Genomic DNA, 66,556 nt, shown 5'->3' with positions numbered 1-66,556 from the left:
TCTGCCTTTTTTAAGGTGAAAATCTAGAAGATGTGAGCTGAAAGTCGAGGTTTAGGGAAAAGTTCCTGTGTACCACAGGGTTGACTGTTCCAGCCTTTGCAGTGCTATTTGATGCTGTATTAACAAAAATATCTGCCGCCTCAAGGAAACTGGTAGCTCTATGATAGACGCTTGGAAGAATATTTTCTATTCCACTGTTTTTGCCTTGTGTCCAAGGTTGCAGAAAGTGCAGTACAGAAAACACGTTTTATTTCTCTGTGTGACCCGGCCTTCCTTTGTGGTTGCCCGTCTAAAGAGCGACGCAGCGCAGACTGAGAATCCTTTTTTTCATGTCGTCTGCTGGTTTTTAATTTTAATTTTGCTGCACATGCTGTCCACGCTCCAAAAGTACTGTTTAGCACTTAACAGTTGTCGCCTGAGACAAAAAAAAAATGATACTGCAATAAATCCTAATTCAGACCATCATCAAGACTGCCACCAATATTATCCATAAAAGAAAACAGAATGCAGCAAATAATGCAGTGAACATATGGATCCTTGCTTTTTTAAAAATTTGATGGTATATTTTCCTCTTAAAGGTGCCCTGTGGAGTTTAATTGTAAACAAAAGTTATATTTACATTCAGCAGCAAAACACACACTAAGGTCTAAGGTCTAACAACCTCATAAAACATATGCAAAGCCAAGTATTTCAAATCCAGCATTGTTTAGATCCGTGTTTACATGCTAGCAGCGTTCTTCTTCGCTGCCTTTTCTGGCGCGTTGCTTCGACCGTTGGCGTATTACTGCCACCTGCAGATCAAAGTGCGAAAGTGTGAAAGCTTTCGCAAGATTATGTGTCGTGTCGCCTGTGCGCAAAAGCTCCACAGGTTGCCTTTAACTGCAGCATATGAGGTGCATTAAAACACCCACACCCGTTGTTTTCCCCAGCAGCATACTGACACACATCCTTGCGAGTTGATGCATTTCAAGGCACCACTGTTCGATCTAGATTTGGCACTTCATGGCCCCCATAGAGTGACTTCTCCTTCTGTCTGTATGTGTGGTACAGGAGCCAACCTACGCGCCACGTAACATTGTGTCACGCCATGTTACAATGCTACGTGAAGCGTCCTCAGTGTGTGTAGCATTTCAATTGACATGTTCAAAGTGCTTATTTTGTCCAATGAAAGATGTAAAGATGTTTAAAATTACTTATAGAACAGAAGAAAGAGCTATTTCTCACATTTTAGATGCAGGGATAAATGATTAGCAAAATTGTTCTTAACAGTAATAATGATAATGTATCGTATGTTGCAGAATCACCCATACTGTGATACCATCGTTATCGTGGGCAGTGAATGTATCGTGATAGTTTTGTAGTATGATTTCTTGACTCTTGCCCCGACACTGTAGTGCAGTATAATGTCAGCGTTAGGTGTGGTCAGACATCTAGCAGACCACATGCAGCAGTGATGGTGGTCGTAGTCATAAGTGCAAAAGAGATGACATCTTAGACCCACAGAGATCAGTGCGAGCGATCCTCTGCCATAACACATTAAGTGTGATATTACCATTAAAATAAACATAAGGTCAGAGGTAAACAATTGTTAGCAGGAGAAAGATGCATAATCTGTAATCTGACTTCAAATTTTCATTCCCCAAAACAGTCATATTAAAATAATAAAAACAAATTCATGTCACTGTTTGTGTTCAGATTTTAAAGAAAAATCCACCTCTAACACACAGTTTGAGGATTTTACTGGACTCAGATTGTAGATGTGCTTGAAAGCAGCCGCACTTTTCCGATCCTTTTTTTCCCATGACGTCTCTGAGATGTTTTCACATGAAGCGGCTGCGGTGTTGCCTGTGATGAAGGCCTCCTGTTGTTCATTCTGCGCAGCCATTTTCCCCGCGAGATGTCTTCAGACGCCAAAGACATGTTCTGTCATTCATTTTCATTTGCTGTGGCTACAGAGCAGCAGACAGATATTGATGAGCGCTATTTGTCTTATGCCCACACTTCTGAGGGACCTCCGGAGTGGTCTCCACGATGAGTTCCATTACCCAGAGAGACGAGGCCTGTCTGATGACAGGCCAACCACCGTGGAGATGCACAAGTGATGGGCCCAAATTATACACCGCACACATGATTTTCTCATAGCAAAAAATAAAAAAATCATCTTTTTCTCCTCCAGCGTCTTCCTCAGCCTTTGCTGTGTTAATGTGAGTACATGCACGAGGTTTCCAGGGCATAGTCAAGCACTAAAAGTAAACACATCCCTCACCGGCGGCAGGATATTATCATCTATCATTAAAGCCGTAAGCAGAGCCATTTGCATCATCCTGGGCGTCAGCGGCAGGCCAGGCTCCAGGAGTGCAGACCATGCAGAACGAACAACGCCGATCACGTTTGAGGAGATGACATTCAGACTGCAGCGACTCAAAAGGATGCATCAGACACTGGTGAGCTGCAGCAAACTGCTGTGTGTTATATGCTTTTTTTCACTATATGTTAAGTTTTTTGTTTGATTAGTCAATTAATGATGATAAAATGTGAGCACTTGGTGAAATAAGTATAATAGTGAAATCGCAGCTTCCTCGAGCCCAAGGTGATGTGTTCAAATACCTTGTTTTATCTTAACCAACAGTTCAAAACGCAAATGTTTGGATGTGTTGCTTTGAAATTTTGTTAAACATAGTCCAGACCATAGACCATAGCACCATCGTCAGGTCAAACTTTTAATTTGTCTAATATTTTAGTTTATGACCAAATACCTGCAGAACTAATGACATTCTCATCAGCCTTAACTGTACTTTGAAATGTTAGCATGCTAGCAGGCTAAGCTAAGGTGGTGATTCTGGTAAATGTTACCTGCTGACATTAGCTGCGTTTCCGTTGCCCCTAGAAATGCGCAAATCCTAAATATCGCAATACGAAACTGGTAATGGAAACACCTATATTTTGAAAATCCTCTCAAATATCGCTAAAACATTTTTAAGCTCTCATGAGGTGGTTTTTCAGACGTGTCGACATAAAAGTGTATCGCAAAAGTGTAATGGAAACACTTTTTTCGCATTTACACGGCCATCTTCCTCAAAATGAAATCTAGCAGGATGGAGAATCTTGGCTGGTACGCAAAACACTGTTCAATGGAAACATCTGCAAGTAGCATTTGAACTTTGCCGAAATTTCAGAAATATCGCTTTTATTTTGCGAACAACTGTAATGGAAATGCAGCTTTTGTCATTGTGAGCCTGTTAGCATGCTAGCATTAAGACGTTAAACTACAACGGCGGACTTGGCAAACCATGTACCTCCTTTACAATGTCATGTTTGCATTTTCATCGCGTGTTAGCGTGCTAACTTAGCGTTTAGCTCAAAGCACCACTGTGCTTATGTACAGCCTCACAGCGCTGCTAGCATGTTTGAGTCTCGCAGACTTGTTGCTTTATGAACAATGTTATTGTTATAGTTAAAATTAAATTAGGAGCCTGTTTTGTTTTGGTGGCTGGTCAAATATCTTTGCGATGGTGGAGTATTTATCAAGTCCTGCTTGTGGACCTGGAATTTTTTCATCACTACTACAGTGTTTCATATCTGTCTGTGCAGGTTTTATTTCAGCCACAAAAAGCAAATATGGAACATCTGCTGTAGCTGCATTGAATAATTGAATCACGCCTTCTCTGGGCTTCAGATTATACGGCTTTTAATAATTCACCATAATCGGCATGAGCTGCAGCTCTACTCACATATCAATAGGTATAAACCTTGCATTTACATTTTAACAAGGCCGCACACACAAGGCCAGTTATTAATATAAACATGCTGCTCCTGCTGCATTTCAGGCTCACCACCCTCATTACAGTTGTAATTTGACAACCTGATATAGCCACACAGCAACATATGCTTTAACTGTTGGATGTGACTCAAATTGTGCATCAAAGAACAGTTGCAACATTAACAGCCACATGGAGAAAGCAGGTTATATGGCTGCCAACAGCACACACAATCCTTTATAAAAGTCCCAGAGGACAGTTTTTGAAGGCTGATAGCCTTTTCTGTAAAAATAATAGAAATGAAGCAGTAACATGAAGAATCCATAACTTGGCTTCTACAGTTTGGTCTATAGTGAAACACGCAAGTCTTCCTCATTGAGCAGCTGAATGAGCGTGCTGTGTCTGTGGTGTAACAGTGACTCATCCAGCCGTCGTCTGTAAAGCTTCAGCCGTCTGAACTGATTGATGACGCTGAGGCGAAGGACTGTGAGCCACGGAGCTGTAGTCATTTGTGTGTCCAGGTCACTAATGGTGAAACTGAGACATCATAGATCCACTAAATTGTCACCTGTTGGTGTTTTCTTTTAACTAATGGACAGAGGACAGAACTAGTAACTCTATTGATATTATCCAATTTTCTTAGTGTCAACAAATCCCATGAAAAGCCCAAAACCAACAGTGAGTTCATGCAACACGTCGTGCTGCTAAAACATATCTCATTCCTCTGTGTCATCAACCTCCAAAAACTGTTAAATGAGCCACACTGTTGCACAGGATGATGTCTCCCTTTATTACGATGAACATGAACACTGTGTGTGTGACTACTCAAGGATCACACATTGTTGGTTTTGGTCTTTTTGCAGGATTTATTTTAAGGAAGTATTTTAAGTCTTATCCTTGAAGTGGAACCAAATGAACTGCCCAAATGTACGTCATTGCAGATACACTCTGTTGGCAGTGTATTAAGATAAACTTAATAGCTAACACTTAAAAGTTGTCATGTTTCTCGTTATATTAATCCAATATTGTTACCCTCACTGATATGCATAGCGTAGGCAGAATATTAGAGACACCTCTCAGTAAAAGGTACTGTAAACAGTCCCAAAATTACCATAAAGTTGAATCAATGCTCTGAAACAGTTTCAATGAAAGCTGAATATTAAACCCTTATTTAAGATTGGATCTATTGTACAGCTGTTTAATTAGTCTACATTGTTTTAGCTCAGTGGGCCTATTAAATTGCATGTCTGGTATTAGCATATGTGTTGGTTGACAAATAACAAGAAAATTGCAGGAAAGAAAGGCTATAGTTTATCCCCTAGACAGCACTGACTAATGTATGTTTCAAATAATCAATGAATCATTTAGCCTGAAAAATAATGAAAATCCCCTTTACTATTTAAGGTGACGTCTTCTTTGGGTTTTGTCCAAGAGTCCAAAACCCAAATACATCTGATTTAAATTATATCGAACAGAGAAAGTACTCATATTTGAGAAGCTGGAACTTGTGAATGTTTAACATTTTTGCTTTATAAATGACTTAAACGTGTATATCTATTATCCAAGTTGTTGCTGATTAATTTAGAATCTTGACTAATTCACTGACAAGTCATTTTAGCTTAAATTGTCAATGTGTTTATTGAAAAATAATTTCTGGATTTATTAGATTTTTAAATATCACTATCAAGCTCAACAATCCTGAATGAAGTTACATCACTATTCATATTTCTCCCCCTACTGTTACCACAGTTTAATCCAGTAAAGTCTTAAAACATTTGTCATTGCTCTGTAAACTACCTTTCTTGAGCCTCTGTGGATAAATGGAAATGTTATCGAGAGAAAGTAAAGCAGGAAGCAACTCTATTCACATGGGTGAAGGCAATCGGATGAACTTAACGTGCAGAAGGAGGTGTTTTTTGATCAATAACGTGATTGACTATGGCCACGAAATGCCGAAGAGCAGCAGTCAATACAGCACAGCATCGCTTCAATCTCTCCTCTCTCCCAGAGTGATCGCTTCAGCGTGGCATCGCAGACAATAGGCGTGAAGATGACAGGCGCAGGAATGAGAGAGCTGCTGTGCATTTTGAATTACACAGTCTTATTCAGTAATTGATTTCAGCGCTTGTAATTTTCTGTAATCCCAGTGTTCACCGTGAGAGGAGAGGAATTCATTTTCTGCAGGAAATGAATTAGGGAACAGTGAGAGATAAAATGGATGTTGGAGAACACACCTGAACACAAGTGTTAGAACGATAATGAGACTGGTTTCACAGAGCCCCCAGACATCTCATTTGATTGGCTGAAGCTCAACCGCCAGCGATGGCCCGGCAGGCTTGTCGAAGGAAAATTTATTCCATTTTGTCACAAAGTGATGGAGATGAGGCCTCTCTGGCCGGAGAGAAAAGTACATTATTGAGTGAAATGACAGGGGGAAAATGTGCAGCAGCGTTCATGCATTTGGAAGAGGAAGCTTCATGGGAAAGCAGGCAGAATACGATCAAAGGCCACGTGAATTAAACCATCATCTCATTTCCAAGCTGTGATATGCTCATGCTTAAACAGAAATTCAGGATGAATTAATCCAAAAAACCAACATTTATAGTTATTAAAACACAAACATGAAGCTACCACCTGGGACACATAGCCTGGCTCTGGTTCGAAGTTAACAAAATCCCACAACCAGCAAACTCTAAAGCTCAATTATTAACACATTTTATCTTGCTTGTTTAATCTATATAAAAAACAAAAAAGTACATTGCAGTAAGTTACATATAACATATAAGTTTAATCTTTAAATATTGTTAAATATGTGATTTAAATATAACTTAACCAAGTCTGAGGCTACTCTGCTAATTAGGCTAGTAAGCTTTTAGCTTTACTTTATGTATTTAATTACATTTTTTATCCAAAACAACTTACGAATACACCAGCAAGCTGCAATAATTGGGGTCCAAGCAGATTGTTCACAATCGCAAAATTTGACAGTTTCAGAGCAGAAGACCAGAAGCAGCTGAGATAAAAAAAAAAAAAAAGAATTTCAACCGGTTTTCAAGATAACAGCGAAAACATAAACTTTAGGCCACTTTGAGGTCAAGTAGGTCATTTTATGTGCCATTGACCCTTTTAGCAGAGAACGAAAGAAAGAAGAACAAATAATGTACAAATTGTTTAATAACAGTGTGCTCCATTTTTGGGAAAGAAAAGGATGTGAGGATGCGTAGTAACTAGGGATGCACGATAATTATCGGGCCGATAGTTATCGGGCCGATAGTTATCGGGCCGATAACAGGAAATTATGATGTCATTCCGATAAGTCCGATATCATGACGAACCGCCCCGATAACATATGTGTTTTTGTCAGCACGGCAGTGCCTCGCTCCCACTATGAGACCCGAATGGCCTGCAGTGAATGCTGCGTTCAAGTGACGTTAGCATAATCATAAAAACTCCTTCTCACTGGGAAAAATCAAGAATACCCCCTCATGCCAGAAAACAACTCGTTAACTTGTTCATAATTTTGCTAGTTGCTGACTTGAATTAACATTCGCAGTATTTTTTCACATGTTACACACAAAAAATAGAAACATGAACTTAAATAGGCCGAAAGAACGACTGGCAAACGAGGAATGGGGGAATTTACGTTACACCTTGAATGCAGCATGCGGCACAGCGTGCTTATGAAAACAGAGTTCAGACTTCTTCAAAGTTTCCGAAGAAGATTCCAAGCGAGTTCCACTAGGAGCGAGAAATGGCACAAGCTTTAATACCTGATCAGTCACCTGAAACATAACCACTGCTTTGACGGAGTTTGGAAAGCGTATGAAGACGGCCGGCCTGCTAAAGACGCTAACGTTAGCAAGCCAGCCGCAAAGAAGCCACCGGGACTTCCGCGTCGGCGAGGCTTTCGAAAAGTCCAAAAAATTTGCCAAAGATGACCCACGGGCTAAGGTTATTGAAGATTTAATCATGGACGTGATGGTCCTTGATTTACTATGGACTGCCCTTCTTCAGTTTGTTTACTTAGATAAGTCTAAGTAAGGGATCATGTATCTTCTTTCAGGGCGACATAGAAGCCCGACGCGAAGCTTCTCCGTAGGAAACTGCTCACTATACGTTATCCCGCTTAGAACGCGGCTTACTACTAAAGCATTCAATAGTGTGACACAAAATACTGATTAAAACATATTTTATTGATTTAAAATTAGTCTACTCTTGCCTGTCACCGCTCTCACAGCGCAGCGGCTCTGAAAGTAAACACGTACGTTGCCTAGCAACCGCCTGTCACTGTGCGCAGGCCGACAGGCAGGAAAACTTATTTCTTTACAGATATTCAGCGAAATCATGTCAAATGTGAAGAAGTGACAGGATATCCCAGACCTGAGAGAGACGTAGCTGGAGACAGAGTTTGGTTTACCGCTATGTTTTCGGACTGATGGATAAAAGTCCTGCATCAGCTGATTTCTGCTTTCAGCGTCAGACATTAAAAAATCTGACTCCAGTTTTGTCTCCACTCAGCAGTCTTTTAGCAGACCGATCGTCCATGCTGTGTTTCTTTTGGTGTTTTTTTCGTGTCTGTCGGTTTCAATCTGGTCAATCTCTGCGTCCTCAAGTCTTTTGTGTCTTAATATCGCTCCTCCTGTCGGTCTAGCGTTGTTTTTTACTTTTCTCGTCCTTTTTGCTGGGGACATCATTCTCCAGCCAAGTGTTTGGTCCTCTCCAAACAAATTAAAAATAATGTACGGAAAATGCTCCATATTTTGCCTCTCAAATCAGCTGGGGATGTGTTATTGAGCTTGGTACATTAAAGGATAACTTTCGTTTTTTACAACCTGGACTTTATTTGTAGCATTAAATACGCCCATTTACTCACCCAGACAACTTTGGTGGCATTTGGAGTCGTTTTGAAGAAATTAGCCCCAGAGGTGCGGCGCGTATATCCGTATAACGCGAGTAATCGAGGCATCCGTGAATAGCCTCTTTAAACGTATAATCTGCGGCAAAACTCGTTCATATTCCAATATTTTGTTGTGATATGCTGGCGCTATTCCCCTCTGAGCCCGTGGTGGCATGTTATCAATATACAGCGTCTCGAGGAAACTACCTCTAACGTGGATGATGTCATTTTCGAGCGACGCGCGCTGCGAGTAACCAGCTACAACACGGCTAACTCTGCCGCGGTCGGCTAGTTTAGCTGTAGTTTGCGACTGTTATTTTTCACAAAATGGATGAATATTTTTCCGACTCTGAGGTGGTGGACGATGACTTTGTTTACGATGGACGTCCTTACCGTTTTGAGCCGCAGTACACGGACGAGGAGCTCGTTGAAAGGAGGATGTGGAGGCAGAGAGAGGAACAGCTGGCCAAACAACAACAAACGCTTATCTCCTGGCCGCAAGTCCCACTCTGAGCAACAGAGGCATTCCTCCTCTGTTGTCATCGATGAACATTGTCCATAAGAACACCACCAGCTGCCGTTTACTCGTGGACGCGCAGCCGTTTGTTGTTGTTTTGGCCAGCTGTCACAGTGTGTGATGTCAGTGTGTGATGTCACCGTGTGTGATGTCAGCGTGTGATGTCACAGTGTGTCACGTCACGGCATGTCGTCACAGTGTGTCACGTCACGGTGTGTCACGTCACGGTGTGACGTCACAGCGTGACATCACCATGTGATGTCAGTGTGTGATGTCACTGTGATGTCACTGTGTGATCTCTGATGTCACACTGTGATGTCACTGTGTGATGTCACTGTGTGATGTCACACTGTGATGTCACTGTGTGATGTCACTGTGTGATGTCACACTGTGATGTCACTGTGTCACGTCACGTCGTGACGTCACAGCGTGACATCACCATGTGATGTCACTGTGATGTCACTGTGTGATCTCTGATGTCACTGTGTGATGTCAGTGTGTGATGTCACACTGTGATGTCACACTGTGATGTCACACTGTGATGTCAGTGTGATGGTCATTTCTAATTATATCATTCTGAGATATGAAAATCATCGTTTGTAGGGATGCACGATAATTATCGGGCCGATAACAAGAAATTATGATGTCATTCCGATAAGTCCGATATCATGACGAACAGCCCCGATAACATATGTGTTTTTGTCAGCACGGCAGTGCCTCGCTCCCGCTATGAGACCCGAATGGCCTGCAGTGAATGCTGCGTTCAAGTGACGTTAGCATAATCATAAAAACTCCTTCTCACTGGGAAAAATCAAGAATACCCCCTCATGCCAGAAAACAACTCGTCAACTCGGCCATAATTTTGCTAGTTGCTGACTTGAATTAATATTCGCAGTATTTTTTCACATGTTACACACAAAAAATAGAAACATGAACTTAAATAGGCCGAAAGAACGACTGGCAAGCGAGGGAACGGGGGAATGTACGTTACACCTTGAATGCAGCATGCGGCACAGCGTGCTTATGAAAACAGAGTTCAGACTTTTTCAAAGTTTCTAAAGAAGATTGTTCGCTGGTAATTCGTAACAAATGATCCAAGCGAGTTCCACTAGGAGTGAGAAATTGCACGAGCTTTAATACCTGATCAGTCACCTGAAACATAACCACCGCTTTGACGGAGTTTGGAAAGCGTATGAGGACGGCCGGCCTGCTAAAGACGCTAACGTTAGCAAGGCAGCCGCAAAGAAGCCACCAGGACTTACGCGACGGCGAGGCTTTCGAAAAGTCCAAGAAATTTGCCAAAGATGACCCACGGGCACAGGTTATTGAAGATTTATTCATGGACGTGATGGTGCTTGACTTACTATGGACTGCCCTTCTTCAGTTTGTTTACTTAGATAAGTCTAAGTAAGGGATCATGTATCTTCCTTCAGGATGACATAGAAGCCCGACGCGAAGCTTCTCCGTAGGAAACTGCTCAGTATACGTTATCCCGCTTAGAACACGGCTTACTACTAAAGCATTCAATAGTGTGACACAAAATACTGATTAAAACATATTTTATTGATTTAAAATTAGTCTACTCTTGCCTGTCACCGCTCTCACTGCGCAGCGGCTCTGAAAGTAAACACGTACGTTGCCTAGCAACCGCCTGTCACTGTGCGCAGGCCGGCAGGAAAACTTATTTCTTTACAGATATTCAGCGAAATCATGTCAAATGTGGAGAAGTGACAGGATATCCCAGACCTGAGAGAGACGTAGCTGGAGACAGAGTTTGGTTTACCGCTATTTTTTCGGACTGATGGATAAAAGTCCTGCATCAGCTGATTTCTGCTTTCAGCGTCAGACATTAAAAAATCTGTCTCCAGTTTTGTCTCCACTAAGCAGTCTTTTAGCAGACCGATCGTCCATGCTGTGCTTCTTTTGGTGTTTTTTTCGTGTCTGTCGGCTTCAATCTGGTCAATCTCTGCGTCCTCAAGTCTTTTGTGTCTTAATATCGTTCCTCCTGTCGGTCCAGCGTTGTTTTTTACTTTTCTCGTCTTTTTTGCTGGGGACATCATTCTCCAGCCAAGTGTTTGGTCCTCTCCAAACAAATTAAAAATAATGTACGGAAAATGCTCCATATTTTGCCTCTCAAATCAGCTGGCGGTGTGTTATTGAGCTTGGTACATTAAAGGATAACTTTCGTTTTTTACAACCTGGACTTTATTTGTAGCATTAAATACGACCATTTAGACACCCAGACAACTTTGGTGGCATTTGGAGTCGTTTTGAAGAAATTAGCCCCAGAGGTGCGGCGCGTATATCCGTATAATGCGAGTAATCGAGGCATCCGTGAATAGCCTCTTTAAACGTATAATCTGCGGCGAAACTCGTTCATATTCCAATATTTTGTTGTGATATGCTGGCGCTATTCCCCTCTGAGCCCGTGGTGGCATGTTATCAATGTACAGCGTCTCGAGGAAACTACCTCTAACGTGGATGATGTCATTTTCGAGCGCCGCGCGCTGCGAGCAACCAGCTACAACACGGCTAACTCTGCCGCGGTCGGCTAGTTCAGCTGTAGTTTGCGACTGTTATTTTTCACAAAATGGATGAATATTTTTCCGACTCTGAGGTGGTAGACGATGACTTTGTTTACGATGGACGTCCTTACCGTTTTGAGCCAGAGTACACGGACGAGGAGCTCGTTGAAAGGAGGATGTGGAGGCAGAGAGAGGAACAGCTGACCAAACAACAACAAACGCTTATCTCCTGGCCGCAAGTCCCACTCTCAGAGGCGTTCCTCCTCTGTTGTCATCGATGAACATTGTCCATAAGAACACCACCAGTTGCCGTTTACTCGTGGACGCGCAGCCGTTTGTTGTCGTTTTGGCCAGCTGTCACAGTGTGTGATGTCACCGTGTGATGTCACAGTGTGTCACGTCACGGCGTGTCGTCACAGTGTGTCACGTCACAGTGTGTCACGTCACGGTGTGACGTCACAGCGTGACATCACCATGTGATGTCAGTGTGTGATGTCACTGTGTGATCTCTGATGTCACTGTGTGATGTCAGTGTGTGATGTCACAGTGTGTCACGTCACGGCGTGACGTCACAGCGTGACATCACCATGTGATGTCACTGTGATGTCACTGTGTGATCTCTGATGTCACTGTGTGACGTCACACTGTGATGTCACTGTGTGATGTCACTGTGTGACGTCACACTGTGATGTCACTGTGTGATGTCACAGTGTGTCACGTCACGGCGTGACGTCACAGCGTGACATCACCATGTGATGTCACTGTGATGTCACTGTGTGATCTCTGATGTCACTGTGTGACGTCACACTGTGATGTCACTGTGTGATGTCACTGTGTGATGTCACTGTGTGACGTCACACTGTGATGTCACTGTGTGATGTCACTGTGTGATGTCACTGTGTGACGTCACACTGTGATGTCACTGTGTGATGTCACGTCACTGTGTGATGTCACTGTGTGACGTCACACTGTGATGTCACTGTGTGATGTCACGTCACGGCGTGACGTCACAGCGTGACATCACCATGTGATGTCACTGTGATGTCACTGTGTGATCTCTGATGTCACACTGTGATGTCACTGTGTGATGTCACTGTGTGATGTCACACTGTGATGTCACACTGTGATGTCAGTGTGATGGTCATTTCTAATCATATCATTCTGAGATATGAAAATCATCGTTTGTAGGGATGCACGATAATTATCGGGCCGATAACAAGAAATTATGATGTCATTCCGATAAGTCCGATATCATGACGAACAGCCCCGATAACATATGTGTTTTTGTCAGCACGGCAGTGCCTCGCTCCCACTATGAGACCCGAATGGCCTGCAGTGAATGCTGCGTTCAAGTGACGTTAGCATAATCATAAAAACTCCTTCTCACTGGGAAAAATCAAGAATACCCCCTCATGCCAGAAAACAACTCGTCAACTCGGTCATAATTTTGCTAGTTGCTGACTTGAATTAATATTCGCAGTATTTTTTCACATGTTACACACAAAAAATAGAAACATGAACTTAAATAGGCCGAAAGAACGACTGGCAAACGAGGGAACGGGGGAATGTACGTTACACCTTGTATGCAGCATGCGGCACAGCGTGCTTATGAAAACAGAGTTCAGACTTTTTCAAAGTTTCCAAAGAAGATTGTTCGCTGGTAATTCGTAACAAATGATCCAAGCGAGTTCCACTAGGAGTGAGAAATTGCACGAGCTTTAATACCTGATCAGTCACCTGAAACATAACCACTGCTTTGACGGAGTTTGGAAAGCGTATGAGGACGGCCGGCCTGCTAAAGACGCTAACGTTAGCAAGGCAGCCGCAAAGAAGCCACCAGAGGTCCGTTTCACAAAGCAGGTTTACTGAAAACTCCGAGTATGTTAACCCTGAAATGAGGGAAACTCTGAGTTTTCCGTTTCACATAGGAAGGTAAGTCAAACCAGAGAAAGAGGGGTAACTCAAGCCTGTTTCACAGACAGAGGTAAGTTAAACTCCGAGTCAGTTACCGCAGTAACTGACTCTATGAACCTAACCTGGTCGGGACCAGGTTTTACTCAAGGAACCTCGAGTTTCTCTGTGTCTCCGCCCTCTTTCAACCGCACACCGCATTCATTTCCTCATTCATTCATTCAGTCGGCAGACGAGTTTTGGCATAGTTCTGCCGTCTGTTATTAAAAAAAAATGATTAAAAATATCAGTCAGTGAGAAGTCCATTAGGCACAGTAGGTGGTGACTTTTTTCGTTAACATGGCATGTTAACGTCTTTTGATCATGATCCCGTGGATGAAGGTGCAGCGATACTGCGCAGAGAATGAAATATTCGTCGGGAGATAGTTATCAGACCACGATGTTCTTGCTTTTCCAGACAGTTATTGATTATCGGCCACCACCCGTTCTTCGTGAATCTGCCTTCTTTCTGTTGGCTGAGTAAAAGTCTGTGTTATTTTAAATATAGGCTTAATTATTTAACATAACATGATATAGATGAGAACACTTTTTTCATTTTTAAATTTTATTTCATTCGTTAACAAAAAACAAAACATTATATGAACACAATATAACCAATTTTACAATGAAAGGGAGCCACTTAATATTTACTTTACAATGTAAAACATGATCAAAATGAGGTAGCTACCTCCATGAGATCATGCAGAGGTCGTACCTGTTTGAACCATGTTTTTATATTTGAATTTAAGCTGCTGCCAAGTGCGCTTCTCCCCCGCGGGATTGCACCTAAATGAAATAAATTAATAGGCAACCATTCAAGCAGTTTTGCCCTGTAATATTATTGTGATTTCAAAGGCCTACATTTATACTCACGCATTGACCCGAGCAGCAAGGTTCTCCCACGCCGTCTCCCTCTCCTTCGCAGCTGCAGCGGTGTTGGACTTCCGTCTAAAAACGTGTTCATATTCGCTGTATGAGCGCATTAAAATGTCTAATTTCCAGTGGCGTGAAGTACGCAGCCTTCCGCTTCCCCGTTGCCATGGTGAATCCTTAAATCGGGGTTCCATTGATGCTGTCTTTTTAAAGTTGCGGTGCACGCGCTTAACTCGAGGTGAACCTACTCTGAGTTAATCAAACTAACTCAAATCTGCTGTTGTGGAATCGAAAACTCAGAGTTTCCTATCTCAGAGTAGATCAACTCAGAGTTCAGGGTTACACTCAGAGTTTGTTGAACCTGCTTTGTGAAACGGACCCCAGGACTTACGCGACGGCGAGGCTTTCGAAAAGTCCAAGAAATTTGCCAAAGATGACCCACGGGCACAGGTTATTGAAGATTTATTCATGGACGTGATGGTGCTTGACTTACTATGGACTGCCCTTCTTCAGTTTGTCTACATAGATAAGTCTAAGTAATCGATCATGTATCTTCCTTCAGGATGACATAGAAGCCCGACGCGAAGCTTCTCCGTAGGAAACTGCTCACTATACGTTATCCCGCTTAGAACACTGTCACCGCTCTCACTGCGCAGCGGCTCTGAAAGTAAACACGTACGTTGCCTAGCAACCGCCTGTCACTGTGCGCAGGCCGACTGGCAGGAAAACTTATTTCTTTACAGATATTCAGCGAAGTCATGTGGAGAAGTGACGGGATATCCCAGACCTGAGAGACACGTAGCTGGAGACAGTTTGGTTTACCGCTATGTTTTCGGACTGATGGATAAAAGTCCTGCATCAGCTGATTTCTGCTTTCAGCGTCAGACATTAAAAAAATCTGTCTCCAGTTTTGTCTCCACTCAGCAGTCTTTTAGCAGACCGATCGTCCATGCTGTGCTTCTTTTGGTGTTTTTTTCGTGTCTGTCGGCTTCAATCTGGTCAATCTCTGCGTCTTCAAGTCTTTTGTGTCTTAATATCGCTCCTCCTGTCGGTCTAGCGTTGTTTTTTACTTTTCTAGTCTTTTTTTCTGGGGACATCATTCTCCAGCCAAGTGTTTGGTCCTCTCCAAACAAATTAAAAATAATGTACGGAAAATGCTCCATATTTTGCCTCTCAAATCAGCTGGCGGTGTGTTATTGAGCTTGGTACATTAAGGGATTGCCCCTTTAGTCCGACTGTTAGGAACACCGCTGAATTTTCGCGATTGACCAATCAGAATTGAGTATTTAAGAGCGTCGTCTTCTAACTTCTGTCAGTACGATATGCACTGTGCATTATTTTTGTTGTCATTGAGGAATGCACTTTTTCAGTTTGTTTAAATAGAAATGTTTGAATCTAACTTGTGCCAGTGCATTAATTTTCTATGTGTATTTATTTTTTGTAAACTTCTGGAATACACTTTTTCAGTTTGTAATTCTGATGCATGTATTTGCATCATTTCAAGGGGCCTTTATTTTTTATATCAGTAAGTAATGCACCTTATTTAAATTGATGTGAGATATCAGATAGGTTTGTTTGATAGCTTTAAGAACATGTTTGAGAGGCTTACCAATAGTTTTTCATTGGAAAAATAAATATCTCTTCATTTAAAGAGTCAAAACTGTTTTTGGTTTTGTTTATGGTATTGATGTCATGATGTTAGGTATATGTGTGTGTTATCGGTTATCGGTATCTGCCTTTAGGAGCTGAAAGTTATCGGTATCGGTTTTAAAAAACAGTTATCGTGCATCCCTAGTGGTAACCGAGTGAGTTAGGCTAAATTGACACCTAATGCAAATTTGTCTGGCATTGTTGCAGTTTAAACAAACCAAATAAAGAGCCGCCATTACTGCTGTAAACATGATGGCACCTCAGCTCCCACACAGTTGATGTTAAAGTCATGAATAGGTATTCCTTTAATGTTACCCCTTCATAATAAAGTACTTAGCTAATGCCCCTTGCCTTTGGAAATAACACTATTACTACGGTAATCAACGCTGGGCACTAGGGCATGCTAACATTTGCTGCTTACATTAGATCAGATGAACAGAGCTGATTCCATTCTTTACACTTCTGACTTCTTTTTTAGCTTTGCAAGGATATTTAAATTTTACTTAAATTTAAACATCACCCTCCTCTTTGTGTACAGAGTATCACTCCTGTTACAGCCCCATGCACGCTGTTGCTGAGCTACGATTGGATAATCCCTGTTCTGGGGCGGGCTTTAGCGAAAAGTCAATTCCAGGGACCAATAACACTTCTAATGTGCACATGGGCATATGAGTATTGTTTAAAAACAGATGCTTTAAATAAACCGTATGCATATTTATTTACATCACATTCACATTACAGTTAGTCATAATTACAACGCTACAGCATGACACTGCAATATACAAAAAAGTGCTGCTGCGAGTTTAGTTCAGAATCACAGTCGACTTTTTCCAGACTTCCAGCTCTAGTTGCACAAAACAGCAAGACAGCAAAACAAAACCGCATGGTTCCCTTCAAGTCCCCAAATCACAACTTTTTCCCCTAAAAAATTTAAATACCCCAACATCTCAAATCTCAACAGTGCAAAAAACATTCAAGCAGTTAATTCAACACAGTTTATACAGATTTGCCTTAGTTTGAATGATAAAGATTTTAGAAAGATATTAAAACCGTAACAGCCACAGACCCGACCAACACATGTAATTCAAGTACAATATAGGCTTATGATTCAACAGCCCCGGTTCAGAGGGAACAAAGGGAGTCATGAATAAAATTCCTCTCAAACAGAAGCAAAGCAACAACTGACATTAAAAACCCAACATGTTTACAGATGTCTTCTGCCAGTCTTTTTAATGATATTGCACACCTAATTATTTAAATATGAGTCACTGACGAGAGATCAGTTGGTAAAACTGACTTTTTCAGCAGTGAAAATCAGTGGAAATCATCTTAAAAGCATCAGTAGTAACTGACTTAAATATGACCTTTATGTTATTAGGTAATGTGGAAGAACAAAAGGTAGTATCACCGTGGATTGTGATTATTTAGAGAAAGACTTTAAATTTGAACAAACTACCAGTTCTGCACATGAACTCGGGCTGAGCGACAGCCGAGTTTACCGCAGAATAAGAAACAAATAAATACTGAGGGATCCAGTGACTTAAACGGCCTTCTCTCAGTCCAAGGTGACAGCCCGTGCAGTGCCAGGCGCGTCGTTGCCCCACCTATCTGATGTTGATTAGCCTGTGTCCCGTTGCCATGGCAGCCGGAGCCAAAGCTCAGAGCAGGTCAGGCAGTATGAGGCCCGGGGGTTTGGGCTCCACACAGTTAATCCAGAAATTGGCACAGCTGGCGTGGTACTGGTGGCCCCCGTACAGCAGCTTGAAGTTGTCCGTCTCCGAGTTGAACGCCTGTCAGAGTGAAAGGGTGAAATATTACACACCTGAGCGACACAATAAACCCATCTGTGCACACAGGAGGAAAGGTGATGGATATTCAGGGTATGGACAAGGAATGAGATGCTTTCTTATCCCTTTACCACTAACACGCAACCGTGACCTATCAACCACTTATCAAACATCCTACGGTTTAAAGTTAGTGCTTATTTTTAGTATTCTAACGTTCACTTACAGCATGATTCACATCCTTTTTTTTATGAGCAGCACTGTGGTATGCAGTTCAGTATTAATGTAAATGACCCTGCTGTACATTCAAGTCACTTTAACGCGGGGGAAAAATCAGCTTCTGGCAAAAAGGATTTCAATACACGTGGGTTTGCATTCATGCAATACCTGCTGGGGAAGACTACTTTCTCATTTGTTTAAAATGGCCTGCATAAAACTGTGTGTGTGTACTTATGCAACGAAACGAAGGCTAAAAAAATCCACTGCGTATAAATAATACATAACCTCAAATAGGTACAGCTGGAAAGAGCAGCAAATCTGTATCTACAGAGGAGATGCACAAGTCACACTGCCACATATGGAAATGTTCCATCGGTACAGTGGAAGGCATCTCTTTACACACTTAATGCATTCGAGATTCAGTTTTCCACAGCTGACGTGTATGTGTGTGCTGAAGCAGTGAGGTGAGGCAGCTGCACACAGAATGGCTTAGTGTGGCGTTTCGGTTCGAAATGTGATTCTAATATCTAATAAAAAAACACTTAATGGGCTCGCACATTAAGATGCAAGATGTTTTAACCTGAAATCCTTGATCAAGACAGACAAGCGTGATCATTGCCTTGAGGCTGTATGTACAATCGGATGATGTTATGTCTACAGTTTTTTGAATAAGTGACAAATTCTATGCAAAAAATGTCTCACAAAAAATGACTGAGCAGAGAGCTTAAGTTTAAACGTCGAAGAAAGGAGAAATAGCCCAAAATATTTACACAACAAATGTATGTTAGCAAAGTTGTCTTTGCCTCAAACTTGACCCAATAAACTTGTGTAATGCTTTATCTCTCCATCTACAAAGACTGGGGTGAGAGTCTGAAAATATTCAATATCTGGTCAACTTCAATCTGCTTATCCATGGATCACTTCATTAATTTTCAGCCAAACCTGTTGCCTCATATTATGATTTACTTTTGCGTCTGAAAAGCTCAAAAAGCCGAACTTGTTATTCAAACTTTCATGACTCTTCTACATGTTAGAGCTACAATCGCCGTGGCTGTTCGGAAAATGAAATGTGGCGAGCTATCTGCATTTCCAGTGGGCCCAGCTATAGGACTGTGTGTGCGCCATCAGGAGATGCTAATGTGTGTGATGTGCAGTTTAAGAGTTTGCATCCCTGGTGAAATACTGGGAGCTGAAGCCGGAGAGAGGAATGAGTCATGTGCTGTGAATCATAGCCTCCCACGCAGAAGCAGAGGGGAGACGCATGCAGAAAGCAGCAACTGCATACAAAGTGCACCACAGCAACACACCATTAAGTCAGATACATCTCCACCTGCCCGAATGCAGTCTGCAGCCCAGATCTCCGCTGGATGAAGCGCTTTCTCACGCAAACTGAATGACACATTTCTACTCTCTGCTTTTTCTCACACGCTCACATTTCACAGGCAGAGCGATTTCCTTTCACAGCTCTTTTGTGCCCTGGCCTACTTGTTTCCACAAACCTGCACTTACGACAGCCAAAGCTGCAAACGTTGGAGGGAGGGGATGCAAAATGAAAGAGTGGTCGCACAAAGTACACACTGTAATACCTCCGCCTTTCACCGCAGAGCCTCTCCCTCTCAAACCTGCACTTTTCCATTCACTCGTTCACACTCCAGCTCCTCCTTAGACCTCACCTGTGTGGCGGTGAATAAAGGCCAATTTTGCCTGTTCGAACTAGACAGAGCCTTTTACGCAAGCAGCCACTAACCTGAGTCTGAAAAATGAATGAGAGTGTTCATGCTTTCTTATAAAACAGTGACAGTGAAATTCACCTGACCTTTGTCGCTGCACGTAAAGGCTTGGCATTCAGACTGAGCCACTATCTGCTTAGATAACAGTCATATCAACCCCGAATCTCCTATCTGCTTTTCCCTACTTCCAAAGAAATAAATGAGGCATAATTACCCTCAGCCTCCTGTCATTGTCTTTAGTCAGTGCCTGTAAGCACAAGAGGAGTCAGCATGTTGAGGTATATTCACACAATGGCCAGAGCACAGAGAAGTGTGCACAGAATGAGCAGCAAGCGAACGTTCAGATGAGCCGTTTCACCAGGACAGAGCTCCCGTTTCCCTTTTATTTGTGAGTGAAAGCATGAAAGAATCCATGTTTTTACCCTCAGGGCTCCTACACATTCAAGATTAAGAGATGCTGAGGGATTTCAGTCAGTGCTGAGTATCCTGTAGCAGACAAGCCGCTATTACTGTGAACTGCGTATAACACTGAAGTATATTAAAGATTAATTTTTTGTAAGTGACTTTGCCAAAAAGTCTGTCCAGCTGATCCTGTACGTTGAAAATATGGCCACAAATATTATTAAAATAAAGGTTATAATCCATAAAATTTAGATGTCTTTTCTGGGCTGTGCTGCTGTTATCAGCTCTTTCAAAAACAAACAGATATGGGGGGGGGCAGGTAAACACCTCTGATCTGTGAAATCTATTTTACTTTCATACATTTGTATTAAATCGTCTGTTTTCTGATCACATTCTGAGCAGCTTGCTGAAAAAAGGATCTGCCTCCGTGAGCCACCCTGCATATCTCTCGCTAGCTTGATAGCTGTCACTACCGCATCATGTGTTCCCAATTTTTATGAAATTTTAATTTCTTGTGATTACAATGAAAGAAATAATGTTGTTAGGTGATTTAAGCAAGCAAGCACTTCCAGCTGGGTTTCATTAGCTAATGTGACTCCGCACAGCACTGTCACATCCAAACTGATGGGAATGGACACAAGTGGTACGTTAATGTAACATCTAATGTCTGTCTGACTGATTTCAGGCTGGTGCTTCTTCCACATTCACATTAGCCCAAACATCGTCAGTGTAAACGAGTTCCACGGCAGTAATGGTGGCCAGAGATTCGTCTCTTCTTTACAGCCAGAAAATCTACATCTACATAGTCTGTTTTATATTTTTTTACTTTTCCAGTTAGGTATTGTGTTTTTTTTTTTAGGCCTGGTATTATCCAAATAATTTCTCTGACTGTCTCTAGCTGTGTAGGAACCCTGCTAACCTGAGGCACCTGATATAAAGCATGCTGAGTCAGAGATGGGCAACCAAAAAACAGATTGACAAACTAAGATTTTGAGGAGATGGGGACATTTGAGCACACAGTGTGGATCCAGAATTGGTTAGCACTGCTGTCAAACATACTCAAGTAAAAGCGACAGAAAATAATCAATCCAAATCCTTGAGGCACTTAGAAACCTGCATTAATATAAATGCAGGCCTGAAATGCTAAATTATTCACCTTAAAATCCCTTTCAGTGCTTCTCTGTGTAATTGCTCAAATTTGCATTTATCATTTAGCTGAAAAGTATCACTTATGATAAAACTTATAACTGCTGCTGCCTTTGACTAATAAACTGAGATGAGATGAAGCTGCTGCAGGCTGCCCATCCCTGCCTCCTGACCTGAAGGAGAAAAAGACATAACACGACTGCTGCATCCCATAATTATCGGTCCATTATTGTGGACAATTTCAACTCTTGACTGAATTTGACCAAATTAATTTGGCTCTATTTGTGTCAACGGAAAAAAAATTACAGAATCAGCCGCAAGATTAAAATTCACAGCACGAATTAAGCAGGAACCATTAAGTTCATCTGCTGTCAAGAATTTTTCACGTTTCTTTGATGCCACGTCAACATCTCCACCCTTCTGCACCTTTGGTTGAAAAACAAATCAGTGCCTCTTCACTAAAGGACAATGCAACAATCAGCGGCGTCTGCTGTAGCCAAAGCCGCTCTTTCACTTCATTATACTCTGAGGGGATGCTATTCTCCACTTGGCTTTTATGCATTCTTACCAGCGTGGCTCTGCCAAAAATGTAATTAAAAGATGGGTTATTAATCTCATGCTAGTGGCACAGAGACAAAATAAAACTGCATTAATTTTCAGCCTGCCTCACGAGTGAGAGACTGTGTCTGTGTGTGCAGGTCTATTATCAGCTGTACTCCCTGCTTATGACTAATGTGTAAGCCACATCTGTTCTCGTCCTAGATGCCTCTCAGTCAGCCATATCTTGCCCGGACCATCCATCTGGCTCTGGCTGAGCAGCAGAGGGAACGCGAGAAACAATCAGCGCCATCATCCTGCCCTCGAAACCGTAGGGTCCGAGAATACCATTAATGGCCCGCGTCGATGAAAATCAAAAACACCGTGGGCAAGGAGGTAGACATACAGCCATTCAGCACATAGCGCCGCAGTCAGAGTTAATAACTGAACAGTTATCAGAAACGCTGATGGTTGTTAGATGAAAGTGGCGAGGTGAGCAGTTACCCCCAGATAAAGGCGACAGAATAGAAAATGAAACCCTTCCAAGACAAAGTGACGACCTCTGTGACCTTGAAAAACCAATCCCAGAGTGCAAAAACTCACCCCGAGGTGCCAAAGTGACAACTCTCCTCTCCCACTTATTTCAGGAGTGCACATTATTATCCTTAGACACTTTTTAGTCATCTTTCAGTATAAAAGCTGGGAGACAACAACGACCTGCGCTGACTGTTCGCTAAGCCCCTCGTCCGAACGGTGATTGTCTAATCATGGCTTAGCAACCGTAACTAGGCATGTCAGGCCTGTCGAGCACTGAAATTCTCCTCATGTTGAAGTGGTGTTCACGGGGCTCTAATAAGAGCAACACCCAGCATTCAGAGAGCATGGAGGGTGTTTTTCTTTCTCGCTTTTCCTGAACCAAAGGTGAGAGTTAAGTAATGAGCACATTAAAAACAGTTTGTTTGTCTGGTCTGACGTAAGATGCCAGGCGTTAACACGTCAGGCTAACTAGCTTGCTACCTACAGTGGTAAACCGGTGAGAGTAACATTAACTATCTAGCTTAGTTTGTTCCCCGCTGTGTGCAAGCTGATCCTTGAGAGAGTTTAGGATAACGTCCGAGGTCTGTCCTGCTCTTTATTGGATTTGGATAAGTTTACACTCCAGCCAATGTTACTCGAGATAGTGTTGCATTAGCCAAACATAACGATTAAGTTAGTCCTCATCCTAAAATGTAACAAACATGTACAGCAGTCTGAACTTTCATTTTTCCTTATCATACTTACAATAAGAGGACGAACTAACCCTAAACTGCAACACAAGGACAAGTCTGACTTGTCATTGTTTAGATTGTACAGTTTTTATTTCTTTTTAATATATGTCTTGTCACAGAGGTTGAGAGTAACGTAATTTCGATTCGCTGTTTGTTTTGTACATACAGAATTAATAAAGCTGACTTTGACTTTGGTCTCGAACATTTAGCCTCAGTCTTTTCATGTATGTAGCCATTAATCCAGAGAGTTAAGAACATTAAAAAGTCAGCTGGAGACAGTCTTCAATAACCTGATGGCGCTAACTTTAGCTTACTTAGCTAGCTCGCTAACTACAGCTGATAAAATCTGCTCGTAAGTTGTGCTTACAGCAGATAAAATTGATGGTTGAGAAGCCTGCTTTGGCCTGTCTGAAATCCCATTGTTTCAGAAATCACTTTTGAGCAGTAAATCACTGTAAACTGCATTATGTGCCAGGTGAGAATGAAAAAGTTGACAGGCACAGCAGCATTAACTAAGAGGGGCGGGGCTTAGCGAACATGGTTTCGGCTGATTCTTTTTCAGTATGTATCTAGGCAGACGAGTGTTGTTCGCCTGCGAGAGAGCAGTGGAGAGAAGTGAGTCCTGTCACTTTGGCCCCCCCGCTGGGCTCGTCGGTAAGAGGAGAATAGGCCCCCCGAGGCCCCCAGTGGGAAAAGAGTGGAGCGAGATTTGCTTGACAGTTGACTGTCTCATACTCGTTTAAACAGACGTCCAATAGCGCTTTCTTCTTTGTTCTGCAAAACGTTTCAGAGTCAAAGAGATGTCAGTTGTTATCCGCTGTGGACGAGCACATTAACATTTATGTAAAAATGTATCCACTAGAACTTAATCTGTGTGTGTGTGTGTGTGCACGAACCTTGCTGCGAGCATCGACATTGAGCAGACACACCCCACAAGCCAACTCCTTGGCATTCTTGATGCCGTGCCTCAGAATACAGGAGGAGAAATCGAGGGAGCTCTCATCAGGCTACAGAGACAGAAAGCGCACACAGACATATTTAACTTCCTGCCGCAGGGCGAAATGTAGTCATTTCTATTCTTATAATAACAGCAGTGACAACAAGCCTGCTTACAGTAAACATCTCCAAGCATCATCAGCTTTTCATGAGGACTCTGCTTGACTTCAGCTACGTGGAGCAAAAACAAACAATATACATCTTTCTTCTTTGGAGAAAAAAAAAAAAAGCTACCAGCATGCTTCCATTAAACTTGAGTTCCAATTTTGTTTTATCTCTCAAGCTACTTAGGCAGTTCTGTGCAGTATAAGAGACAATATTCCTCCTCTGCACGAGCGCGAGCAGACAGCTGGGTAAATAAATCCATACAGTCTCTGTCATCCCTGTTGATCCGAACACCCGTCGACCAAAAGGCTCCGACAACCAAAATCAATGAATCATTGATTTTAAACTAATGGACCGACAATACTGGATTCACTAACATTTCATTATGTTATTGGCAGCCTTTTTATTGTGAATTGAGCCACAATGCTCTATTATCACGTGTTTGTGTACCTTCTGTCTGGGTGATAACAGAAGGCACGAAAAGCAGCTGTGCCCATAAATCAGGATATTTACTGTATAACTGTGCTCTATTTAGATTTTTTGGAGCATCTTACGGCGAGCTTGGCCAGCGACATGAAGCCCATGAGATTGTTCCACACGCGACTGATGTCCTTCAGCAGCTGCTGCAGCTTCTCGGAGCACACGGCCGTCGCCTTGATGCCCAGCTCCACGCGCCTGGTGACGCGATACACCTCCACCACGCCTGAGAGAAATAACACAACACAATTCACAAAAAAAACACTTTTTGTGGCTCTTTTTGTTACATTTTCAGGAGGCACACAGTCCCGCGCTGTGACACGTTTGCCACTCACAGCTCATTAAAAGCAGAAACACAGTTAGGGAGCAGGACCTTGTCAGACCAGGCAGAGATAAGCCATCACACCAGAGCTCGTTTTAATCTTGTCCTCTCTGTGCGTCTGTCCTTCAGAGGGTGTAAGGCCACACACAGGGTTCTTTAACAGTCCTGGCTTGTTTATAGTGGTGTGTGTGCGTGCGTGTGTGTGTGTGTGTGCGGTTTGAGAGTCCTCACCCAGCAGGTACTCCATGCCCTGAGCAGACTGGATGACCTCGGTGCAGACAGAGGAGCTGCTGATGCCGTTCAGGATGTTGTTAGCTTTGGTGATGACCTTAATGTGGGAAGACAGGAGCCAGAGTTGTGACGTCTACGCGCTGTTTTTGCTCATCATTAGCATTCAACAGTTGACCAACAATTTCATCAGAAGCCAAGGAGCGTATGCCTTCATCAATTTTTGTATGTTTTTGAGACGTCCTGCTACAAAAATAAGATGGATTTTGTCTTTAAAAATCTTTATAGAAATTCTAATGTTTATTGTTTACAGCAGGCATGTCCAAACTATTCCATAAAGGGCCGTGTGGCTGCAGGTTTTCGTTCCAACCAAGGAGGAGCACACCAGGCCAACCAATCAACATCAAGGGATCCCTTAGTTATCAGCTGAACACTGAGATCAGCTGATTAATTGATTCCAGCCTGGTGTGCTCCTCCTTGGTTGGAACGAAAACCTGCAGCCACACGGCCCTTTATGGAATGAGTTTGGACATGCCTGGTTTACAGTGTTTCGGTCTGTTAAAAGGTTAAACTGCAAATTAATAAATATTCCAGCAGGAGGCGAAAGCAGGCATTTTTATTCAAGTTGTGTGTTCCGCTGATGCACCTGTCACATATTCAGATGAGCAAAGACTTTTTGATTTTTTTTAGAGGACACTTTAAATAACTTGTTTTAAATCTAAATCCTGTTTGCAGGGTTGACGGAAGTAATTTGTCTCAAAACATACGCGATAAGAAAAATGTCAGCAGGTTGAAAAGCATTTCAGTGCCATTTGGTTATCTTAATTATTCTATGACATTTGTACAGCCACTCTCACAATTAAGTCTCACCGTGGGACAAGGTCAGACACAGGACACAAACAAATACAAACCTCCAGAGCATTTTCCAGACACCTTTGCCACTCGTAGGCGTAGCGCTCGCTCTCCTGCAACAACGCAGCAGAAAATTATCTCAAATGAACACAAAGGCAGAACAGAACAGAGGGAAATGTTTGTATTCTGCAGTCTTTAACAGTGAGTATTGTGCTGAAATCTAGCGGTTAATAACAGCGTTAACACGTGGCGCTGGGCCCTCCTCACCTCCACCTCCCCAGTCAGGTCCTTGTACTTGTCTCTGATGACAGGCAGGGCGGGCTTCTCGCTCAGGGTGTTGGATCGGTCTCTGAAGGGCTGCTCTGGAGCCGGAGAGGGGGGCGAACGCCCAATCTCCTTGTCGCCCAAACTGTGGCTGCGTTTGTGGGAGCCTGAGGCGGGAGAGACGAGGGAAATGAATAATGTTAGCGAGTAGCACAAACACATACATAAACTTTTTTTTTTTTGCTCCATATCAATTCAGCAACCCATGGCGATGACTCATTTTGAGATATGCACCTGTTTGTTTGCAATCATTATACTTCCATTCTGTTACGGCTAATTCCTCCCAGACAAGGACAGCATGAGTAAATACTTAATTTGTGACAAACAATAATTACGTTCAGAACAGAGGCACAAATATGCAGGTATGAATTATTCATAGGGACTCACAGACGGACAAATCCTGGCAGGGTACCACAACAAACACATGCTAAACCCAGACTATTCAAATGGGGCTGGCAGTAAGTGTGTGTGTGTGTGTGTGTGTGTGTGTGTGTCTTGTCCAGACACAGGTAATCCACCCCTCCAACTCCTCCACCACCCACAGAGACCTGCGTCATCCTCCCCACAACCCAGAAACCCCACCATGATCAGATTACTGTTTCACGGGGTGATGAGGAGTAAAGCCCTCTTCCTCACACAAATCAAATCCAGCACAGGGAGATAAATCTATGGGGCAAATGAGCTTTTATCACAGAGCAGGAAACTAATAAATTATTCGTGGAACATGACACCAGCAAACAGCAGTTAAGGAACAAACAGCTTTTCAGTGGATACGGTTAATTTCTGCTCATGGATTTGTTGGCCTCTGCTAATCCATCTCACCAGTCACTGCCATTAGAGCAGGGCTGTCATCTCAACACTGCCATCTAATGTCTGACAGCTTTATTACAAATCAGATGGGCCTAACAAGAGGGGGAGGGGTGGGAGAAGACGCTTGAGGAGATTGTTGCTGCACCATTTTAGGGCCAAGGGCTTCGAGTTGGCCAGGAGAGCCTCTTTGGTCACAATTTTGATATTAACATCACATTTCAGTGCGGAAACAAATGAGTTAATTAAGCAATTTGCTAATCCCCAGAAACTTTTGATAAAGATCTAAATTATCAAGCAAAAACACATAAATTCATACATTTGTTGCTTTTTGTAAACTTTGATTTTGGACAAATAAACCTCTGAAGACATGATCTTGGGTTCTGGTAAATGAGTGATTTTTCATTATGTTCCACCTGCTTTTAAAACAACTGATTTAGGGCTGCAATTAATGATTATTTTTGTGATTAACTGACTTGCTTGGTTTAGAAATTGTCAAATGTTCCCACAATCCAAGGTGACGGCAGATAAATGATTGATGGAAATCGCTATTAGCTGTATTTGTATCACATATAATAGCATCTCCATGATGACTGTGACTCACCTTGAACAGACAAGTCAAAGGTTGCCAGTTCGTTCTTGATCATCTCCTCACTGGACTTGACGTTGACCTGAGCGCTGGCCTTGAGGAAGTCAGACTTGCCAAACTTGGGCTTGTCACCCTGGAAGGCTCCAAACTCATCAGAGGCCTCACTTTGGTTTCCCTCGGAGCCCGCCTCAGCCAAGGCGGCGGGCGAGTCGGACTTTTCAGAAACAGTACTTGCAAAGTCCCCAAAGTCGTCCTCTGCATCTGCACCTGCCTGGTCGCCGGAGCCGAAATCAGCAAAGGCTTCAAACTTGTCATCTGTCGAAGAGCCGTCTTCGGTGGGGAAGGAGGTGGTGATCTTAGCTATGGAACTGCTTGTGATGTTTTCCGTGCTGCCAAAGGTCAGCTCCTTCCTCTGTGTTGGCACTAATGATGGAAGGGAAGCTCCTTCCAGGCCGTGCGACTTTCTGACCTCACTGGGCAGACAGTCCTCCCGGTCTGACCAGTCATAGCTGGCCAGGGTGCTGAGGGCCGACGTCCCAAAGGGGTCAAATTTCATGTCGTCTCCCTCTGTAATGACAACACAGACATACCAGTGGTTCCTAGGAATAGCACAGATGCTGTCATGATAGGCAGCAGACTTAGTATGATTTAAGTTGGATTATCACCATGTCACTTGTCTCCAATTCAAGTGTTTTCTCTTGTATCCTAATGGGAGAATGAGACAAACTTGGGCATGTCATGAATCATAAGGGGTCAGTTCACCTAAATTACAAAACATATTTTCTCACTTACAACCCGACCCCAAAGATGTTGGGATGCTGTGTAAATCAGAAAAAAACAAACAAACTGTGAGCTCATGTAGTAACATCCTTTATACAATCATGTGTTCACAAAGTGGTGAACCTCGCTTCATCCTCGCTTGTGAACGACTTCCAGGATGCCACTTTCTTACCCAATCATGATCCTATCACCTGTTACCAATCAACCTGTTTACCTGTGGAATGATCCAAACAGGTGTTTTTGGAGTATTCCACAACTTTCCCAGTCTTTAGTTGCTCCTAACCCAACTTGTTTGAAATGTGCTGCTGGCATCAAATTCAGAATAAGCAGATATTTGTAAAAATCACTGAAGCTGACAATAAATATATTGTCTTTGTTCTGTTTTCAAATCAGCATATGTCAAAAAGGATTAGCAAATGATCACAGTCTGTTTTATTTATGTTTCACAAAGCGTCCCAACTTTTTTGTAATCAGGGTTGTACCTCTAGTGTTGTCTAGCCATGCAGATGGTTTTAATTGTATTTGCCAGGTTTTGATGTATCTGAATTTTGTTTGTGGTGCTTACAGCATTAAAAAAAAAAAAAAAAGAAAAACAAGATAAATGTTCTACAAAAAATGTCCCAGGTTACCCTGCAGCTCACACAGTTTTCACTAGAACAACTTTCAACCAAAGAAACAGTTCCTATGAAAACATGTGGATCACACTGCGTAACTTTAACCCTGCTTGTGAAAACAGATATTTCTGTCGAATCTCTGAAATGTCATGTTTCAATCCTGTAGCACCACAAATGAAATTCCACTCCATACTGGGATGGAGGTGACAATCTTACAAATATCTCACACATGTGCAGCTGACACCACTGCATGTAAGAGAGAAATAGGTTGTTTTGTTATTTGGGAGAACTGACCCTCTAATTTAACATCCTGTGCAGCATCGCCTATGCTGCATCGTGCAAGAATAAGATCACATGTATCGTGAAAAGGACCCCCTCCCCATATTTTGCACTTTAAAGATGTGAAAACAAAGTCTGCAACACACAGGCAATCACAAACATCATAATTTAGCACATTTATGATGCCGACTGCTTCATTACTACACTCGCACTTGACTAATTCTTGTTGTTGTCACAGTAATAATACCTACTACGGTGAAGTAATACATCCTCTCGCTCACATTTTTGAGAGTTCTGTTTAATAAATGATCTCACGAAGGGTAAACAAGTTGTTTTGATGTCTTAGCTGAATCATGTTTATGGGAAGAAAATTACTGTCATCATTTTACTGAAACACAATGAACACTAACACTGCTTTTTTCCCTCTACTCCGGCTACGTGTTGACACTTGCCGTTCTCAATGGTGACAAACAGCTCGAACAACATCAATAAAAGATCTTTCCTGTCACTACATCTGCTCTGTTTCTCACACTGTGTCGTGCAGACGCGACACAGCTTGTGATCAGTTTCTTTAATATGAACTGACAAAGCTATGCAGCTCACACACATTTGTCAGCGCTTTAGTATTCAAGTCTCCCTCTCTTTCTCTCACACACTCACAAAGACACAAATCGACCTTGTTGAACCCTTCCTATTTTGCAAGACAGAACCCTTAGATAGAAAGAGCAATTTGTGAAATTGACAAGGACCTAGCGCTGTGAGCCTTGTGTCATTAGATCACTTAACGGCTTCTCAAGAAAGGAAAGGAGAAAATAAGACGGTACGCATTTCAGCAATACCAACAGTAATATTTATTACGACAACATGAGTAGAGAGAAAGAGAGAAAGGTCACAAAGTACTGTGAAAGAGGTCTATCATTACAAGAGGTTTGTCAAACTAACACTTGTAAAATTAGATTTCAGTCATTTAGAATACAAGGGCATGCAGAGTCAGGAGAAAAGGAAGGAAACAAACAGCGAGAAGGTAAAACAAAGATAATCCGAGGATATAGAAGCAGAAACCAGAATGAGAAGGCACATTCACAGACTAAAATCAGTACTTCTGGGAAGATGACAAACTTTGTTTTACTATTAGGGTATAAAGCAACAGGTGTTTTTTGGAAAAGATATGAATACAGAACACTTGAAAAGCCAGTTTGAAAAGATAATTCAAAGAACAAGCTCAAGGCAGGAAGCATTAACCCTTTGAGGACCTGAGGGCAGAAATACTGTAGGTAGAGCATCCCAATAATCAATGCTTGTTTGGAAAGGGACTTAAAAAAGGACTTACAAGCCACAATTTAAGAGGCTGACATTTTTATACATTTACAATTATGAAATAAGATAGTTTAGTCCTGTTGTTTATTCTAATAGCAAAATAAAAGCATATGATCACAATATCTGCACTAATCTGCCTGTAAAAAAAGTGAAGTGATCTTCATTCAAGCACTCAAAGGGTTACAGAAAAGAAAGAGGGCCATCCTTACACCTGACATCCCAGAGAGGGACTTCATTTCCATCCAATCACAGACGCAGAAACAGATTTAAAGAGACAGTATCCTTTTTCTCTTGCTACAGTGATTGTGTGTCAAAGCAGGCTAATGTGCACAAACTCTTATGATCCCCTAAATAATAGCACATCAATATTACTCAAGACAACAATTTTTAGCTTTCAATGTTAACCTAAAATATTTGAATTCACATTTTAATCTTACTAAATATGTAGGCTACATTTAAATTTTACATAGTTGGCAAATCACAACAAGATCAAGGAGTCTTTCGTACTAAGGTCTCATATTCCTGTAATAAAAATACACTATTAAATCTGTATGTATACATTTTTTTCTTTGATAAAAACAACTTGCAATACTGTTATGCATAAAATGCTATCTCGTATAATGTTCTTGTCAATTTCACAAATTGAAAAGGCAGGCACACTGCAGCAAAAAGCAAGGCAGGAAGGGTAATACTAACGTCATTATGTTCTCAGAGAGCCAGACCGTAGAGTCACACATGATAATTCATGCTGCAATATCACAGATAACGGTTAAAAAAGAAAGAAAGGAAGGAAGGAAATCAGATTCCTTTTGTGCTCCAGACTCAAAAGGAACCTCACAAAAGAAATACTGTCTCTTTAAGATTACGTACATGTCCAGAAACACAGTGCGAAGCATGGTGAAGTGCTCAAACTGCTAGGCCCGCTACACTTTAACAAAAAGTTATTCCCAGAGCTCTCCAAGAACAAGAATATCGGATAAATAAGGGTGGGAGGGACATGTGGAGCAGCTGTTACAGGAGTGTAAAAGCTTCTTAGGAATGTATCGATGTTAAACTGGGCCATCTTTGTCTGATCAGCTGTAGTATAACTGCCTTGCTGCAGCTCCATGGACTGGTTGAACACATCATCTTACTCTGTCAGAACAGTGAGGCCTGTTCAACCAAGTTCAACCACAGTACAGAAACTGAAATAAGGCAAAAGGGATGTTTACATTTTATGATTTCTTCTGGTCAGGAAGAGGATCAAGGAGCATCAATTCCTTGGATGAAATGATACGGTTTACATGTTGTTTAACTGATAAGTAACTGATATGTTGAAAAACCTAAAGCTTCCAAACAACTGCTGTCCATGCAGAAAGTTGAATGCATGAGTGACAAAATGTCACTGTTGTCAGGTGAAGCTTCCTCAAACTGTCTGAGCCTATAAAAGCATTTTACGAAATGAAAATCACAAATGTGTGAGTTGCAAGGCTTTTCCCCTGACAACAACTACATCCCGTCTCCGGTTACAGTAAGAATTAGTCTTGAATGTTTTCTGTGAAACATGAGCCATGACATGGAAGGTGAGATGCTCGATGAATAAATGATGAGCAGCAGAGAGGAGGAGGAGATGGGAGTGCTGACATGTACATTTCCTGATTATTACTGAAATAATAATGGGCCGATTTCCTTTTCATAAATGACCCAACAGCAAGAAGTTACAGGTAAACTTTAACTCCACTTTCATGGATGTGAGGTAAGGGAGACACAGACACAGCAGACACACTATTTTGGAAACATCTCATACTTAGAGGGCCAACTGACCCAAATAATACTGCATGGCAAGTCTGAAATACTGCAGGGTAATACAATATCTGGCATACATAAAGACATAAACACACACATGCACATTCAAACACTCTGGCTGGAAAATTGTATGGCATCCAGCTTTGATGTGCCAAACATCTCAGCTGCTTTTGTGACTCAATTCACTGTTGCTCTGTTTCAAAATAGCTTGTTTCTTGCTGTTGCGTGCCAAATGTTGTATTTTACGGAAACATTTCATTTGCAACTAATCAAAATTATATTACGTGCTACCCATTCAGCACAAACCCAATGTCAACAGTTAAAAAGGTGAATGATGGCTTACAGCTCGTACCTTTGGTAAACTGCATCCTATCGTGTGAAACCTGTGATTAGAATAAACAAGAGGATCATCACCGTAACACCTTCCTGTACTCTTCTGTATTCAAGTCAACCTTTCAGTTTGCGCTGCGCAACACGTCAACAACACGCACAATCATACACACGCAGAGTTCGCCCTGCGGAGACAAAAGGTACACTGAAAGGAAAGGAGATGTCTGGCGCTGCACCGTGGACACAACAAACAGGGACCTTATCCCAGTCACACAGACAGCAGCTGGGGACCTCGTCTATGACTGCCAACACATCAAAACCAGGCACTCGTCATCATTTGTAAATAAACAGAGATATGGCCCAGGACCTTTCTGTCAGTACAATAATAATATATGGAGGGAGCCAGGGAGGGGGATATGGAAATGAAAAGAGAAGAGACGAAGGAACTAAGGGTTCAAATAAATAAATAAATAAATAAATAAATCTGTACATAAAATGAGATGAATGATGACATGTAGATTGAAAGATGTGTCTAGTCTGATATGTTATTCATGTAGTGTTTTCAGTATTTGAGCATATTCAATTAAATTAGGACCTCATGACTCTGCCCTTTGACCCCTTGTTTGGTGATCACAACTGGGCACTGAGGTTGCAGTTGGCCATGGAATTAATACTGTGTGTGACTGGATGGGGCCTCACCAGAGCAATCGCACTAGTTCCTCACCTGTAGCGGGGGGCTGGTGGGCCGAGAGACCCGGCAAATCCAGAGAGCTGTCCGACATCACATGTTTCAGGTCTCCGCCCATGTCCGAGAGCTTCATGTCCAGCTGCACTGAGAGTGCGTCCTCCGAGTCGTCCTTTCCTACGCTGCTCCCCCCGATGGACGGGAGGTCGAGGGACTTAACAGAGGTGGAGTCCTCTTTGGCCTGTTTGAAAGCGGCCACCTTGTCCACCAGAGTCTTTTCTGAAGCCCCGAGCGCTGTGCAGAATTTCGAGGACTGAAAGTCAGCAAAGTCATCAGTGTCACTCTTCAGGGAAGAGAAGGAGCCGCCGCCGCTCTCCTTAGCATCATCATAGGCCAGACCTCCCTCCAGAGACAGCTGCTTGAAAACGTCGTATTTGTCTGTGCTCTGCTGAGGTCGCTGCTGAGTGGAGGTCTCCCCTTGGACCCCCACGCTGCTCTCGCCTTTAGGCTCCCCGCCAGAACTGCCAAATGCCATGAAGTCTGCAAAGTCGTCCTGAGGGGCTGCCACAGCTCCTCCTGCTGCTGAAGCTTGAGCAGCATCAGAGGAGGAGCCGAAGAGGGCAAAGTCACCAAAATCATCTGCACCTCCTCCCGGAGGTTTTGCTCCACCTGGTAGGAGCACTAGAGAGGGGGGCACGGACACCGAGGGGAATGTGCTGGGTTTTGTCTCAGTGGGGGCAGGAACGGAGGGAGCTATAGAAGAAAAAAGGTCCAGGTCGGCCATGTTGAGAGGATTTTTGGGCTGAGAAAGAGACACTGCTGGCTGCTGTTGCTGCTGTGGTAGATGCTGTAGAGACTGAGAGTTTGGGAAAGCAGAAGGGAAGGCAGGTTGAAAGATCTTAGGCTGCTCTGAGGGGTCTAGTGGAGAGACGCTGTCGGCGGTTTTAAAGTCTGTGAAGCCATCATCAGCGCTGACAGACTTGAAATCTGCAAATCCTTCCCCTGTAAACCAAAAAGAACCATTTCAGATCATCAAAAAGATTTATCATGGCAGAAAGACGTAATGGGAAACTGACTGAGACAATAAAGCCTCAGCTGCACCAGCCATGATTCAATCCTACAAGAAGGGAAGCATGTAGATTAGTTATAGCTCTCTCACGTGGTGAAACTTGCAGTCTTCTTATGAATTGTGGGCTGCAGTGTCCATAGGCTAGAACACATCACTGCACAAAAAAGCTATGTCATCTAAAGACACACTAACATGCAATGAACTATTCAAACTGGAACAGAGAATGACAAAGCAATTCTGCAAAGGAATGTCCATCTTAACAAGCTATTTGCTCTCCTTATGTCTGAATAGCCCTCAACTTAGCAAGTGAAAATTTCTCCCAGTGAAGTAACAGAAGCCAACTTTCTGCTAATGCTATTCCTGCCCTGATACAACAGGAAGCACTAGTTCTTTCCTGAGATGTCAAAATTTGACTTTACAGTCTTGGAAATCACCACTAATTTGGATAAATATCCTTAGTTTTATAATGTATAGTAGTTCTTTTAACTCTTTATATTAAGGTACACAAATTCACCATTAAATAGTTACTTATTCGAATTCGTATTAGTAGCATATTGGCTCTGTATTAGTCATTAAGAAGAAAGGGAACAAAGGTGTTTTCCCTAAATAACCTCCTAACTACTGCTCATTGACAGTAAGGATATTCTAATACACAAATTACAATAACCCTTAAATAACCCCAACCTCCAGAATAAGGCATTAATAAGTGCCTTATAATGACCATTTAAAGAGCCAATGTGCTACTAAGACGCATGCTAATAAGCACCTAGTTAATGCTGAATATGTGTACCTTAATATAAAGAGTTACCAGATTTTTTTTGTCGGTGAAGAAAGACAACATTTAAAAACTGAGTAGAAGCTGAAATAACCAGTTAAGATGGGTATCTTTTGCAATGAGAAAACTCCTGATAAACGCTAAAAAGAGCAGCAGAAACATTTTTGGAACAGAATCTTTTTGTCTCAAATTATTTGAAACACGCCGCTTGTATAAAGCACACAGAAAAAGGTCGGGATGCAGTCTTGAGTTTGAACGGCTGTTTATGCACTGTGGTATAATATAAGCATGGACTGAAACAGAATCTGTTCACGCTGCTGGTGTACGGTGAAGAAGAGATAACTAATGGGCTCATTAAGGAGATGGAGCCTGACAATGCCAAGGAAAGGTCACCGCAAAGCATGACTTACTGGAGTTGTAAGAGCTGTCCCCATCGGAAACTGTTCTAATGAAACAGGGACGGGAAACACACTGGTATCAAGCCTGCAGTCTTGCAAAACAAGGTACAGTATAAACATGGAACAATGGTAGCCTGACAGCTTTACCCAAATTATAAAACAGTGGCTCAAGGGAATCTTACACTCTTCCCTACAATCAAAAGCACACAAAGATTGTGATATTGATTTTGAAGGTCTCTCCTGTCCTTTAGCCACGTGCTTGCAGGGACCATCTCAGAGCCCAAAATGTCGTCTTTCTCTTTACGCGAAGAGACCACAAGGATCTGGGTCAGGAACCCAGAAAAGGATTTCAAAAACTGCTAACATGCTTTGCTAATATGAAAGTCAGTGTGTTTTTCAGAGAGTTGAACATGTAAGAAATGGTGGCTGAGTTTCTTACCGACTGGTTTCTTGTCAGCAGGTTGCTCAAGCTGTCTGAACACACTGTATTTGTCTCCAATATCTGGATCGGAACAAATGAAGAAGAATGGGGCAAGCATGAACAGAAAATACAACACATTCAACAAGGCAGGCAGGTGTTGCTTTAATGCAGTTTGCTATAGCGCTGTATTGTCCAAGGACCAAAACACTGAGTTTATAAGAAGTTCAAAACATTTCCATAAAACTGAAGGTGCACTCATTTAAGCTGCCCTGGGAATCCCTCCCCCTGCATTACAATTTAAGTAGACTTAAAGTTCCAGCAGGTAACCTTCAGGGATGAATATTATGTGCAAAAGTAATAAAAATGCAGTGTTAGGTGGTTAGAAAAGGAGGTTGCACTATCCCTCCACTGTGTCATGGTGAAATGTGTGGAAACCCATAGGAGGCACCTGGGGTGATGGTGTCAGAGAGGAGTGGGAGGTGTGTCATTATCTGTTCTGCTGCGTTAGTTTAAAGAAGTTCATATTTTTTCCCCTCTCCCAACCTACTTTATTTTTCCTCCCTTTTCTTTACCCTGGCTGGAGCACACAATGTTCCTAACATACCGTGGACCCTACTTTAGATATAGAAGGTACCTGAGGCAGGGGCTGCAGGCTCTGCAGGCTGATCCACAGACAGCTGCTTGAAGACTGCGTACTTATCAGAGGATGTGACGGAGGTGGAGGATGAACCAGAGACTGGAGTCAGCATGGCAGGTGCACTGCAGGGACACAATAGCTATAGTCAGACATCAGGAGGAATGAGGTTCAAGAGTAGAATTTAATCCCCATAAGCTGCTTGAGCTGATGGAACATTTGCCCTGAGCTGAAAAAGTTTGGAGAGTTTTGTTCATTCTACCTTAGTCCTAAATATTGTGGTGATTATAACTGATGCAAGCTTAGCGTACTTTTATAAATGTCTGTTATATTCATGCTAATACTGAAAAAGACTAAATCACACTTGGAGAGGTGAGTCATGTCAGTATTTGGCTGCCTTCATATACTATAAATGTCTGTTTTAACTTGTCTTGTCCAATTATCAAGGGTCAAGTCAACGTTTGGCATTATGTTATGATTTTAAGAAAAGTCTCCTTATTAAACATCTGTGCAGTTTCTTAAACCAAAGCTCCTCCAATTTGGGCACTGATGACTGGGCTTCTTTGAAGTTGTGTTGCTGTCAAATTCTGCCAAATGGCATTCAGCCCAATAAAGACCAGCTCTGCTGCAGTGTTTGCAATTGTGCATTTGGCTTTTAAGTTTTTTCACTTATCTTGCATCAAACCAAGTTAAATTAAATGACCAGTTTGACATTTTGGGAGACATGCTTCTTTGCTTTCTTGTCCACAGTCAAATGAGACGACTGACGCCTCTCTCTAGCCCTAACCCTAGTCTGGCACATAACTCCCCCCCCCCATAAGGCCACAAATGATCCTTTTTACACTCTGGTTTTTGTACAAATTAGTCAAACATGCCATAAAGTAGTTATTGAGTGAGCTTTGGTGGTGCTTAGACAGATTTTGTTACCTTTGGACAGAGCCAGGATAGCCATTGCCTTCTGTTTCTAGTGTTTGCGCTAAACTAAGCTAACTGGCCATTGGCAGCAGCTTCATATTTGTCATCAATCTTATCATCCAGCTCTCCACCAGAAAATAAATAAGCATATTCCCAAAATGTTGGACTGTTCATTTAAATGAAAACTGTTTCAGTATAAATGCATTACAAGAAAAACAAAATGACATGATGACCATTCATGATATGTTCTGATGCCCCTGTAAGATACAAAGAGCAATGCTGAACATTCAGTTTGCAACAGTGGCTGATCTGATGACATATTCGAATCAAGCACGAACAGAAATCATTTAGCTCGCGTTCCAGCGAATATTAGTTTCCTCAAAGCCCTTTCTGTGCAAGACATCTGACAGTAAGTCATGCCTGCCAGTTCAGACTGGTGAACCGACATGAGCTTTTCTGCCTCGCATTTAATCAAACAGCGATCCCAGACTGTGGGGAATTCTTGTTACATTGCTGAAATAGTCAGCAGTGTATGTTTTCAGGGGAGAAATAGGAGGGAATTTTTAAATTATTCTCTTTGTCTTTCAACAGATAATTGCCTTTCAGTTTCCTCTCTCCGTAAAAAGGATGGTCTCTCCATATGGGCTTGGAAAGTAATATAAAGAAATGAGCTTATCTACTGTCCACTGAAATGAATTCATTAAGATATGACCCTAACTCATTGTCATTCTGGGGAGGTTATTATGAGATACTAAGACAGTGTGTCTGACTGTATGGTTTCCAAGATAGACAATGCAAGACAAGTATTATGCAGATTCACTCAGCTATAAATAACCAACGAGGGCTGAATATGAGACCCTCATCACTGCAAACACTTCTTCAGAAAAGTAGAAGTTAAAGAGCAGAAGGACACAGAAATAATGAGGAACACTGATGCATATATTTTGTAATGCGAACTCAGCATGAGAGCCAGTAAAAATCTGTCAAACTGCAACTTACAGCTTTTTAAGACACTGCTAATTCTGCAAGATAGAATTTAAGATGAAAAAACAACTTTGTTTAGGACTGTCTGCACTGCACTGTACCTGTTTTGGTGCTGAGGTGCGATGGTGGTGGGGAAACTTCCACCTGACTCCCCCTGGAACTCAGTGAAGGCCTGGTCTCCTGCTCCTGGCTTTGGAGCCTCCTGGAAGTCCTGGAAGTCATCGTCATCGGCTTTTGTCGCCTGAGTCAACAACATGCTAGTGAGTAAAATGTGAATTATGACCAGCTAAAGGAAAATGTAGAACTGAAGGCAGTGTTACCTGAGCAGGAGGGAAACTTGCGATAAAGTTAGTGTTTGTGGGTGCTTGAGCCGGTGCGGCGGGAGTCATGGCCATGACTGGAGGAGCTGGTGTGGGCATGGCCATGGAGACTGGGGGCTTGGTCATCATGGGCTGCTGGTGCTGGGGCATGTGGGGGGCCATGGCCATAGCCAAGGCCGGCAGGTTGGGGACGGGTGGAGAAGGGAACTGACCGAGGATTTCCACATTCATTGCTGGGAGGCCATTCTGAAACAAATGAAACAGATTCAAAGGATACCATTTGAGATTTTTCATTATTATTATTGTCAACAAATCCAATGAAAAGCAGAACCAAATCAGAATGCCGAAAATAGCTTATTCCTCTGCACCACAAAACCATTAAAAACATATTGAGCTAAAGATTTGAGTTTGAAGACTTAATTTTTTGTTTGGAAAAAAGTGGTCAGGGCTAAGCGCCACAGATGGAATGAGTAAGTGAGTGAACACTGGGATGGAAACGAGGATTGTTGGTTTGGGTTTTTCATTGGATTTGTTGAGAAAAATGTACAATGACACCAACCTTTTCTGTAGAGTAAGTTTTACTGTTTAGAACTGCTAGAAATAAAATACAGTTTTTGATTTCACTCACAGGTGTCAGGGCACAGTGGCTACTCTGAATCTGAATTTTATTTGACGCTATCATGTATTTACTGAACAAGGGAAAAAAAGCAGAATTTTTGCATGGAAATGATTCAAAAAAGTCAAGTTTCTTCTGAGCAGATGTCACAGGCAGACTCAAACTTTTTCCCCTCACAAGAGAATGCACCTTGTTGTGGTTGTGTTTTAAGGCTCTTGAGGATTCACATCACCAAAGGTGTCTTATTATTCCTAGCATGGAAGTGGTGGCAAGAAGTGTTTCGTGAGCTGCCTGCAGATTTGCATCCTCCCAGGGGTGGTGGTGACAGGCCCAAGCTAAGGATGATAAGAAACCTCCTGCCAAAACTCGGCTGATGGGGACTCAGACATATATTTGGCTTACAATGCTTCACAAGCCGTGGGCTGGTTCACAGCACTTCCTCTGTCTCCCTATTTCTAGCTAAGCCTGATTTCAGTGTGGAGTTTATAGCGAAGCTCTGTGGTAGCCATGGAGGATGATTAGTGAAGTTCTCTTAGTGGATAATTTGTCTTGACTTCAGTGTTTACCTGTGCCACACCAATTAGTGCAAGTACAGTGTAGAGCTCTTCCTTGGTCAGCATGCCAGGTGTTGTGCGGTTGGCTGATGCCCAGATTTGCCCCAGTGCTTCCCTTGGAAGACCTGATGACATCAGTATTGGGTAGAGTTTGGCTGTGTCAATCCCTGCTGGAGTCATGGTGAATTCAAGAACCTTCTTGAACATTTCTAAGAAAAGAAAACAGAAAGGAAAATATTCATGTATGCCAGAAATTGAGAGGTTAAAAAACTCTGAATTGAACAGGAGATTTATAAAGTGGAGATTCATTTCCTTTCACAAAACACAGTGTAATGTCAAACGTTTACCTGGGACAAGGCTGTCATTGTAAACCCAGGCTGGCAGCATGGGCTGGATGTGCTCTTGTTGTGGGTACACACCAACACCTGCTGACACACACACACACACACACACACACACACACACACACACACACACAGTTAGTTGTGATAGCAAAAGCCTTGTCCAGGCATACGATTTGCCAAGCCTCTTGGCAGCTGAGCCCTGCTTGTACCGAACTCAACAAAAATCATACACCTGATGTCTGGAAGGCTCGGTGCAGATGCCATGCTCCCCTGCACTGAATCACAAGCGTCCTGCCACGTCAGACATCTATAAATCAGTCTGTGAGCCATTTCCAGCCTCCAGGAGACGGGAGAGGGGAGACTGCCTTGTAAAAAAAAAAATAACTAAAAATCTAATTTAACAGCTGACATTGACCTTAATAAACCTTTTTTTTCCAGCAAATAGACTAACAAATGTTTTGGAAAAAAGATGGGGCTCGTTTTGAGTGCCCAACACTGGCAAGGCATCTGTTTACTCAGGCAGCCACTTTGCACATAATACTCCCATCAGTCTTGGGCAGTTAAATGAATCTTATTACAAATCTCCCCAGTCTCCATAATGAGCCTCTATATTTCCCTCGATGACATGGACACAGACAAACAAATAACAGCACAAAGGAGTAGCCGAATGGCATGCACAATCAGGCTTGGATTATGTTTGGGCCCCAGCGGCACCTGCCAATACATGCGCATCCCTGTTAAACCAAAGCAGTCAGCATGCGCTAGAGGTCGTTCTCTGAGAGGGCGTTACACAGCGAGGGAACAGACGGCAGCTTATTGAGTCAGCAGGTATTACCCCAGGACCGCGACAGACACAGTCCATTTCCACAATGTGTGCAGAGAGCGCCAACATGAGAAGGCACCGCTAATGAGATTTGGCCTGAAGTGACAGAGGTATAAAGCGGGCAGAAATAAGAGCAGAGACTTGGCTGAGGAGAAGATGTTAAGACACCAGAGGGTACCTCAAAGACGCCGCCACTACATAACAATCTCAGAGGTGTAGAAAATGTCAGCGGGATTTCATTTAACAGCACATAGGCTACTACACTATGAAAGTCAGTCCAGAATCTGGTGTAAAAAAATCCTGATCCAAAGAGATTGAATAGATTAAGCCATTATAATACAGTAAGAGTGAAAATATTTCCCCAGGACAGAAAGAAAACCACTGCCTTGATTGTGTGTCAATATTGCAGCAAAGCAAGGGAGAGAAGAAGAAGCTATAGGTCTAATAAACAGGCACTTCTCTCACCACTGTCACTACTGGTTTGAGGAGACGAGTCAGCAGCTGGAAGGGGGACGCTGGGTGCTGACACCGGGGCATCAGGCAGCCTTTCTGCGACGAAGACAGAACTCAAGTCCTCAGGGGCCGCAGCCCAGTTCCTGGATTTAGTGCTGGATTGAAACTGGGTTGAAACTTTAGCTCTAGGACCCATTGTAGCCAAACTCTGCTTGGACTTAAAGCTAACCTGAGCCGTCTTATCAGCAGTAAGATCGCATGAGGAGAATAGCTTCTCTTCCAGGGATGGGCCTAGAGGGGTGAATGAGCAACAGGTTTCTTGATAACACACACTTGCTATCCACAGCATTTTGTTGCTATATTTAGGGGGATATTTACTAAGCCTTTGTGGTCCTTTTTTTGGTGCTTAACAGTCAAATTCAGTTTGCCCTTACTTACAAAAAGAACTGCACAGAGGTTTAATCAAAGAAAAGTGCTGCAAATGAAAAGTATCTGGTTTCATGTAATATGTTTTTAAGACAAAATAGTGTCTGAAATTTAACATCTGAAAAACTCAGGTGTAAAATCTGCAGCAGTGCTTTATCAGACCCATACAGACATATAGAGAGACTATAACCAGTCCAACTAGTGAATAAAAGAAATGTATGTACGTAAAGAAAAATTATTAAGTTGAATCTTTTTTAATCTCGTTACAGAAACGACTGTCAAAGGAGTTTAAACATTTTACAAAAAAAATCTCCTAAACTTATTTTTTAAAACCTATTTATTCTGATCTTTTTGTTGAGCTGATAACATCAGGCTGCTCAACGAATATTTCCTTACATACAGCCTTCCTCTTGCAGCATGAATACATGCTTGCAGTTCCAAAAGTGTCTTCTCTTCAACCATTCTCACAAGTTAGGTTGCACAGTTAGGTTTATATATAAGAGGAAGTGCGCCTGGGCTCATTTACATCTGTTTGTTTTATCTGCAGTAAATAACACTGAATGCAAGAACAGTAGTGATACAAAGTTTTGCATTCCTAATGAAATTTGAGACAGGCTTAGTGAAAATCCCCCATAATGTCTTTATATTTGGTTTACAGCATGTATTCCTGCACATAGTGTATTAATCCTGTATTATCACCGGGGCCAATTAACCATGTCAAATTTCTTATGTAACTTGCAATTTTGCTTTCACATTATCCGAACAAGGAAAGTTTGTCTATTTCCCACGTCAAGCTGCAAAATATATCCCGATGATCTCTCTTCACCTCTGTCAGAGGCAAGCGTGAGGCCATCTAATCTGCTTATTCCAGATGCTAAACAACTAGGTCAGAAATGTCTCAGAGGATTGGGGGATGACACTCAATGGAGGGCTAGCTGTTGCATTTCTCTGGACAGACGGTGATCTCTCCATCCTGTCATTCATAGTTTAGAGATGAGAGCTGTCACAGAGCAGCTGCTCGTCCGAGAGATTAGACGGCAGATGACACACGAGAGTGTCTTCTATCAGTGCACAAACCATAAATGGACTCAGTATCAATGGTGGATTCAGCTAGTATATGATAAAAAACCTACTGAGAAACTCTTTTAAATGATTAAGCAAGTTTGGTTTCTCATGTATTCTGCATCCTTGTTTGTCTAGTTTGTAATGTCTGGTAGCTTTAAAGCTTTAGGTAATGAGGCCAGGCCATCTGCTGTGCTGGCTGCATGCTCTCACACTGTGACGCAGGCCAAAACCAGCTCAAAATCCAGAAGCACCAGTGAAAATATTCAGCATCAGCACTAAAAGCAGAACTAAAAGTAAAAAAAAATCCTCCAGATTCATTTGAAGTGTAAATGGGTGAGTATAAATTATGAGGACGGGAGGGGGAGGTGTCAACAAAGCAAAAGAAGAGTTACCTTGAAATGTAGATTGGGAGCTGGTGTTGACAGCAGAGTGTTGGGTGACAGTGGGGATGGAGACAGAGGCAGGGAGGGACTGAGGGAGGGAGGAGGAAGAGGAGGGCAGACCTGCCCGAAGGGATGGGGACGAAGGTTGGACTTGGGCCTGAGAGCAGCCGTGGAGGTTGGAGGAAGGGAAAGCATTTAGAGGACCCTGAACAAAGTCACTAAAGTCGTCATCGTCCTCAGAGAAACCTGTCTTGGGAGCAGAAGACGAAGGCTGGACGTGGCCCTGAGAGGAGAGGCCGAAGGTGGAGGAAGTGGAGGAGGAGGGCAGAGGGAAGGAGGCGGGGGCGTCTAAAGGCCCCTGAAAGTCACTAAACTCGTCATTGTCCTCGCACAAAGCTGGGGGGAGGGAGTGAGTGGTGACAGACGAGTGTGATGGCGATGATTCTGCAAAAATGAAGAAATAATGATGATGGCACAACACATGACACACAGTACAATGGAGAATGAATTAAGGGCTGCACATTGCAAGAGTGGGGTAAGACTATTTTGCTCAAGACGGGAAATTGTAGAACTTTGAATTCAACCAAAATGTCTAGACATGCAGCATTTAATTAATATTTAGATTCAATAAAACGCTATTTAATTAAACTACAGATAATCAACCTTGAAAACCACCATTTGTATAAACTAGGGCTGTACCGAACGTCTTTTTTTTTTACATTCAAAGTTTCTATTGTGGTTTTCAGATGAGGATTTGAATGTCTGTCATGATATTTTATGACATCATCACTCTAGGAAAAAGTGAGTGAGCTCTAACAAAATCCTCAATTTGAATCACGTGAGTCATCAGATTACATAAAGTCTTTTTTTGATTATACTGACTTTCAATAATTAATAAAACTTGTCTTTTGTTCTGGACTTATCGGAAATTGGATCACACAAATCGTAAGAAATCCTACGCAGCCACTAGTGGAATCTAATTCTGCTAATAGTATCATATGAATGATATTAGTGTAGCCTAATCTTTATCTGCAACTGTGCAGAAACACTGGGTTTAAACAGAATCAACAGACATGCAAAAAAACAAAAAGGCTCGAAGCATACGAATGTTCATTTATAATTCGAATGTCAACATTACGAATGAAGCTACGAAGCTTCAAACTATTCGGCAAAGCCCTAGTATAAATGTCAACTCCAGAATAATCTGTGCTGTGGGTCTGGACCCCTCCAGTGGATCACAAGATAAGTCTGAGGGTGCTTTTCTCTCATCCCTGCTTTTTTTGTGTGAAATACTGGACAGTTTTAGCTTGTCTACTTGCTCGCAATTACTGAAATTAAACAATTTGACGGGTTTAAAGGTGAAATTCAATCTTCGATGAAACTGCTCACAACTCACAGACGTATGAAACTTGACAAGGAGCTGTTAAGTAGACACTGCTTCGTTTTAAGGTTTCACAACACAAAAAGGTTGAGAACCTCTGATGTAAAGCAGGACTTTGTGTTAAATGTGTGACTGCAATTATATGAAATGCACAGGAGTAAGTTCAGTGAAGGAAATCTATAGTTCTAAGACACTGTACAAAGTTCAGAGTGTGAACACTGAGGTTCATAAACACATGCTGTACATAAAAAAAAACCAAGACACTACTAAATAGTGATAATGACACTGACAGGTGTACAGATGAAGTGACAGATGGGAAAAATAAAGTGATAAAAGAAATGTGATTACGAATCTGTGTTGCATATTATATACTCAGACAGAAAATCCCAATTTTGGCTCGTCTGGCTGTCAGCTGGGCAGTCACCATGCTGACCTGCCTCTGACCCAGCCATTACTCTCAGGCGGAGGCTTTTCAGCAGAGCTACAGAGAGTTGATCTGCTGATGGAGAGGCACAACAGGAAAAAACCCTGGGATTACATTTAAAAGCGTTGAGGTGAAGGTACCTGGCTTCTTGGTCTGTGATGATGGAGTGGGGTGCATCTTCGCGTCTCTGCTGAAGCCATCCAGGTTGCCTTTGATTGCCTCCAAGGCATCATCGCGGCTCTTTTCTCCTGTCTGAGTACAGAACAATAGAGTATCAAGAGCCCAGAGGGTTAGTGGACATACCAGAAAAATAGCAGAATAAACATGCTGTGGAGAGAGATTCACCTTGGGTTTGACACTGCTGAGCAGCCTCAGCTTTTGTTTCTGCTCCTCAAATTGTCTTCTTTTCCTGTCCTCCTCCAGCATCTTCTGCTGCTGCTCTAGACGTTTTCTAAAGGGCAGGAAGAGCACAGACATTATATAAGAGCTGAGTAAATAACATTCTTGAGCAGGCTGGGCACAGAGCACATGCGATTTACTCCATGCAGACATCCAGATATGATATTGCCAAAACTGAAAAAGGGTTTTGAGGGTGAGTAAAATGCAGGGCAAAATCTGTATGCAGTTTTATCAACACATAAATAAATGGAGTGGAAAAACAGGAAAAAGGAGGCTCTCCAAAAAAAATAGTAGGTCCTTTTAGCTCCCATTTAAGGGGCCCATAAGTACGATAATAACCTCTTTCAATTGAACAACATAGCAATTAAAACCCTTGTTTAGTAACTTAAATGGCATTTTTTCTTGAAGCTATTACACATCACACACAAATATAACTAAATCTAAATTCATATCATACTATCAAGTATTTTGGGGGCATTTTAGCCTTTATTACAGTATTAGTAGACAGCAGAGAGCTGAGAGCATGAGAGAGACAAAGGATGAAATCTAACAAAGGGCTTGGACCAGGAACACTGCTATTACTTGGCCAGTATTTTAAACCCCCAAAGCACTGTGACACCTCCATATCATAAACATTTAAATCAAACATATGGTGTAATATTTAGATGCAATGATCAGGAATATATCTTTGGATAGAAACCACGCTGAAAATAAGTCAGTTTTTAAACAAGCGCAATTATACAACCTTGGAAGGGAAAAAGGACCATAAGAACATAAAGACCATAAAGTTATAAAATCAGTGGTAACCCAAGAGCAGCAGTGCTGAAGCTTTAAGTGATTCAGTGTCTCAGTAAAGTTTTTGTTCAGGGACGCAACATAATAAGGCTACCGCCACTCTTAACAGCTCTGTGAAGCTTCACAGCAGAGCTTTGAGCTAAATGCTATCATCAGCACAGGTTCAATGCCAACATACTGATTTTCAGTAGGTGTAATGTTTTCCTTGTTCACCATCTTAATTTAACCATCTTAGTACAGCTGAGGCTGATGGAAATGTGAGAAGTTACGCAGATATTTAGTCATAAATCAATGTACTGGAAAAACACCATATCACACTCAGCTGTGACGTTGGGTGGTGCTGGTGTTGCGTGTAATTCTATGATTATTCTCCTTCCAAAATTTAGTATGCTCTCATCTGGCTATATTGTACACAAGCAGATGCGAGCATCGATGCTTACAAACAGACTCTAAACAAACACACAAAGAAGAAGAAACATGATATTTGTGTAAAGATGTCTTACTGATGCTCCTCAGCCATTTGTTTCTGCATGTCAGCAGTGTACTGGGGTCCAGCAGGTCTCATACCCATAAACTGTGGCTGACCCAAGAACTGCATCCCAGTGGTCTGCATCCCAATAGCCATCCCACCCTGTCAAACACACACATACGACAGAAAAAAACATTCAAACAGCGGCTCAGAAACCTCATTAGCATTCCTACTGTCACACGCTTCCATTTCACATTAAACGCTCATACCAGGGGACAGCAATGCAATTCAGAATGATGCTAATGGACTTAAGTCATGTTAAAAATCACCAGGCTGCAATAAATTCTGTTAATGTGCTGAAGTAGAAGCAGTTTTAAAGCAGTTTGTGACTAGATTTGGTAGCAAATAGGGTTAAGAGGACCCAGGTCTCCACCGGAATGAAATCAGTTAAATCAATACAGCAGTGTTTCATTATTATTACTATTCATAAAGGGAAGCCCAAATTAGCAAGTTTGTTATAATACTACAATCACAAAACCCCTTAGGGGAAAATTTCACCTAAAAAAACAAATGGACAAATAAAGAATCAAGAAGATAAATGAAAACCCTGGGCTGTATCCTCACACATCACACCCACAACAGATATACAAGCTCACCTGCATTGGCATGGCTCCCGGGGGCATCTGTCCCCCAAAGTTCATTCCCATCATACCCTGCATGTTTGGCTGCATGACAGGAACCATGGGGAAGCCCTGCTGCTGCTGCTGCTGTTGTTGCTGCATGGGTACCATGCCTGCAGAAACACGCACAAACACTGTTATGATGTACTGTAGACATGAGAAGAATTATGCATCCAATTAATATTTGATGCAGGAAAGTAAGCCCAATTTATAGTACGCTGAAAAAAAACTTCATACAAGTCTGGAGTCTGAGGAAAAAAAAACATCTCCAGAGTCTGGACATGACTCAGTATTGCAAATCAATTTCCTGGACAGCTGGAAAAAGACACAGGCTCAGCAACAACCAAATCTGTTTTTCTGGTGACTACTGTGACAGCTTGGAGCAAAACAAGAGGAGTGAGGGGGAAAAAATTTGTTTGTTTTCACAGATGCTGTGTGAGCTGTCAGCCAGAGCTGAGCAGCCAGCTCCAAATGCAGCCTCCAGATGATTCGCCATGTTAAGGCTCCACAGGGCTGAGTAAGTGGCTTGTTTTGGAGGCTGCACACAATCTACTTTGTCTAAAATGACATGGCTAATGGGAGCATGTAATGACCCCTTAGAGATGCTTATCCCAGCGGTGTGTGGATGTTTATTCAGGAGCGTTACTGCAAAGTCAACAGCCTAAATATGACAAGCACACACAGCTGAATGATCTGATACATCTCAGGCCTGCAATGCACTACTCTGGGTGTGGGTGCGAAAGGTATGAGCTGCAAGGTACTGAATCCTTGTTGCTACTGCCAAATGACTTACGGTGATTTTAAATAGCAAAAACTAGGAAAGAGTAATGAGAAGCAAAGCAGAAACAACCTGGCCGGGGTTTGACAGACATCTATAATTAATCTTTAATGAGTGAATCCAGTACTACGACAAATGTGACACCCGACAGCTAAACTTGCTCTTCCTTTATGTGTGATCAGTGAAAGTGTGTGTTGTGATCTAAGTCTAAACTTTCGGAAGGTAAACTTTCGGGAAGTAAACTCGACTGGTTTGGAAATCAGGAAAACAGTAATTTTGACAGCAGAGTGACTCACCTTGTGGAGGTCCCAGACCCCCTCCAACAGGATACATGAAACTGAGGGGGGAAAAAGGAGAAATGTTGATTATGAGACTCAAACTAAGGCAACAGTAAAGAAACACAGATATATAATTGTACTTTAGGTCAGCTGTATCTAGCCACCAGGTTAGGGTAGGGTAACTTGTCATTTTCTCCATATATCAGCGTGTACCTTGCTACCTGAGAGGCTGTTGTTTCCCGTAGCGACAGGGATTTTGAATCCCTGTGGATATAAGCCTGCCATTGGCTGCCTAATTGCAGGCTTATATCCACAGTCTTCAACCAGTGAGTCAGACTAGGTCAGCTGCAACTTTTCTATGCAAACTCAAGATGTAAGGTACAGAAACAGCATCATGTCCCCTGCAGACTTGAACAATGTAAAGGATGAAGCCATCACTGCTTCATTCATTGTGCCTTTCTACTTTATGGTCCTACATTGTAGGAAATTTGGGTTGGGCTTTCACTTATGCTGAATCCATATAACATACATAAAAGACAGGGTAAGACAGTATACAAGAAGCTAAGATAATAGAACATACAGTAAAATCAATTTAAGAAGCCTCTGCAGCCATGACTGACATTTAACTAGAATAAAATCACAGAATTTCTGATCAGTGATTGTTGTTTTTTGTGCTGTAACGGGACATTTAAAGCTAGGCCAGTGACTGTCCCTACATATGTTATTTATACAGATATACTTCATGTATAGAATGATGTTAAGTTTTAAAATGAGGTAAAAGACTTGAAATTTGAAACTATGTTTGACTAAACATGGATAATCAGAGATTACATATGATCAAATTTGAGAGATCCGACATCACAAAGCAGAACAATAAATAAAAGTCTTGTTTGCTATTCAAACGTTGAAATTACGTTGTTAGATTTGAGTACACACAGCCACTTGAGAACAACTTTTCTTGAGGTGTCTTTTTCACCATCTCCTGCTCCGTTGAGTCAGACCTCATCTATATTCAGGTCGTATCTTATTGTGCTGTTGCCGTCATTCCAAACACTGCGTAAATAAAAGCTGCTTTTACTAAATCTGACAGGTAAAAGGCAAAATTGATCCTGAAATTGGTTGCTGTCGGCATCCACTAATCAGTTACAGCAGGTACAGAACAAGCCTTGCAATGAGCCTTTATTCTGCAAAGAGCAGGTTTAAGGTAAATATCTACAACATTAATGCCAAAAAGCAGTAAACTTGGTGCAGTTTCATTTCCACAGGCGACCGGGACTCCGTCACTGGGTCTGTGCTGAGAAACAGGCCTTTAAGAAATAATCTGAGGAAGCCTCTTCAAGTCGGCCAAGTCTCTCCTCACCACAGCCAACTCACACAGGCCTTCAGCTATTTGTCAAATAACTTATTACAACTCAGTTTTTCAGGCTGGAACTGATGATGCAGAGACAAAGAGAAGAAAGAGCCAGCTGGGTCTCTGCTTCCCTGACAGACTCTAAGCTAAATTTGAGCATCTAACAGCATCCAGCTAATCCAATGGGTGAGTGACATTTTCATATTGATAACTTTAGTACCAACAAAACGGCGCTAACAAAAGGGAGGCAGGGACTCATTGTAGCACAGTTCAGGCATTTGCCAATGCAATTACCAACTCCCCATGGCAAGTAAGGAATTATTTTGACTTACTTTGACAACGTGTATTTTTGTGCAGTACAGGTGATGAAAACTGTACACTAGAGCTCACTATTTTAAGACTAATAAGCCATCATATGATTGTGTATGTGAAATGGGTCTCTCGAAGTAGTGTCATGGTGTCTTTCAACTTATTGTTTCGGTTTTCTGGCTTGTTTATTGTTTTTGGTCAGTCCAACCGCTCTCTCACCAAAACTGTTTTCAGCAGCAACCCTTCTGTACACTTCCTGCTCGACAGCAGACAAAGTTAGCGACTAGCCGGTGAAGCTAAAGAGCCAGATATTTCTCTCAGGAGGAAAACAGAGCTACAAGGAGAGTAAATATTGAAGTTACATTCATCAGGTGGACACATTCACTATTCAAAATCGATGCTAATGTTGCTCCGTGTCAGCTGTGTGTGTAAACAGGCAACTGCTTGCTATAAATTCAACATTAAATAAAGAGACAATATGGCAGTGTTGTGTTTACAGTTTGTTTCTGCTGCCCACATGAGGTAAAAAAGCAGTTAATGCAGGTTTAGATGTAAGAAAGATGGCTCTTTCAAAAGAGAGTTGTTTGTTTGCCTTTTATTTCAACATGTCTTGGCCCTGCTGATAAAAACTAGTCAATTTATGTCAATTTATTTGTCCTGTTGGTGCTAAATGAATAAAGCTTTCTGATATTAGGTGGTAGCTTCTTATATTGAATGAGATGACCTGAAAGCCTTTATAGTGGCATCTCTAATGTTTAGTGATTTAGATGACCTGTGTGTCCATGTAAAGGAAGTATTGATCCTGTTTATTCTGTGAAGTCATAATTTCAAAACACTGACTTATAGACAAAGACAAATGGTTGCCCTTCACAGCGTGTTAATGTAATACGACTGGGTGTTGTCTTCAGCGATGATGCTTGACTTGGAGAGGTTTAGACTCTCACATCTGCTCCCTGTAAGATTTGCAGCTTAAAAACCTTTTATAGGAACGCTACAGCGCTGCTGCCCACCATCCTGTAGCAAACAGCAGGTCATGGCTGGGCAGATTAACATAGAGGGAGATAAGCAGTAATAGCAGCTGTGGACGCAGGGCAGGCCACTGCCTTGTAAAAGGTCTGTAATCACCCAACAGCTATCATTAAATTGTTTTCAAAGCTGAGAGACAGACAGGAGTTTCAGTCAATGTCATCGTCACTGAAGAGGCTAAAATTGAAATTATTTTAGCTTGTTCACAAGCTTCTCTTGTGGTGGAATACACAGTGGACGTGAAACCACTGAGAAATACAGAGTGAGAAGTTGCAGTATGTGATAAACAGGTCACTGAACCTGTTATTTCTCTGCAGTTGTATCAAATAAAACGATATTAAAATATGTCAAACATTCTTTGGTTTCAGCTTCTCAAATGCAATTACTTGCTGTTTTATCACTGCAACACTTTTGAAAAATAACATGAAGTCATGCAGGGTTCTGAGGGGTTGTGATCGGTATTTTTCACCATTTCCTGATATTTAATTAATTGCTTAATTGACAAGTCAATCAAAAGCAAGTTACTTAGCAAATGTTTTGACAATTGGTTCATCATCTAAACATCTGCTGGCTGCATCTTGTCAAATGAAAGGATTTTCTGTCCATCTGTGTCATTTATGATGGTAAATAAAATGTCTTTGGGTTTAGGACTGCTGGCCGAACAAAACAAGCTATTTGAAGACATCACTTGGTTTTAGGACATTGCAATTCACTTTTTCTTACATTTTATAGACTAAATGATTAATCAAGAAAAATTATGTAAAGATAACTGATCATTAAAACAGTTACTTGCTGCCCCAAATGCAATGCACCTGCTAAGATGCAATACAATAAAATGCAATAACATTAAATGCATTAGTCGTGTTCTAAAGAACTCCAAAACCAGTGATGAACACATTATATTTCCAGTTACAAACTCGGAAATGTCAGCATTTAGAAAATGTACTCTTTAGGTCAATACAATAGGACATCAGCTGACACTGATGAAGTCTGACACATGGTGTGATCACACGGCTGCTGTAGACAAATCTGCATGGAGCCATTATCACCTCATAGGATTGATGTCATGCATTTCTGTGACTATCTCCATGGTGGAAATACAGCCACTGCAACTCTGACTGAACATCTCAGTATCATTGCATATATTCATTAACACATTTACTCCAAACACCAAACACACACAAAGGTTGCTTCAACTGGCAAGCAGGTTTTGTAAGCTGCACTACTGCTCCACCTCCTGGTTCTCCACTCTGGCACTCCTGCAGCCAAACACACTGCACTGAAACTATCCAAAACATCATCCCCTCATTCATATCCATTAGATTTGATGCACATCTGATAACATATGCACCAGGCTCATTATTATTCACGTTCTACTATCTTTGTCAAATTGTGCAAGAAAAGGGGACTGACACCCTACAAGCTGGCATCAAGTGGACATAAGAGAAGTAAACAAAAGTGACTTTAGCCAGGCAACATTATGGCACAAGTCAATAACTGTCAATCAGTTGTCAGCAGAATGATAAGCATACAAAAGAGAACTACAATTACCTCTAGGTCTTCACATTACATCTGCTTTTTCCTACTGCCCACTCTCATCTACAGTCTTGAGGGCTTTGGTTTCACCTGTCAGATCAGCGTCACCTGGCTAGTCGAGATGCTTGTACCCAGACCACATTCATTATTGAAGCTGCTCCAGTTCAGCTCATGAAAGAGTCATGAGTCTGGCCTTTTCATCTCCTGTACAGACCATCTCTACTCTAATAAGATACCTGTACACCTGCTACACTTTTACTAACACTTAATGGTTAAAGATGTGGAGTATGCAGGTGTGTCAGGGCTGACTGTGAGATTCAATGAATCATGATTCATTAAGCATAAAGCCGAGCAGGTTTATTCCTGGAGAGGAGCTGAAACATAGCAAGCATCTGCTGCTGGTGTGATGGAGAGAAAATCGGAGCTAATTTAGCAGCTTTTTATAGGATCTTCACTTCCCAGTTGCTTCCTTTTCTTAAATACCCAGCAGTGTAGCGATTTGATAGTAAATACCCCCATGGCAAACAATAAATTAGTCAGAAAGCCAAAGTTGATGAGGCCAGATATTAACAGCCGTCCACAGGCCTATCTGCACAGGTGCTAGCTGTTTTCTAACAATGCTACAACAGAGTGATGTACATTTGTTTTCAAGTAATATTATGTCGTATCACTGGATACCGTCAGCTGCAGGCATAATCACGATTACACACGACATGACACGTGAAATATGTTTGTATACGAACACTGTGGCATTATTTTAGTCCACTCTGAGCATGGACAGGCAGCAAGGAACAGCTAGCTAACCTTAGCTTCCCTAACGTTAGCTGTGACACCTGACAACCAGCCATCTCATCTCATCACCCTGCCTCGACAACAAAACCGGCCTTTATCGCTGTCTCTGAGGTCCTTCTCCGTGATTAATGTGTTGCTAGTCGGCACTCAGAGCCGGATATTTTACAAACTATTCACATTTTAGCGACAGAGTTCATTTTAAAAGGCTAAAATACCTGCTGCCTCCCCCAGATCCTGGCCGCAGCGCCATCTTGATAACAGCAGTCACTAGTGGAGAGATGACGTCAGCAGTGACGGCTCATGATTCCGGTAGTTTGGCCCTAAGTACAGTCTCTCAGGCACAGCTCCCTTATATTCCCAAGCTGCTCCTCAAACACTGCCTGTCAGTGATCAGTGGTGGAAAGTACATTTACTCAACTACTGTGATTAAGTACAAATTTGAGGTACTTGTATTTAACCTGAGTATGTTCATTTTATGCAACCTCATACTTCTACTTCACTGCATTGTTTTTTTTACTCCACTACATTTGTCTGACAGCTTTAGTTACTGCTTACTTTTGAGATTACAATTTTCATGTCCAGTGAAAACCATGTATCTCTAAATCTTGTGATTGTCATTATTCTGATAAGGATTAAGTGATCCTTCAGGGGTTGAGAAAATTCTCCCACTCCTTAAGATAAATAGTTTATTAGTTGTATCTTACATAATATGATAAAATTAGAGGTTATTTGTTATATACTTTTATACTACACACTAACAGAGGTCGCTCTTCTGCCTATAAAGTACTTTTACTTTTGATACTTTGTTTAAATTTTGCTGCCAAAACTTATGTACTTCTATGTAAGATTTTGAATGCCTTTACTTCGAGTGGAGCAATTTTGCAGTATAAGATCTGAATACTTATTCTACCGCTGCCAATCTTAAAGAAAGAGGAGGGACTAATACTCACCCTGGTAGAAAGAACTACCTGAGAGGCGTAACACAGGGCAGCACATTCCCGTTCAAATTGCCATTAGCTGCAATAACCGCCGTCTTCCAGCAGATGTCAGTGTTTAGCCTGTTTGTTCATGTGACGCCTGTGCCCAGCCATGATACATACACAACAACAGCCGACCAGGATGAGCTTTTGACAGGGTTGTCACTTGTCATATGAGGGTTTCTATGCACAGTTCTATCAGCCTGCTCTGGATGCTCTTATACTATTTCATACACATTTTCTACATTTCACTCCCACATACCAGATACCTTTTGAAGGAATAATGAAGTCTGCTTCAATTAGGTTTTGAACTTGATTTGTTTTGCAGACTCACTTCATCAGGATTTTAGCTACACACTACCAGTATTTCTGTACTGCATGTCTTTCCAATGCATGTATGAGTTTTTAAGCTTGCTTTTGTTCACTTGGGAGCCAAAACAATTTTTTAGCATCTATGGCAAATACAGTTGCATTTGCATTCTTAAAATGGCATTTATACAACCATTGTACATTTTAATTGAATTTTATCCATGTGGTAATCAATAATTACTCCTCTTGGGCAGGAAGAAAACGTCACCTGTTGTACTTCAACTGTACATTTGTATGAACTGTGTCATTAGATCACAATCTCTAATTCGCACCATTAGAAATATGTTATGTAAATTGGTATTTTTATTGTTGCCGTATTTCACGCCACCTTTATCTATCCCCTGATGTCTTGTCCAACATGTTTAGTGGCTGTTTGAAGTAATGAGGCCATTGTGCATTCTGACAAAGTGATTCAGTTGGCAATTCCATTGTTAGACCAATGACAAGGTGGAGCAACAAGGAAAGGCCTCTCTGGTATTGTCTTAGCAGGTGCTGTTGTGAAAGATTTACGGCTTAATGAGAGCAGTGTAAGGCAGTGGATGACAAGCCCGCTGCTATCCATCACCTGGTCTGCCCTCAACCTTTCCTATACCTAAGCTCTATTCAGCTGCGATGGCTCAGAGTCCATATACATTACAGAGGGACAAATGCAACCATTAAGGCTTCAGAGTGACTCTCAGCTACACAGATGAAGGCCTTCAAGAGCAAAATGCTCTGCAGTGTTATATGCAGGTCATTTTAAAGACAGTGTGGGCGAGTATTCTGTCATCATCGCAAAGAAAATTCTTCCTAACAGCTATCAGTGACGATAAAGTCAATGAAAAACATGGCTGACCACTTTTCTGTCAACAAAATGTAAGCTAATAGAAACCGAGGGGTGGATTTTGAGTTTTGCCGGGTGGGTGCAGGGCCTTATCGCCCGCTGAAGACAGTGAGGTCATGTCATCAGAGTTTTCTCTGGGGGTTTTACTGACCTGAGGGAAAGAAGGTGCACATGACGGCTGATTCGGACATTTTCGTAGGCTTTGTGCAAAAAAAGGATGAAAAAAATGATAGATGTAGTATTTCTCCACCACAATCATATTCCTAGCAGAGAGACATCACAGAGGTCGACATGTTCAGAGATAACACTTCAGTTGGATAAATGAGTAAATTTGGGGGGACTGGTGAAAAAATATAGGCTATCACTTTACTGGGCCACCCCTATACAGCCCTGCCTAATAATAATACCTTGTGTTGGGGAATATCAGCATGTTTTGACCTTTTTTCAAATTTAACAAAATATTTAAAACAGCTTGACACATCAGTGTTGAATAAAAAATAATATAATATTTCAATATTACAATCTAACCTAATGCAAGATTTTCTGATTTGTATTAGGAAAAATCAGATTTTAAAAAGTGCTAAGATAACATCTACAAAAAAACATTTCGGTTGGTGTTGAGGCTCAACGCTCTCAGGCTCAAACAGCCTTTAGCCTCTTCAAGTTTTGCCATGAAATTTACAGAATTTAACAGTTGGATGAATATGCAAAACATGAAACATCCACGTGATAATAAAAAGCACTCATGACTCGAGTGTTTCTCCTGGCTGCGGCTCTGCTTGGAATAACGATTGCTATTTAATTTGTCTGATTACCAAAATTAAATCTGCTCTTTCACTCCAGTTAAAAAAAATGCAGAATCAATGAATGTGCAAATATTTTTCATGTCTCCAACCTCACTAAAACTTCACTTCTCAGTGGATTTCAAGCTCCCACATGCTTCTTGTGTCAGTTACATGTTAGACTGTGACCGGAGTTATAAAATCTTGCCTGTTCATACGTGTGTTAAACTCATATTTACAGTGAGCACAGAGAAACTTTCCCTCCTCAGCAGACGACTGTGAAGGCAGACTTCTGCACAGTGAAGGTCAAACGGTCGGGTGAAGAAACATTTTTGAGTGGAAGTGGACTTTAACCATCACCTGAGTGGCTGGTTTGTTTATGTGAGCTCATTCCAGCAGGCTGGATCATTTTCTGCTGCTCTTTATTGCTTCCATTAAAGGGACGATTAGGCCTCGTCAGTCTCCCGTCACCTCCCCTTCTCCGAGTCCATTCACAGGCCCCCGAGAGCAGAGTGTGGGTTCCCTCCCTGCCGTGCCTGGCGGGTTTAGCTGGAGGCCGGCCGAGTCAGTCAGTCACGTCCCCTCGACGGTTGGATCTGGACTGGCCGTGGGCAGCCCCCCCAGAGAGGAGGTCCGGCGAGGAAAGGTGAACATTAACCCAGGTCCCATTCTGGGCATCCCACTTTTCCCCATAAATCATTAACCCATCCAGCATCGAGCTGTGACAGCATCAGCATGACAACATCAATCTGTCAGGATTCCTCTAAACCAGGGGTTCTTACAGGTTTCCGGCCTCAGATGCAAATCGAGTGTATTTTGACTCATTCTGGTGAAAACAGACTTGCACTTTTGCCCTGCGGCGACTCGTCGGAAACACCCCCCACACACAACATTTAGTTTAATGCTTGTGTATGTGATTTCTGTCCCATAATCCCATAAACAAGCCTCATTTCTTATCCTCTTTATCAGGTCTTATTACTGTTGCTTTCTTGCACAGTGAAAAAGTGAATTTCCTCTTAATATTTAAGCATTAAACAAGATCATTAAAAGGTAGATGGGCCTTTAATCAAGTGCATGACAGGTTTCTAACAGCTGTCTCAGGTTGAAGACGAAACACGAGCGGAGCTCTATAGGATTTCTAAAATCATTAATCTGCCCAGATAGCTGGTTTTGTTAATTAAGCCTAAATTAACTTTTACAAATTTCCTTCTTTGAACTATCTCTTCTTCATTTTCTGTGGAAATTTACTTCAAAACAAATGTAAGGACATACGTGCACATTCAACAAAGCCCGGCCCTGAAGCATATGTCGTCACGCTGGTGTTCCTCCTTTGGCCACTGAGGCTGGCAAATTAAAAGATATTCAGGGGAAAAACAGATGTGAGCTGTTCAGGCGTGCAGATGATCAGTGCTTTATGTGTTTAATTTCACAAACTTTCTCTCAATCATGGAAAAGAAGGCAAGAGAGCCATCAGATTAAGTATTTAATTTGTGGCTTTTCAATTATTTGGGGATTTTTTTGTCAACACAAAAATAATTAGGTGTTGTTGCTTTATTTGTGGAGATTTTGTGACGTGTGCATTCTGGATCTGGTTGAAATGAATTAAAGGTGTCCTGTAAACCCATGCACACTGGGCTCAGTTGCAAGACAGTATGATAAAAAACATCATGTATGTGATCTTACATAAAGTGCCTTCTAACACAAAAACAAATTCCTCTAATTGACATGGAAGTGCTTAAAATCCTGTTATTTTTCTGCTGTATTAGAAAGTGTGGAAGCCTCCTATTTTGCTTTTTTGTCTGCTTCTTTGTCATTATTGGCTCTAAATTCATCTAACTGCCTGCTGTATGAAATATGTTATAAATGTTGCGCTGTTACAGTAACATGCTGAAGACTCTCTGACACTCTAGGAACTCTGTATGTATAAATGATTTTCTGATAGTTGATGGAGAGTAAATGAAGCTCAGAATCATGAATTATAGATTACAGATTTAGGCAAACTCAATACATGTTTCCCTCTTTCGTATCAAAGCTTAAAAAAGTGAATGCTAATGAGTTGAACTGAACTGAATGAAATAACTTGAGATCAAAAGCCACCAATCTTTTCACGAGTCCGGCCTAGCTGTCACTGTAGGTGGTGCTGGTGGCGATGTACGGTGAAGGGCACTGATTGTTACGACGGAGGCCTGACTGATCTCCATGACTGTGCAGGAGCACAACAGAGGCCTCCTTGAGCAGGGGGTTTTTGATGGAAGACTCCTGTCAGAGCAGCTCCATACATGTGTATGTATTTCTCCATAGAAAGGTTGGCGTTAACTCTGGTCGCAGTGACCAATTAGCCCTGGCAGAGAGTGGCCTCCTGACCCTTGACCCCTGCTGGGTAGTCTTATCCATTAACCCCCTCGGGCCTCAGCTGGAGTTGATGTAGTATCTTTTCTTCTGGCTCTGCTAAACACACGGCCACATTCAGGCCGCAGCTTCCACTTTCTGTCTCTTTGCCCCCCCTCCTCTGTTCCCCGGGTGTCAGCTCGCTCCTCGCGTTGACCTCTGGAGTCCTCGGCCGCTCTGGATCCACAGGTCCGCCATCACCTCACAGCTGCAGCAGAGCTACACTCTCCAACAGAGCATCTTCTGCACCGCACCTCTGTGTGGTGTTCACGCTGTCCTCATCTGTTTTTGTGAGCTTGTACCTCATTTATTGTTGTTTTTTTTAATTGACTCCGTCTTTCCCATTATTTTCTTTCTGATTTTATACTAAACTGTTTAGAGGGTGCTGCTGTAGCAGAGAGGGTATTTTCAGCCACCTCAGCTTGTATAAATAAAGGTTTAAAAAGTCTTTACTCATAAATAGAGCTATATTAACTTTAAAGACAATGCAGAGCAGTTACAGCTGTATGAATGTGGGAATTTATGTGCAAAAACACATTTCTCGCACTTTGCCGATCAATTATAAAATTACTTCCATGAGTTATAAATATGCACTATTTATATGCACCATAATTAGAGTTGTTTTGATGGTCTATCATAAAGAGGACAAAGTAATAAGACATTAGAGGACATGATGCACAGGGTAAAGGAAAAAAAGTGAAGTAGTAGCATGTTGTCTATGTATGTACACAGCTAGACCGAGACTTGTTTGGTCAAAATGAACTTTGCATGAATATTATATAAATATATCATATATTTTATCAATACTGTAACAAATACCTAGCAAGTATCAGCAGTAGTAGGTTGAAACAATCTGCAACAACTCCACCAGAAAGATGATTCAGACGAGCTTTAAGGAGAAACATCACAACCCACGAAAAGCAGCTGATTTGGCTAAATGTTGTGATCAACAGTATTAAAGGTCTTGAGATCTACAACGACTGCAGCACAATGTGGCTTCTGAGTAAGTGAGTTAACGTCAGTATAACAGCAGTTATTGCACCATGACCAGGTCTGCAGCCTGACTGCTGCACCTGAAGGACGTCGTTTTCAGGTGTGTAGTTGTGGGTTTGACAGGTGAGGACTTTAGACAGCTTAGATACAGGATAGGAACAACCTGAGCCTCTTTCCATATTATCATACAGAAGTATTAAAACCTGCATGATAATACCAGCTGAACCAGTATTAGTGTGAATAACGCTTGTCCTAGTTGCAGCATTATCAGTGTTAGTCGTAGCTGTACAGTCTTCCAACATGGCCGGATTACAAATGTGTGCAGAGCAGGTTCAGGGTCAAGTTTAATAACTTGGTACATTAAAAAAGTGATGAACTGGTTTGAATTATGGGCGAAGGGATGAACATCAAGCTTCCCTCGAGGACGTCATGTTTTGACTGACAACATTTGGTCAGTTTTGGCTCCGGCCAAAGTCGGGCGGTGCCGCTCTGCTGCCTTTGAGTCATGCCGGAGGTGAAGGGAGAGTCCAGGATCCACGGTTCCCTCAGAGTTCTGCGCTTTGATCAGACAGTTACGGAGGAGGCGACGTCTATCTCGAATGAACCGGTCGTGTCTTAAAGAGGGAAGTTCTTCACTTCAGTTCAACAGCTCAGTTTGAACACTGAATGGACTCAGTTGGGCATTAATCAAATATTAAGTAAGTAACTTGTGTAAAATGTTTCAAGTGATCATCAGTCAACATAACAGGACATGAGTGTTTACCCTCAGTTAAGTCACCAAAAGTATCCCCAAACTTGCCAAATAAATAAATAATAATTCTTTACTATAGTAATTATGACACCATATTTGAATTCCTAAATGAGTTATGGTGCCCCCTGCTGAAAAACATGGAGCATACTTATCATAATGAAAGCATTATTTATTAATATTAACATTGTATAAAATACAATCACAAACTTCACACCAGTGTTTCCCGATTCACACTTTGGGGGTTAAAGCTAATAAACTAATATGCTAATCTTTCTACTATCATCACTGATTGGTCAGAAAATATAAACTATGTTTGCAGGCAGAAAGTCATTCAGTTTGCATCCAAACCCCACTTCACAGCTGAATTAAATGTCATGTTTAGAGAGTTCAGTGTTGTGTTTCAAACTCTAACAGATGCTAATGAGCCTCCCAGTAATTCAGTTTCTTTTAGAGGAGAGGGTAAAGGGGACACGGTCAGATCTTCAGAGGCTTCCCGGGTCTAAAAATCAAAGGCCTCATTGAAAACCAAATAGAGCAACATCAGAGGATTACAAGGCCTCCCTCGGCAGGGCTCCATGGTGGAGGCTGCAGGTCAGCGCAGGGATAGAAAAGAAGAGTTAATGTAAGTAACAATCGCATTAGTTGTTAAAGTTTTATTGATGCAAACATAAAGCTGGTGTCTTTAACGCGGCTGTAACTACGTATCAAATGACCGCGTGTACCCTGAGAGGTGTCGCTTGTGGTGATGAACCTAAAGAGAGTTATCACCTGAATCTGCCGCTCCCCTCAGCTTTACAGAGATTCATGGAGAGTTTCAGGTCATTGCTTAGCTGTCCGCCATGTTGGCTGCCTTGGTTCACTCTCACCTGCCTCAAAGTGTCGGCTTTGGCTGCAGCAGGTAACTACAACCCAGTGTACGCTACCTGCTCAGCACCACACAGCAAGCAGACACAGCTGGCGACGACCTGGTGAACACAGTGGAGCATTTATGAGCTAAATTTCCTCCAGGAGATGGTGGAGACCAATAACAGAGCTAAAAGAGAGTGAATATTGGACCTACAATCATCAGGAGGCCAAATGAATGATAATGTCGCTCACTGACTGCTGGGTGTGTAAATAAGCAACTGTTTGCTAACAAGTTCAACGTAAAGGGTGATGATATGTCAGCGCTGTGTGAACAGTTCGTTCTCCCTGCCTGTGAGTGATGAAAAAATCAATGAATGAATGTTAGACTGTGGTGACATTTTGTTATGTTGAGGCAGAATCGGCCTGTAAACGTCTTAAAAATGAACATATCACACTTCACATGCAGATTCAAAGGTGATCACTCAAAACTCTTTGTCCGTTTTCCTCTACGTCCGTTTTCACTTTATAAAATACGTTTTAAAAACCTGGATCAATAATTCAGATTACACATTGTAGAAGTGAATTTATGGACCTTTTGCATTATGGGAGATAAATATGTACAAATGCTCTAAAACTTTCTTTGCCCATGAGTAGAAAACATTGCCTCCTGAACATGAAGCATAATGTGAAACGTGACACATATATGTTAAAATTAAGCAGCGTATTGACTTTATTTAAATGTGACCTTTATCTTGACTTAAACAAAGCTTTGTTTCTTGTCTGTACACGACCTATAATGACATCTATATTTTTTACAGAGGGGCTCTGTGTCAGTCCCAGATAAAGGCTGAAATTAATTATGCTATCGTAACATGTCGGGTTCAGTGAACCTGCTGCTTGAAATGCAATGTGCACTTTAGCTCCATGAAGTTCAAAGAGGCTATTTACTTATCTCACAGCGACAGCACATCTTTGTAGAGGCTATAAACAGACTCGGTGCACTGAGCTGTTCCTTCTTCCTCTTGGCAGCAGCTTCTGTTATTTTTTTGCAGTGCTGGAAGTTACTCAAGTACTAGACTTAAGTGCACGTTATATGTTTGTACTTCATACGTCCAGTCCACTATGTTTCAGGGGGTTATATGTATATGTTAGATTTTACTTCTAAACATAGCCAGTTATTAAAAAGTAATGTTAATAGAATTAAAAATGTAGATTTATTATTAAATATATGAGTATTAAATAATTCAAAGAGCTGAACCTGGATTCACTACAACATAAGTGCTGTTTACATCAGTTGCATAGAGCAATATATGAAATTTGGAAATGGGCCCATCTGCATGATGAGTAGTTTAAAGCCTGCTTTTCATGCTTTACATAATACTTCTATACTTTTGCTAAATTTTGGACTTGCTACTTGGTCCACCACTGTTTCTATCTATCTGTCAATCTATTAATCAATCATGCACGCAGAATAACCAAAACCATGTCTTCATTTTGGAAAAAAAAAACTTTACTTGAAATATCAACATTTTCTCAGAAAGTATAAATAATGATTTTTGATTGATTTCAATTTTATACAAAAATAATACATTAGGAGGAAAAAAAAAATCATGTCCTGCCACACAAGTATGAGTGCCCTCTGATCAGATGGCAGTAAATGTGCCTATAACAGTCACAAACCAACCGACATAATAATAATGTAATGACCTAATATTGAACAGGAGACTGATCTGCCACACTTACAACATGCAGGGTTAGAGGGGGGGGGGGGGCATGTCGATGTTTCCCATCCGCCTGCAGCTACATAAACTGTGACTTTGTGTTCAGACAGAAGTCAGTGGAAAGAAGACACTGGACGTGAATTCAGATGCAGGCGAATGTCTCCGCGAGGGGTGAAAAGGAAGAGAGAGACTGGAGAAAAATAACAGAGAAGAGGCAGAGTTTGTGGTGAGTTCAGTCAGAGGCTGAGCTGAACACAAACACAAGCAGCCACACTCCCACAGACGCCATTGGTTCGTCTGAGCTTGCTATCTTACAGATCTGTGCTGTTGGTACGTTCGCTGTTCGGGGCGAACAAACACAAACAGCACGAATGACGCTTCACTGTGAACCAAGCGACATCCTCTGGGGCTGAGAAAAAAAAGCCTGTGTCAAAGACTGCAGTTCCTCGAATGGCCACTGGAGGCTGGCTCCAAAAGTGTGTCTTCCCCATAGACTCCAATATTAAAATGGCCAACTTCACAGCCTGGTACAAAAACCAGATTTGGTCTCTAGCCGGAGCCACTGTCACTGAGTTTAAGAACCTATGAGTGACGTCACAGAGCCTGCGTCCATATTTTAAACGGTCTGTGGTCTGAACACACTTGATGAGTGCTCGTGTGGGCGTGTGGCCCCACAGCAGCTGCTCCTCTCCCCTACATTTCTCAGTCTCTGTGGATTCCTGCATGATTAGAGCAGCTGCTGTCACAACATTATCCTCTTTCATGTGTCTCTCCTTCACAAAATACCAGACTAAGATGACTGTTTTGTTTCTGAATACCTGCCAATGTTTTCATTCGACCCCGGTGGGGGGTCCTGCGCCATGATTTATGATTAACGATATTTTAGAATCTCTTCACATTGCAGCAGGAAGTGGGAGAGGGAGGAGGAGGGAGAGTCCCATTCCTGAAATTCACCTGAACCTGTGTGCAAACAACATGGAGGGGAAGGGCCACATTTGAAGAGTGTGAGTCAGTCCCCCCAAGGCAGACCTGGTTTACCGCGACCACAGGCCAACTATTGAAACACGTTGACAAATAGAAGCCGTACCTACACTCAACTCTTATTCTTTGGCAAATTTGTCACACGCATCTGCTTTTGTGTTATTTTACAGGCAGCTCCGGTGTACAATAATTGGTGGTGACTTCACTGATAGTGCATATTCATTTCCAGTCTCAAGTGTGTGGAGTTCTGTGCAGAATCCAGTTATACAAAGCATTGCATACACCTATAGACACATTGCATAGTCCTTCTAAGATTGTCAAAGTCTTTTCAATCACAGTATACACATTGAACAACTCGACGTGATGAATCCCTGCATTCATTGCCTGCACTAAAGCAAGTACAGTAAACTGAGTGTGAAAGAATGACGTGGAAGACTCCTTTAAAGCCCGGTAAGAAGATCAACGATCGGTTATTGTGATTGTCACACAGTTCTGCTCACGCGCGAGGCGATTTGCGACGCCGCCACAGGCGTCCGGGAACTTGCTGCGAGAGAATCGCCTTCACTGAGTCTTTCAGCCTTCACAGAGGCTGATTAGTGTCTCTGTTAGTGTCAGTGTGTCTTCATATTTCCATCTTTAATCACAGTGTAATATAAGTTGTCCCAGAGCCGTCACTCAGGTCCGTGCCACAGAGAGTTTATGAGCAGTTTTTTGGGTGCTTGGTTTTTGTTCCTTTGAAAAGGGGCATAAAAAAAACTGAATACTGTTTTCAAAGATTGCGTTAAAATCATACATCCTTGTTGATCATTTGTGTGCGACCGATGGGGGGATCCAGTCTCCTCACTTTCAGGTGCTGTGAGTTTCTTTTTTTCCTTTCTCCTCCTCTCTCCCCATTTCTCATCATTCACCGCCTGGCCCGCCGTCGTCACTCCTCTCGTTTGTTGACTGACTCATCATCCTGCCGCGTCGTTGCCGGTTATTAAGAGTTGTCATGGTTACGCCGGTGAGAGGGTGGAAAAATGTGCTCCGGTTGCCGGGCACCGAGCAAGTCAGGTGGACGCTCTCACCAAGCTTGAAGAGGACACTGAAAGGAGGAGGAGAGGGAGAGAAATGTCAGACAAAGTAGGTCTGTGTTACATAAAGCAATAAAAACAATCTGTCCAGTAACACAGGTATATACAGTATAATGTGCATCATTACCAAGGCTGCAAGGTAACTGAGTACATTTAACTAGATAATGTGCTAAAGTACATTTTTGACGTTCTTATACTTTGCTCGAGTTTATCCATTTAATGCAACTTTACACTTCTCCACTACATTTTAACGTCTTTAGAGATTAAGATTGCAAATACAAAACATAGTATAAGTTTAAAAATGTTATGCGTTGTTATAGGTTAAACTGCAACGTGTAGCAAGTAGAATTAGATCCACCTCAACCAGCTATAGCACTAAAGTGCCACTTACGTGTTAACGGTGCTGTAATATAAACCTGTTAAGATCCATTTTACTTTTAAGCACATTTTCTAGCTAACATTTCTATACTTTTATTGTCTAAAATTACCATTGAAGGACTTTTACTTGTAATGGAGTATTATTATAGTGTTGTATTGCTACTTTTACTTGAGTAAATAATTTGAATACTTCTTCCAACACTGGCAAATACATCACTCCTGCACCTTCATGTGCCACACCTGACCAAATACATTCCTCATCCCTCTTCTCTTGACTCTGAAAAGCCCTGTTTTCATTGAAATTCTCTCTTTTTTTGGATTGTTTGTGGA

At 41.9% G+C, this 66,556-nt stretch overlaps 1 protein-coding gene across 5 annotated transcripts; it reads right to left on the bottom strand.

Moving 5' to 3' along the window:
• Positions 1–16,869: 16,869 nt before the first annotated feature.
• synrg (synergin, gamma) lies at positions 16,870–54,402 on the bottom strand. Of its 5 annotated transcripts, none has more exons than XM_041941524.1 (24): positions 54,360–54,402; positions 49,149–49,189; positions 48,051–48,187; positions 47,429–47,556; positions 46,077–46,182; positions 45,872–45,983; positions 43,936–44,370; positions 42,065–42,343; positions 40,780–40,860; positions 40,445–40,641; positions 39,263–39,508; positions 39,044–39,183; positions 37,044–37,168; positions 36,428–36,490; positions 33,786–34,748; positions 27,972–28,523; positions 26,504–26,667; positions 26,296–26,349; positions 25,388–25,484; positions 24,912–25,060; positions 24,153–24,263; positions 23,992–24,030; positions 20,118–20,150; positions 16,870–17,960 (listed from the first exon to the last, which is right to left on the bottom strand). In XM_041941524.1, the coding sequence occupies exons 1-24, from the start codon at positions 54,392–54,394 to the stop codon at positions 17,829–17,831; spliced, it is 4,419 nt and encodes a 1,472-aa protein (XP_041797458.1). In that variant the 5' UTR covers positions 54,395–54,402; the 3' UTR covers positions 16,870–17,828. The 5 variants fall into 5 exon arrangements, with proteins under 5 accessions (XP_041797458.1, XP_041797459.1, XP_041797460.1 ...); XM_041941525.1 differs by having other exon boundaries at positions 40,780–40,857; XM_041941526.1 differs by lacking the exon at positions 20,118–20,150.
• Positions 54,403–66,556: the final 12,154 nt, after the last annotated feature.

This window comes from Chelmon rostratus, chromosome 7, assembly GCF_017976325.1.
Source record: "Chelmon rostratus isolate fCheRos1 chromosome 7, fCheRos1.pri, whole genome shotgun sequence".
Taxonomy (NCBI): domain Eukaryota; kingdom Metazoa; phylum Chordata; class Actinopteri; order Chaetodontiformes; family Chaetodontidae; genus Chelmon; species Chelmon rostratus.
Note: the sequence above shows the minus strand (reverse complement) of the source record. Positions and strands in the feature narration are given on the sequence as shown.

What these genes read in the sequence shown, in the direction of transcription:
- synrg (XM_041941524.1), bottom strand. Translation starts at nt 54,394, where the DNA reads ATGGCGCTGCGGCCAGGATCTGGGGGAGGCAGCAG. An exon ending in GGGTCTGGGACCTCCACAAG is followed by an intron (nt 48,188 to 49,148) that starts GTGAGTCACTCT and finishes GTGTTTCTGCAG; the next exon opens with GCATGGTACCCATGCAGCAA. An exon ending in GGGCATGGAGTACCTGCTGG is followed by an intron (nt 25,061 to 25,387) that starts GTGAGGACTCTC and finishes TATTTCTCTCAG; the next exon opens with GCGTGGTGGAGGTGTATCGC.